The following is a 71,543-nucleotide window of genomic DNA, read 5'->3' on the forward strand; positions in this document are numbered from 1 at the left end:
GAAACAACAAGAATGAGTGAATCTTACAACATGATGTTGAGCAAATGAGACAAAAAATATATATTGGGATGCCTGGGTGGCTCAGCGGTTGAGCATCTGCCTTCAGCTCAGGGTGTGATCCCAAGGTTCTGGGATCGAGTCCCACATCCAGCTCCCTACAGGGAGACTGCTTCTCCCTCTGCCTGTGTCTCTGCCTCTCCCACTGTGTTTCTTGTGAATAAATATATAAAATCTTTTTTTAAAAAAGAATATATATCATAATGATTCCATTTATTTGAAGTAAAAAATTGGCAACATTCATCTTTGTTGTCAGAAACTGGGTAATATTTTTTCCTTTGATGTGGAGAAGTAGGCCAGGGATGGAGAGGAGGTGTAGGGGCATCTCTAGGGTGCTTGTAATATCATACTTTTTTTTTTTTTTTTAAACAGAGAGAGAGCACACAAGCAGGGGGCATTGTAGACCGAGGGAGAGGGAGAAGAAGTCTCCCCCTGAAGGAGGGAACCTGATGTGGGGCTCCATCCCAGGACCCCTGGGATCATGGCCTGAGCTGAAGGCAGATGCTTAACTGATTGTGTCACCCAGGCATCCCTAATATTGTGCTTCTTGAACTCAATGTGGTTACATAGCTGTGTTCACTTAGTGAAAATGTCTTGAGTGTTAAAAGTGTCATTTGTGCACCTTTTTCATGTGTATTACACCTTAATAAAATTTATTTTAAATTATATATATTTTTAAACATTAATTTTTTAATTACATGGGAAATATATGAAAACATCCCCTGTGTTTTAAAAAAAAACTGGAATATTTTAGTTAAGGTAAGTCCTTTTAGATCCCTTTCAAATTTTGTACTGTCCTAAGAGGTTATCAGTTTATCTTTTAACATATATTTACATATCTAAGTGAGAGCATAGAAAATATATACTATTGTATGTATATTTTAAAATCTGTGTTCTTTTTTAAACTATCTGGATTAATAATAGACTTTGCATTGTTTCAATAATGCAGGATATCTATACTATCTTTGCACTAAAAAACTTCTAATAATCTTCACTAAAATTAAATATCATTTTTTAATATGCCCCACAGACACAAGCTTTATTATACATATTATATTGGATATATGTTTACTTTTATTATTTTCTTAAATATCAGTCTTTATTTACATATTGTGTATCTCAAAAAAGGCTGGAAAAACAATGAAGTTTCAACAGGAAATCAGGAAATCCTCATAGATCTGCCTGTGCTAGCACTTGGAGGAAAGGGAGTCGTGGAGTCCTTGGAGATTGGAGTCTTGATAGCCAAACTTCAAATGTTCCGTCACTTGCCAAGGAAGTGCCACATTTGATCTTCTGTATTATTTTCTTGATTCGGTGAAGATGACACCAGTTCAACTATTGATCTTGCTTCCTCTTGAGTGCAATGGAAAGGGCTGTCAGATATATGCACATTTGTGCACTTTATAGCTCCTCCATCACACTTCTTCATAAGCAATGCTTTCCAGCATTCATGAGTAGATTTAATAACATCAAGAGCAAAAGCCTTGTTTTTGAATTCTGCATTAAAAGCAAACTGGTTTTCTGGTTTTCCTTCTGGCACCTTATAAAATCTAAACCAGTTAAGCGTAGCTTCCAAGTAACCTGGTTTGTACTTCTTAACATCATCAATATCATGAAACTTTGAGGCTTCAGGATCATTCACATTGATAGCAATTATTTTCCAATCTGTTTCACCCTGATCAATAAGAGCCAAAATTCCAAGGATCTTCACAGGAATAACCTCTCCACAAGAAAGAACCTTTGAGCCTATTTCGCAAACATCACATAGGATCATTATCTCCACAGCAGTCTGTACTCTTATCTTTTCGATGGGGATCTTCCCAAGTCTGTGGGAGGGCACCGTAATTCCAAATATAACCCTTGTGAGGGAAGATATTCGCCACGTACTGTAGCTTGCCATCCTTTCTATCTTGTTTAATGGGATTCAAAGGCTCTTTTGTGGCAATCTCCATTTTAGCATTTGTCCACCGAGGTACTTCTACAACCATATTAAACAAATTCTCATACTCATCATTTCGTGCTCTCTTTGTAGGAATGCCATTTTCCACTGTTGAGTCCACCTTCAGAGGAATATCATGAAAGGGGGAAATGTAGTGACCAGCTACATTCTTGAAGAAGAGGTGGTAACTGGGGGAGCGGGGCTGGCTGTGCTCCTCTGTGCAGTAGGAAGCCATGGCGCAGTGTGGGCCAGGCCCTGTGCGCCCAATAGGTGTTTACTTTTATATGTTATTTATGCAATATTCATTTTTATTATAGTATATATCTTTGATGCAACTTGTAATAAAATTTATGTAATAGAAGAGTTCTTGTGTACCTGTCAGCAAACCTCAAGGACGGAAAACTAAACTTGGAAGTAGAAGCCTGTAAGAATCAACAGTAAGTAGCTGAGTTGAGGTAACAACATATATAATCAAGTTGTAAAAGTTTGTAAACGTGCTGCTAACGAGATTATGTTAGGGTGTTGTCCATATTGCCATATTGTATGTAGAAGCCTAAGGAAGCTACCAAATCCAGGGTTAAAATTTAATTTAAACAAGATACACTAGGATCTTGCAATTTATGTTGCATACGGTAATAAAGCCTTGATAAAAAGAGACCAAAAAAGTTAAAAATCAGGGACACTTGTGTGGCTCAGTGGTTGAGCATCTGCCTTTGGCTCAGGATGTGATCCTGGGGTCTTGGGATCGAGTCCCACACTGGGCTCCCTGCAGGGAGCCTGCTTCTCCCTCTGCCTGTGTCTCTGCCTCTCTCTGTGTCTCTCATGAACAAATAAATAAAATCTTTTTTTTTAAGTAAGAAATCAGCCATTGTTTATTTAGCACTGGGTATTCCACCTACACTCCACACACACACACACACACACACACACACACACACAGGTTAGAAAGTCAAATGTTTTTCAGGGAGTTCCAACAGAGGTTGCCCACACAGGTCTGTGGTGGGAACTGACTCCCACCATCTGGCAACCATAATAATCCAGTTTTTGAAATGGAGTTTTTGCCAGTTGGAAAAGCAGAATCCAAAGATGATCATCGTCTTCTGAACCAAATGCATAGCACACACTGCTCTCAACCTCATAGATGAGAACATGCGGCTGTCCAACCACATGTACTTGAAAACTGTGGAAAAATTCAATGAGTGGTTTGTTTCAGCATTTGTTATTGCAAGTCATATGAGTTTTATTATGCTTCATGACATAAGGCAAGAAGATGAAATAAAGAAGTTCTTTACTGATGTCTATGATTTATACATAAAGTTTACAATGAATCCATTTTATGAACCTGATTCTCCTATTTGATCAAGCGCATTTGACAGAAAAGTGCAGTTTCTTGGGAAGAAACACCTTGTAAGTTGAATGTAGAAAATTTTGGAAATAAACCATGTTGCTACGATGGGGGGATTCTCAGGAATGTGTACATTGTAAGTAACATGATTAAATAGCCTTGAAAAGTTTAGGGGAAAAGTCAAGGGATGCCTGGGTGGCTCAGTTAAAGTGGCTGACACTTAATCTCAGCTCAGGTCATGACCTCAGCGTTAATAGATGGAGCCTCTTGATGGGCTCTGAGCCCAGAGGAGTCTGCCTGAGATTCTCTCTCTCCCTCTTTCTCTGCCCTTCCCCCAGCTTGAGTGCACACACTCTCTCTCTCTGAAATAAATAAATCAAAAAAAAAAAAAAAGTCAAATGGTTTTACAAAGCTTATAGTGTTGAACATGGAGTATTGGCCTTATCCTCTCTACTCTCAACTTCCACTTTGCCAAGACAACTACCTTCAACTTAGTTGTTTCTTCTGATACTTAATTCCTTGTTCTGATACTTAACTCCTCTCCAACACACACACACTTCTCTTCCCCTCATCCTCCTAGCATCCAAATATCATAATATTTGATTAGACCATTATTTAGTATTTACACTCATACTGAGCCATGTAGTATACATAATAACATTTCTTTTGTATTACAATTTAAATTTTTTCCCTGGATTTAATCATTGTCTTATTTTTCCTCTCTTTAAGAAGTAATCACTAGTTTTTCACCAAACTCTCCACTAGAAGTACCTACATACAGCTCACAAAGCCATTTATTTCTTTATTTGCTTGTTTGTTTGTTTGTTTGTTTGTTTGTTTATGAATGAGAGAGAGAGAGAGTGAGTGCACAAGTGGGAGGGAGGGACAGAAGGAAGGGGAGAGGGAGAAGCAAACTCCTTGATGAGCAGGGAGCCCTACACAGGGCCGGATCCCAAGTCCCTGGGATTGTGACCTGAGCCTAAGGCACATACTTAGCTGACTAAGCCACCCAAGCATCCGTCAAAGTTTTAAAATATATCGGATAATCTAGTATGTATGTGTATATGGGGGCTGGGCTAGAGATTGATTTCCCTCCTGAAGTACTCTGTTCTGATTCAGACTCTAGAGTGATGCACAGCAGATTCCTTGGGATTTTTGTTGTATCATCAGTCATGGAATTCTTATTTCCTTCTGTTGTACTGAATCCCTGGTCTTCTACTTCTCGTGATTTCATATTTCTTGAATAACTGCTCCATTTTCCAGGGATACATCCTTTAGTAACTTTCTAAGAAATGGAGTATTGTCTACAAAATTGTTTCTCAGTTCTTGGAAATAATCTTGTATTATTTCCCAAATTCTTTCCTTTTGCTTTCTATTCTCTCTGTAAATTCTATTATTTTGATATTAAATATCCTGGCCTGGGGTGCCTGGGTGGCTCAGTTCGTTAAGCAGCTAACTTCGGCTCCGGTCATGATCTCAGGGTCCTGGGATGGAGCCACACATTGGGCTCCATGCTCAGCAGGGAGTCTGCTTCTCCCTCTCCCTCTGTCCCTCCCCGCACTCAAGCATACACATGTGCATACTCACACACACTCACGATCTCTCTTTCTCTCTCTCTCCCTCCCTCAAATAAACAAAATCTAAAAAAAAAAAAAAAAAAAAGTCCTGGCCTGGTCCTCTAATTTAATATTTTTCCATTTTATTATCTTTCCACTCTACTTTCCGGAAAGTGTCTCAACCTGTATGTTCCAACATTTCTGTTGAATTTTTTCTCCTGTCATATTTAAAATTTTCTTATCCCTTTGAAGATACAAAGATATTAATTATAATGATTTTTAAAAGTTCTCTTCTGCTTCCTACATTGCCACTGTTTTGGTTTTTGTCTTAGGTGTTAGAGATTTTCCTCAAGTGTTGATGATCTTAGGCTGTCCAATGATATTTAGGAGAGAAAGATTGAAAAACTGATGGGAAGCCGTGTGTTGGGCACTGAGTCTTGGTGCCTGATGGATTTTATTGTAGTAAGATCTACCAAGCTTTGTCTATTTTTGTTAGGGGAACCCCAGCTGTCAGTATCTATAGGAAAACTGATAACCAGTTTATTAGCAGTTCAGTAGGAAGGAGGATGGGTGTCTCACTGTTTTGGATGTAAATTTCCCATTAATCTCCCTGTAGTCCCCAACTGTGCCCGTGCCTGACAACAGAGTCCCTTTGGGCTTTACCTCACTCTAGAGAAAAGCCACTCCATCCATGACAGAAGGGATGGAATGGGGAGCAGGCTGCAAGGGCCGAAGGAGGATATTTAGGAATCCAACTAATTTTTAAACCATTTTTAATCAATTCCCTTTTTGATTTCTGCCTCAAGAAGCTTCTTTTCCCCATCCTAACCTCAGGCATTAAGTTTTAAGCTTTCTAAGGTATGTTTGTTTATTTGTTTGTTTATAATTTTAAATATTTTATTTATTTATGAGAGACACAGAAAGAGAGAGGCAGAGACATAAGCAGAGAGAGAAGCAGGCTCCATGCAGGGAGCCCGACGTGGGACTCGATCCCAGAACTCCAGGATCATGCCCTGAGCCGAAGGCAGGGTGCTGAGCCACCCAGGGATCCCTCTAAGGTATGTTTAATAACTGCCATTCCTCCATCTGCTATCCAGCTTACAAATATATGTTGATCAACTTACCAACCTCATTTCTTTCTCTCTTTTGTTCATTTGTTCATTCCCTTTTTTGGCTTCAGGGAGTCTTTGTACTTGCAGTTCTCTTCACCTGTAAAGTGAACGGCTTTAGCTTTTATCCTGAAAGATTAAAAAAAGGGGGGGCTTTATTGAGTTATAATACACATACCATACAATTCACTTATGTAAAATATATATGACTCTATATGTCAATTATGTCTCAATAAACTATAAAAAGTAAGTAAATACTGCAATAGGGTTGTGCAACCATTACCACAAGTAATTTAAGAACATTTTGTAGGGGGATCCCTGGATGGTTCAGCGATTGGGCTTCTGCCTTCGGCCCAGGGCGTAGTCCTGGAGTCCCGGGGTCAAGTCCCACATCGGGCTTCCTGCATGGAGCCTACTTCTCCCTCTGCCTGTGTCTCTGCCTCTCTGTGTGTGTGTGTCTCTCATGAATAAATAAATAAAATCTTTAAAAAAAGAACATTTTGTAAAAAAAAATTAAAAATAAAAATAAATAAAATTTTTTAAAAAGAGAACATTTTGTTATCCCAAAAAGAAGCAGTCATTCCTCATTTCTTTGTCCCTCCCCCACAACCCACCAACCTAGTCATGGACAACCATAATCTACTTTCCGTTTCTACAAATTTGCCATTTTGGATACTTTTATAAATAAAATAACAAATTATAGATGGAATTGTAACTGGCTTCTTTCACTTAGCATAATGTTTTCAAGGTTCATCCATGTAATAACACGTGGCAATACTACACTCCTCTTTATGACTGAACAACATTCTGTTATGTTACGTTATATGGACGTACTACATTTTGTTTATCCACTCATTGGTTGATGGACATTTGGGCTGTGTCCATTTTTTGGCTATCATGACTAATGCTGCTATGAACATTTATGTACAAGTTTTTGTATGTGCATATTTCATTTATCTGGTATATACCCAGGAGTGGAATTGCTGGGTCATATGTTAACTGTGTTTATCCTTTTGAGGAACTTCCAGACTGCTTTGTAAAGCAGTACCATTTTACATTCCCACCCACACCTTTTATATTCCCACCACCAATAGATAAGGATTCCAATTTCTCCACATCTTTGTCAACACTTGTTATTATCTGTCAGTTTGATTATAACCATCCTAGTGAGTGTGAAGTGAAACTTCATTGTGGTTTTGATTTGTATTTACCTGGTGGTTTGTTTGATGCTAATCATGCTAAGCTTCTCTTCATGAGCTTATTGGCCATTTTGTACATCTTCTTTGGATAAATGTCTATTTAAAACATCTTCCTATTTTCAGATTGGTTTAGTTCTTTTTTCATTATTGAATTTTAAAGTTTCTTTATATATGCTAGATACACATTTCTTATCAGATATATAATTTGCAGGTATTTTCTCCCATTCTGTGAGTTGTCTTTTCACTCACTCGATGGTATCTTTTGTAGCACAAATGTTTTTAATTTTTATTAAATTCAATTTATCTATTTCTTCTTTTGTGCTTTTGTTATCACATCTAAGAAACCATTGCCTAATTCAAGGTTATGAAGATTTACTCCCTATGTTTTTTTTTTTTTTTTTTAAGATTTATTTGTGTGAGAGACAGTGAGCAGAAGTGGGAGGAACAGAGGGAGAGATCTCAAGCCAACTTTTCACTAGACACAGAGCCAATGCAGGGCTCGATCTCATGACCATGGGAGCATGACCTGAGCCAAAACCAACAGTTGGATGGTTAACCAACTGCATCACCTAGACATCCCTACCCCCTATATATATTTAAGAGTTTCATAATTTTACCTCTTAAATTTATATTTTTGACCTATTAAGTTAATTTTTCTAAATGGTGAAATGAGGGGAGGGAATATGAACCTTTTGAATGAGGAATATCACAACTAAAATGCCAACTAAAACTATAGCTTATACACACTAAGTGCCTATGAGATTTGTTTTTTGATTTTAAAAACAATTTAATTAATCTAGTTTTAAAACTATAATTCTTCTATTGGAAAGCAACTGTAGTGGCTAATTAAGGTCAAAACCTATTAGCTTTGGAAATGAGAAATGATGGGTCAGGCAAACTGTACTTTATTGTTTTCTGATCCACTGAGGCAACAATCATTGAAGACTGTTTTAACAATTTAGTGACAAACTCATGGGGAACTCTGTAATGTATCATTTGATAAAACCAAAATCCACTGAATAATCTTAACATCACTAACTGTGGGACATCCACACATCGTGTTTCTTCAAATGTGATGCAATAGGAAGTACATATAATTGCCTATGAAATACTTTTACTGGGACGCCTGGGTAGCTCAGTCAGTTGAGCATCCGACTCTTGATTTTGGCTCAGATCATGATTTCTGGGTTGTGAGATCAAGCCCCGCTTAGGGCTTCACACTCAACACAGAGTCTGCTTGAGATTCTCTCTCTCCCTCTCTGTCTGCCCCTCTCCCTGCTCCTGCTCTCCCTCTAAAATAAATGAATGAATGAATGAATGAAGTCAGGAAATCAGATAGTAAAGCATTTAGTTTATTAACTTTCATAATATTTATTCCCTTCCCCAAGAGAGATATGGAATCATAAATCACAGATCCCTACATTTGTGTATGTGTGTGTATCCGTGTATAACAATTGTACTCTTTCTAGGCTAGATCTAATTCAAGACAATAGGACTACTTATAGTATTGCAAGACTTTTGCTTGGTTCTGATATCAATACAATGCTAATTTTGTATTATCAAAAGCAAAGAATATCCATGTAACACAACCTGTCTATAGTATCATCAAATGCCATAACAACGTGATGTATTTAACCAACCACAAGAAAGCAATCAAATGGGACACCTGGTTGGCTCAGCAGTTGGGTGCCTGCCTTCGGCCCAGGATGTAATCCCAGAGTTCTGAGACTGAGTCCCACATCAGGCTCTCTTCATGGAGCCTGCCTCTCTCTGCTTGTGTCTCTACCTCTCTCTCTCTGTGTCTCTCATGAATAAGTAAATAAAATATTTAAAAAAAAAGAAAGCAATCATACAAATCCAGAACATGGAACATTTCTATAGCCAAATGACCTGGACTCTTCAAAGAGTTAACATCATGAAAAAAAAGTGGGAAGACTTTTCTAGACTTACTCTAGATTAAGAGATCAAAGAGATGTAGCAAGGGGTGTTGGGGTGTCTCAGTCAGTTGAGCATCAACTCTTGGTTTCAGCTTAGGTCATGATCTCATGGGAGCCCACCTGAAGCTCCATGCTTAGTGGGGAGTCTCTCCTTTTGTGCCCCATCCCCAGTTGCATGTACAAGTGCATGCGCTCTCTAATTTTTTTTAAAGATTTTATTTATTCATGAGAAACACGGAGAGGAGAGAGAGAGAGAGGCAGAGACACAGGCAGAGGGAGAAGCAGGCTTCATGTAGGAAGCCCAACGTGGGACTCGATCCCAGGACTCCAGGATTACACCCTGGGCTGAAGGAAGCGCTAAACCGCTGAGCCACCCAGGCTGCCCTGTGCTCTCTAATAAATAAATAGATATTTAAAAGAGAGAGAGAGATAACAAACACAATATATGAACCCTGATTGGATCTTGGTTTAGGAAGAAAAATAGCTATAAATGTGGTAGGGACAACTGGGGAAATATGAATATGGACTGAATGTTAGATGATATGGAATTATTGCTAATTTTTCCTAGATATAATGATACCATGGTTTTGTAAAAGATTGCATGTATTCTTCAAATGGGCATGTTGAAGAATTTAGGAGTGAAATCCACTATCCAAAACACTAAAGCATTGACAAAGAAGAGGGTGACCAGCATGACAATGGCCAGTTTTAGATCTGGGTTTTCAGCAGGACTCAATAGAGCCACCTTTTTCCACTGAAGTATGAGGAGGGTGATGAAGCCAACAGACTTTTCAAAAATCACATTCAAGATGTAAAGAGCACACTGCCGGACCTAGGCTCCACACTGCAGAGGGTCTCCACATTTGTCCAAATGCAGGGGCTCCCACTGACTTGACCAAATCACTTAGGGTCTACACCCCTACATAGATGAGCAACTTGCCAACAATTGTGTCCCAAGACGAAGTCGAAATGAACAAGTGTCCTCTTCAATAAGATCTGCTGGGTACACATTTGCAGAGTGGGTGAACAACATTCCTATGACTTGTTTGGAAGTGTCTAAAACCATATCCTCCAGGGACATCTTTCATGCTTTGGTTCTTGGGTTTGAGCATCAACATGCTGAAGGCCACTGCGGAGCTGCCCCTGAAGGAAGATGCCAAAACTGCAGGAGTGAAAGGCTCTTGCCTGGCAGCTCCCACCAGCCTTGAGGGCGGCCTGCCCGGTAGTCCCAGCTTGAGTGCCTGGTGGAGCCCTACATCGCCAGCCTGGTGGAGAGGCACAAGTCCCAGTCTACTGGTAGCTTTCCTGCCTGCAGGCCACCACTGTCATTATGGTTTTAATTTGTATTTCCCTAATGATTAGTATCTTTCCATGTGCTTATTATTATTATAAAACATCTTGGGTGAAATGTCTATTCAAATCTTTCACCCACTTTAAAATTAGGTAATTTGTCTAATTTGTTGTTGTTATGTGCTCTTAATTTATTCTGGATACAAGTTCTTTGTGGGATATATAATTTACAAAAATCTTTTAGTCTGTGGCTTGTCTTTTTGTTTTATATATACATGAGTTAAAAGTTTAAAATTTCTGTTAAGTCCAACTTATCATTTTTTTTCTTTTATGAATCATGAGTTTGGTGTTACATCTAAGCAATCTTTGCTTAACATCAAAAGATTTTTCTCATCTTTTTTTCCATAACTTATAGAGTTTTAGTTCTTCTAATTAATTTTTATTTTTCATTTTTTTTAAAGATTTTATTTATTTATTCATGAGAGACAGAGAGAGAGAGGCAGGGACACAGGCAGAGGGAGAAGCAGGCTCCATGCAGGGAGCCTGACATGGGACTCGATCCCGGGTCTCCAGGATTACACCCTGGGCTGCAGGCGGCACTAAACTGCTGTGCCACCCGGGCTGCCCTATTTTTCAATTTTTTAAAGATTTCTTTAAATCTTTAATCTGTATACCCAATGTGGGGCTCAAACTCACAATCCTGAGATCAAAATTCACACGTTCCTCCAACTAAGCCAGTCAGACTCCCCAGCTCTAAATTTAAATTTATGATCCATTTGAATAAATATTTGCGTATAGCGTGAGGTAAGGATCAAAGTTCTTTTTTCTCTCCACATACAAGAATATCCAATTATTCAATCACTATTTTTTTTGAAAAAAAGGTTACCCTTTCCCTCATTGAATTGTTTTAGCAGATTTGTTGAAAATTAATTGACCATAAATATAAGTTTATTTCTGGGCTTTCTATTCTGTACTATTGATCTCTCCTTGTGACAATATCACAGTCTTCATTACTGTAGCTTTATAATAAGTTTTGAAATCAGTCAAAGTATGCCACTTTAGCTTTTCTTTTTCTAAATTGTTTTGGCTATTCTGGTCCTTTTGCATTTCCATATAGCTTTTAGGATCAAACTTGTCAATTTCTAAAAAAGAAAAAAGCCTGCTGGGGTTTTGATAGAAATTACATTTGAATTTATAGATCAGTTTGAAGAGAACTGTCATCTTAACAATGTGTTTAATCCATGAACATGGTATGTTTACTTATCTAGATCTTTTCTTTTTCTCAGCAATGTTTCATAGTTTTCAGTACATAGGTTTTATATTAAATTTGGATTTTTCTGATATTCTTTCATTTTCAGATTGTTCACTAATGACATATAATAATGTATTGATTTCTGTTATGTAGACCTCATATCCTTTGATGTTACTAGACTTAATTTTTTTAAAGCCCTCGTTTCTCATGTGTAAAATGGGGATAGATATACCTAGCAAGATTTTTGTGTGAAATAATATACATAAAATCATGACAGAAGGATAGAAGCGAAGTCTCCCTACCTCCTACCCCAAAATAATTGCCTAAAATGTGTGATCACATTATTTTGAGGAAAGTGAAATGACCAGGTAGACGGCAGGAGCCAGTCACCAATAGTACTGCATCTGAATTTGCATAATCAAGGATTTGCTGCATTTCCATGAGTGTAGTGAATAGATGTTGGTTGATATTTTCTATCATCTGCATGTACTGTTTTTATAATTGGAAAAAAAACGAAAAATGTAGGATGCCTGGGTGGCTCAGTGGTTGAGCATCTGCCTTCAGCTCAGGGCGTGATCACGCGATCCAGGGATTGAGTCCCACTACTCCCTGCGAGGAGCCTGCTTTTCCCTCTGCCTCTGTCTCTGCCTCTCTCTTTCTGTGTCTCTCATGAATAAATAAATAAAATCTTTTTTAAAAACAGAAACAAAAAATGTAATTTCTTAAAAATTAAAAAATATGAAATTTAATTTCATAGAAAGGAAAAATAAAAGGACACAGAAATGCTTGAGTTCAATTTGCTGAGATCAAATAAATATATTTCCAGGAAAATTGTATAGTGCTGGGCACCGGAGCCACAAAAGGAAGATGTGTAATTTGTGAACTAATGCACTGCTCAGCGGGGTGTGGTACCTCAACAACTACTAAAGCAGATCCAGTGGGACACCTGGGTGGCTCAAGTGGTTGAGCATCTGCCTTTGGCTCAGGGTATGATCCTGGAGTTCCAAGATCGAGTCCTGCATTGGGCTCCTGCATGGAGCCTGCTTCTCCTCCTTCTGCCTATGTCTCTGCCTCTCTCTGTGTCTCTCATGAATTAATAAATAAAATCTTAAAAAAAAATAAAGAAGATGCAGAAAAGGCATATTTCCCTGGGGCCTCCTATCCATCCTAATTTCTCAAACTTTCAACTACTATGGCAGCTTTAATCTATTTTATATGTTGAAGTTCCACATAAGATTATATTTGAGGGGCACACCTGAGTGGCTCAGTCAGTTAAGTGGTAGACTGGATTTTGACTCAGGTCATGATCTCAGGGTCCTGGGATTGACCCCTGCATCAGGCTCCACGCTCAGCAGGGATTCTGCTTACGGATTCTCTCTTTCCCTCTCCTGCTGTCCCTGCCATGCTCAAGCACTCTCTCTCTAAAACAAATAATCTTTAAAAAAAAAAAAAAAAAAGAAGAAGACTAAATTCAAATAAACTGGTCTAATAAAAGAAAGAGGTGAAAACTGAGAGGCAGCCTATTATAATACTGGACTGAAGGATTCATGATCCAAGTTTTATTCTAGTCGCTGTACATACACAGCCATGTGAAAGGCACAATTGTAGTTGTCACCTGTCAAAAATGCTGGCATTTTTTTCTAGGTAAATTTTGACATCACTTATCCAATACTTGTTGAGTGTAATGAGCGCGATATTATGCATATATCCATGATAAACTAATTAGTGAAGAAAAAGAGCAAAGAGCATCTTGAGGGTTATCAGCAAAGTCTTCATCTTTGTGCAGATGTGCAGACATCTCCTGATTGGATTTAAAAAAAAAAAGGTAGAGGCATTATAGGTAGAAAGAACGATACATTTAGAAGTAATTAATAATAAACAGCTACCACTGAATGGATACTTTATGCATGGAATTTTATCCTCACAACCAGCCATGGAAGCAGAGGTTAGCATTCCAATGCATAGGCGAGGGTATGGCCAAATCACAGAATGCTTGAGTGGCAGGGCCGTATTTGAAACTGGGGTCGTCGGATTTCGAAGCCAAGACTCTGGGTGCAAACAGGTGCATACACTGGAGAGGTGTGGAGTAGCGAGGGTGCTGCTGGATTTCGAAGCCGAGACTCTGGGTGCAAATAGGTACATACACTGGAGAGGTGTGGACTAGCGAGGTGCTGCTGGATTTCGAAGCTGAGACTCTGAGTGCAAATAGGTACATACACTGGAGAGGCGTGAGGTGTGAAGCAGCGAGGTGCTGCTGGATTTCGAAGCCGAGACTGGGTGCAAGCAGGTGCATACACTGGAGAGGTGTGGAGTAGCGAGGTGCTGCTGGATTTCGAAGCTGAGACTCTGGGTGCAAACAGGTGCATACACTGGAGAGGCATGAAGCAGCGAGGTGCTGCTGGATTTCGAAGCCAAGACTCTGGGTGCAAATAGGTACATACACTGGAGAGGCGTGAGGTGTGAAGCAGCGAGGTGCTGCTGGATTTCGAAGCCGAGACTGGGTGCAAGCAGGTGCATACACTGGAAAGGTGTGGAGTAGCGAGGTGCTGCTGGATTTCGAAGCCGAGACTGGGTGCAAACAGGTGCATACACTGGAGAGTGTGGAGCAGCGGGGTGCTGCTGGAAAGGAAGTGGTGAGCCACGGGCCTAAAAAGGTAGGTGCCCACTACCGCCCTCTTGACTAAAGGCAAATTGGGCAAAAAGGGTGGGGGGTGGGCTGGAATTGGGAGATATCAGGACAAACGCATGACTTCATGTGTGTGTATCCAGCCCAGTTCTGTTCCCCGAAGAGGCCTGGGGAGCAAGGACAACCGCAAGCCGTGCTCAAAGGTGGGGTCAGCAGGGACGTGCAGGTTTGCTTCCCCTGCGTCCGCCCGCTCCGCTGTCTCCTCTCGCCACGGATGCACGGTCCCTCACCTTCCTGCCTGCCTCTTTTGCAGACAGCTAAGCAGCCCCCTCAACTCCTGCGACGCCCGGGACCGCAGCACCCGCCAGCCCCGCCGCCATGAAAGCCCGGCGAAGCTCCCGGAACCGGAAGCAGCGAGGAAGAGCCCGGGTGGGCGGTGACCGCGACGGCGGAAACCCGATCTGTGGGCGGGGCCTCGTCGCGTCTCCGCCTCTTATTGGACCTCACGCCTGCCAGTCTCTGTCTCCGCCCTCTTATCCCCGCCCCTTCCGTGCGTTCCGTGTCTTAAACGGCGGGTGGGGCCGGGCGGAGACTTCCGGTTGGTGGAAGAAAGTTGGGGCGGAGGAGGGGCCGCGAGGAAGGAGGAGGAAGAGGAAAGGGCCGGGCGGCGGGGGCTGTAGGTCGTTCGGCGGCGGCGGCTCTCTTCCGGGAGGACGATGGACAGCCAGGGCAGGAAGGTGGTGGTGTGCGACAACGGCACCGGGGTAAGCGCCCGGCCGGGGACGTGCTGGTGGCGCGGCGGCCCTCGGCGCTCGCGGCGGCGCCCATGGGCCCTCGGGCCGCCGGGACCCGGGGGCGCGGGGCAGCGCTTCCGGCCTCCGCGGGCGTGGGGGGCGAGCTGACCCGGGGCAGCTCGGGGTCGGGGCGGCGGGCCTGGCGGACGCTGGAGGCGGAGGGGTGGGGTGGGGGATGGGGAGGCCCGGGGGGACCCAGCCTGCAGCCCGGCCGCCGCCGCCGCGCCCAACGGGGATGCTCTGGCTAGAGGGCTGCAGGGGTCAAAGGCCGGGCAGGTAGGTCTGCTCCATGAGGATTCTGTTCCCCAGGGTCGCTGCTTCTGTAGAAGGGAGAAGCACCAGGAGGGCCTTCCTCTTCCTGTAGAATTGAAGATACCGAACGGCAGGCAGGAAACGAGCTCGAGGAGAGAAAAAAAAAAAAAAAAGGGGGAAGTGCTGTCATGCAACGAGCCGCAGCCCTTTCGCAGTTTTCGGGCAGCCGCAGTTTTTGGAGCTGTTCCCCCCTTACCCGGGGGTGAGGGAGCAGCGTGGAGCCAAGCATCATTTACTTTTTGTTATGCAGGCTGGGAATTTGGCCTCGGTGCAGCCTCCGCAGAGGCACGTCTGTGTCCATTGATCTTGGGAGATCTGGGACACCCCCCGCCCCCCCCCCCCACTAAGGCTCAAGTGTTCATTGTGGACCTTGCAGGGGAAGTTCACCAATTCTGGTAACTCCCTCCCCCATCCTACTTCCTTAGATGCAGAAACACAGATCATGTTAAGTTTTTAAGATTCCAAAAGACAGACGATTGTTAAAAAAAAAAAAAAATTGGCTAAACACTGATTTAGAAATCATGTGAAAGTTGTTGCGTTCAAACCCCTCCCCCCATTAAAAAAAAACGCAACCTATTTGGAGTGGCACATTAGGAGACAGAAGTGTTACTGGGATGGATGAGTTCTGTAGTGATCATTTGCCCCTACATTGCAATGATTTCTTTTCTTTTTTTTTTTTTTTTTTTTTAAGATTTTTATTTATTTACTCATGAGAGACACACAGAGAGAGAGGGGCAGAGGGAGAAGCAGGCTCCATGCAGGGAGCCTGACGTGGGACTCCATCCAGGGTCTCCAGGATCACGCCCTGGGCCGAAGGCAGGCGCTAAACAGCTGAGCCACCTGGGCTGTCCCATTGCAATGATTTCCAATCATTTTGGACTTAGGGTATTTTATGACTTTTCTCCTCTTTTTTCCATAAATGTAGCATACGAATGAAAATAGGCTTCCAGGGATCCCTGGGTGGCGCAGCAGTTTGGCGCCTGCCTTTGGCCCAGGGCGCGATCCTGGAGTCCTGGGATCGAGTCCCACGTCGGGCTCCCGGTGTATGGAGCCTGCTTCTCCCTCTGCCTATGTCTCTGCCCCTCTCTCTCTCTCTCTCTCTCTCTCTCTCTCTCTGTGTGACTATCATAAATAAAATAAAAAAAATAAAATAAAATAAAAAAGAAAATAGGCTTCCAGTTATGAAGTGGATAAATCACAGGGATGACAAGTACGAATCTGGTCAGTGGCATCTTTACAGCACTTATATGATGACCGATGACAGCTACATCTGTGGTGTGGGAGGCACGACATACAGTTGTCAAATCACTACGTTGTACACCTGAAAAAAAATTTTTTTACTTGAATTTTAAAATATTCTGGAAATTGGATTGTTGGGATGAAAAATAAAAGAGCTGATATTTACTGGCATAATACTACCCTTACTGTTTTACAGACTTTCAGAAGCGATGATTATATTAGTTTTGTATGAACTAAGTTAAAAACAAGAGAGTAAGAAGAGATATAATCATGGGACATCCGTTCAAAATCGTATACTTAAAAAAAAAAAAAAGAAAGAGAAAAGATCCACCACTATGGAAACATGTAAATATGTTTCTGTGTCCACAAACTTCTAAAGTTTTAGAGGGAGAAATAAGTTCGTAGAGGTTACCCTGTGAGTTTGGGGATAAGAGGGAGGGAAGATGGGAAAGGCTTTGTGACTCTTCTGCATTATTCGAAAGTGGTCTGTTTTGTTTTTTAAGAAAACATGAGACTCTTCAAATTAACTACAAACATTACTTTTATAGCTGAAAGTCAGTTAAAGGTGCTTTAAAAAAAAAAAAGTAGCTTGATTCCCCCTGTAGTCTCAAATTGACCTCTAAATAAATCTAAGACTTTAAAAATTGAATTTAAAATATTTTTGTAGATATATTTTATATTCCCTTTAGAAATCAGAGCCTTTATATTTCAGTGGATTCCTTCTCTTCGAATGATAATGAGCTCTGTATTTGTAGTGTATGAGCTTTTTGATATTCAATTAGAATAGGAGTGTTAGCCATGAGTTCTTTTTTTATTACTATTTCATTAGTTTACCTGAGGTAGAAAGCTGATTGTATGTTACTGATTAGGCTTATGGCTAATCCATAATTTAAGATTCTTGTACTTTAAGAGATCAGTAAAGGAAAAATGTAGTTAATTTGAACAAAATTTATGTATTTGGTGTTACATTTCTAATTACTTTAAAAATTTATCTGAATTTTCTATAGACCTGACTGGCTTCAAATGAAGAAATAGTTCTGATGTAATATGTAGCTAGGAATGCTGTGATATTTCTGAAAATTTAGAGTATTCTAAATACAGAAATTCTCTATTTCTTACTGCTTATATTTCATAGTCCTCTTGATTTAGTTTAGGTACCTAAAGCTATACTGAGTTATCTACAAGTAAATACTAAGGTGTTCAAATTTAATTTCTAAAAACTTATGTAAATAGTTGTTAGTCTTTTTTTTTTTTAAGATTTTTTTAAAATTTTTATTTATTTATGATAGTCACGGAGAGAGAGAGAGGCAGAGACACAGGCAGAGGGAGAAGCAGGCTCCATGCACCGGGAGCCCAACGTGGGATTCGATCCCGGATCTCCAGGATCGTGCCCTGGGCCAAAGGCAGGCGCTAAACCGCTGCACCACCCAGGGATCCCAATAGTTGTTAGTCTTAAAGCAACTTGCCTTTTACACATTTTAGGTTTTAGACTTATAGGCAATTTGAGAAGTTGATGATTTTGTCTAACCTTGCTGGCAGGCCCTGATTCAAATTTTCTAAAAGTGGGTGAGTTCTTAGGATTACATGCCAGATTACAGATCACGTGCCAGATGTTGGTCTTGCAGCGTCTCTTCTGCACCAGCTCCCACCTAGACTAGGGTCTCTCTCAATTAGGGTGGGTGGCCTAGAGAAGGAAAACTTACCTGATTCCATTTATGCATTTCATCTTTGTAACCATTCAAACCTAAAATAGAGCTTGCATCTAAATAGAGCCCCTGAAAATGGCCAGACAGGTGAAAATCTGGAGATCTGCTTAGGCGTCTTTCAAGAGTTGGGCCCAAGGCCCCTAATATATATTGTTGCCAAATGGGTGATTTCATCAGCATTGAGCTAGTTCACCAAGGGGGAAGACCTCTGCGCCTGCTATGTGACTGGTACAATTTTTTAGGGTCTTGGGGATCCCTGGGTGGCTCAGCGGTTTGGTGCCTGCCTTCACGCCCAGGGCGTGATCCTGGAGTCCCGGGATCGAATCCCACGTCGGGCTCCCTGCATAGAGCCTGCTTCTCCCTCTGCCTGTGTCCCTGCCTCTCTGTCTCTCTCTCTGTATCTCATGAGTAAATAAATAAAATCTTTAAAAAAATTTTTTTCTAGGGTCTAGTGATACAAAATAGCTTGTAGTGCTAGGATAATTATGCTTTCACTAATAATTCTCACATTTGTTGTTTATGGTATGCTTTATCAGATTTATGCTATATTTTAACTTTTTTTTTTAAAGATTTTATTAATTTATTCATGAGAGAGACAGAGAGGCAGAGACACAGGCAGAGGGAGAAGCAGGCTCCATGCAGGGAGCCCGATGTGGGACTGGATCCCGGGTCTCCAGGATCAGGCCCTGGGCTCAAGGCAGGCTCTAAACTGCTAAGTCACCCAGAGATCCCTATGCTAGTTTGCTAGTTTATATGTTGAATTTAGGAGTGCTGACGTAAGAACAAACCAAAAACAAATTTGGCTTCACTCTGCAAAATGCTTTGGAATAGAATTTGGCTTAAGATGAAACTAATCACTAGGCAATTAAATTAATAAATATATTAATACCATCAGATTGAATTAATAAAGAAAAAATTAAATAAGCTCAAATAAGGCTTTATAAACCCCAGTTTATTTTTCTCAGGGGAGAAACGTACTTTTAGAGCATATATAGGTGGATTTTTTTTCTTCATTTTTGCTTGAAAGAACGTTATACTGTTCATGCTCTTACCATTTGATGACTCAGTGGCAAGTAAGGGAGCCAGTTCAAACCACAGTGCTACGAAAAGGAAACTATATATGGTAAAATCTATTTCTTAAACATAGCCTTCTTGCACACAATGAGAGAACTAAGTCCAGGTCTTAAAATGATTAGAGTGGGTGAGGTATTTCAAGGATTAAAATAATACCAAATGAGTAGTTGAGAAAAGAATATTTTCTTTGCATTTTATCGCATCATTAATTAGATTTTTTTAAAAAGTACTTTTTGCAAGAAAGGAAATGCCAAATTGCGTCTTCATTTTGTTATTAAAAATAGATTTTGATTAAGTTCTTGTTATAGCTATTAATGCTTTCGGATTTGAAATAATGTGACATAGTACAGCTACTGTCATTTTAACTGAGTATCTGGTACTTTGTAAGAGTGTTAGTTCTGGATTACTGTGGCAACATCTGCTTCCAATAAGCTGCATAAGCTGAATAAGTAATTTCATTAATAAGCGATTGATATATTTAATTTGAATTAAAAGCCAAATTTCCTTGTTTTGTAAAACACCAGAATAAGTAAGTAGGTTTACAGTTGTTTTGATAGTTTCAGGGGGTCTCATAGCTTAGTCTCTTGGCAAGTATTTCATCCCTTAAAATATGCTCAAACAAGAATTTTAAGATCTAAACTGCCCATGTGAACATTTATAATCAGTAAACATTGACTATGTGCTTTTTTATGTATTTGCTATGTGGCATGCTTCTGAGTATGTGCCTCTCAGAATGAGAGGGGAAGCAGATCAACCTTCACAGCCTCCTCCCGGCACCAGGACTTTATTTCCCATGCCAGGCTCATCCTCCCACCTGCAATTTTAATATGATTTCTCTCTTAAATCATTTGTTTATATTTAATATGCTGATGGCCCTTAAAAACTTGTTGATTGTTTTTTCATTCATTCTATAAATTTCTTTGAAAGCATTTATACCTATATAAGTGAGCATTTTTAGACTGCAGTGGACACTTTTGACACTCCCAGTGTTCTTATCTGTTCATTACTTTGTGGTAAACATAAGGATTTAATATCTACATAGTACTTTCTATATTTGGAATATAAGGTAAATTATGACTAATGTTATTAGGCTGATGATCATGACAGTTTTACTTACAGAAATTTGGGTATGGTTAGAATAATAATTAGAAGAGATTCTCTATCCTTCCATATCTTTTCAGTTCATATTAAGTGAGCTGAATTTTGACTTAAGGACAAGAAAGAATTTATGCTGTAGAAGAATGTGGGAGGTTTTTTCCTTTTTCTGTTAATTTGAATATACTTAAAAATACTAGGAATTATTAATTTCCTCTGTGGCATTTGTCTTTCCAATTCCTTCTGGGTCACATTGATAAATATGTTAGAAGACATTGTAGAAAAATAGACTAGTACTACTGAATTCTGTTTAACATTATTTTGGGATAAGAATATAGTATAGTTCTTTACTGTCAACCACTACTCAAATGGAGAAGTAGGTGAGAGCAAACGGATTATTCCTTATGCCATCATATCCTACTATTGACTTGAAAGTAATCCAATAGGAATTGTATCATAGTTTTAGAAGGAGGTAGCTATAACTGAAAAATGCCCTAGCCTTGGTGGCTTAGAGGTTAAGTAACCAGGACTGGGTTCTGTGGGTTTGGAAGAATATGAACAGTATGTTTTTATTTGTTTGTTTTTAAGATTTTTTTGATTTATTAGAGCCACAGAGACAGAGAGAGGGAGGCAGAGACACAGGCAGAGGGAGAAGCAGGCTCCATGCAGGGAGCCTGACTGTGGGACTCAATCCCGAGTCTCCAGGATCACGCCCTGGGCTGAAGGCGGTGCTGAACCGCTGAGTCACCGGGGCTGCCCGGTATGTTTTATGTAGATTCTAGAATGTAAAGGTTAATTGAGAGGATAGGAATTCAGGAGGTATTTCAGACAGATTTTTCATAGTTTAATCTGCATAAGTCATGACTTTAACATATTTTGAAAGTTCTATTTATAAAAGACTTGAAATTCACTTGAAGTTCTGATTGGCAGAATGTTTAGGCTATTTATAATTAAATGTTGTTCATCAACATTTCCAACAAGGTTGGTGCAGATATGTTTGAAATATGAAAATTCTGTATTTTGGAGGGTTAGTCAAAAGTCAGTAAGTTTAAGATTGATGCTAAGTTTTACAATCAACTAAACAGTTCCTTGGGGATCCCTGGGTGGCGCAGCAGTTTGGCGCCTGCCTTTGGCCCAGGGCGCGATCCTGGAGACCCGGGATCGAATCCCACGTCGGGCTCCCGGTGCATGGAGCCTGCTTCTCCCTCTGCCTGTGTCTCTGCCTCTCTCTCTCTCTCTCTCTCTCTCTCTCTGTGACTATCATAAATAAAAAAATAAATAAATAAATAAAAATAAAAATAAATAAAAAAATAAAAATTAAAAAAAATAAATAAAATAAAAATAAACACAGTAGCTTTCTGTGAAGGGATAGGTTAATAGTTTCTGTCAACCTTTTCGTTATTACTGTCATGTGTCACATTCAGATACTGTTTTTCTCCTTAATTCTTTTCAGAGAATGTATGGTGCCTGGAGCCATGATACAATGCACTTTTTCTCAATATGAAATGTATTCTCTGTATTAAAATAATCATAGTATCATACATTCAAATCAACAGCAAACTTAATTTTTATTGATCAGTTACATAGTATGCACTTCCTACATGCCAGACACGGTTCTAGGCACTTGGGATTCATCAGTAGACACAAAATCCTTGCACAAGAGAACCTACATTGAATAAAGACTTATTAAGGAAGAGGGTAGAGACTCTGATTACACTTCCTGTGCTATAGCTTCCTCCTCCCACCCTAAGGTTTTTAATTGCATTTCCTTGCAATGTCTGCTCTTAAAAAGAAGACTGAACAGACTGTATTATTGATATAAGAATTAAAAAACCCTTGGTTTTATTTTCAGGTTTACTGTAGTTGTTAACTTCTCTAGTGTATCAGTTTCTTACAAAATATCATCAGAATCAGTGTTATGTCCTCTTTGGAGAACTATACTGTCCGAATATAAAATTCTGTTACCTGGTATTACAAAGTACATTTATATAAATGTAAAAGTATAAGCAGTCAGAAATGCCTACCATTTTATTTTAACATCCTAGTCAGATGCCATTTTTCCTCCCTATAAATGTTGATTAAGTGAATTGACAGAGATAAATGAAAGCCTGCTTTAGGAAAATTGAAGCTTTAGTTCTGCCCAGTTTCTAACATTTCTCTTTCTAAAAATTATTAGCATTTGTTGAGTGAATCTGTCCCAGTCCCACTTGTGTGACCACGGTGTGTTGAGATTTCTTTGAGACATTGGGCTCCATTATGAACTGCTCAGCTTAAGCTCCTTGTTTTCCTGAGACTTTTCCTGTAATGGGGAGCTTTATGCACCAAATAAGCAGTTAACCAGTAAATACACTTGAACTCTGGAAGTAGTCAATGCCATAAAGGAAATAAAAGGAAGATGTGATAGATTGGGTGACTACGTTGGATAATTTGAAAGCACCAAAAGTTTAAAATACTGTATAAATGCAAAGTGATTTTTTTCAGATGCTGTTTTTAAGTGGACATAGTAAATACCTTGACACTAACCCACTTTTACTGTTCTCTTCTAGTTTGTGAAGTGTGGATATGCAGGCTCAAACTTTCCAGAACACATCTTCCCAGCTTTGGTTGGAAGACCTATTATCAGATCAACCACCAAAGTGGGAAACATTGAAATCAAGGTAATATTTTATTTATTGATAAATGAGGATCAAAACTTGTGGAGTGTTCTTTGAATTAAGTAGTTTTAAGATATGATACCAAGAAAGTTAAGAGGCAGAATTTCTTATATTTTTAATTTATATCCACACTTGAAGAAAGACACAAAAACTGAAATGCCATTACTCTCTTTTTTTTTTTTTTTTTTTTTTTTTTTTGCCATTACTCTCTGAATGGAGTAAAACTCTTAATAAGATTTTTATATATTAATGTGAATATTGTATTAGTGACTTAAAGTTCTATTACATATGTTTGAAAGAAATCAGCTTGATATTTTTATGTCTTTCAACTCCATATATTTTTCATTATATGTTACTGTCTATTTGGGACCTAAGACTTCTCCTTTTCATGTTCTCATGGCCTGATCCTCCTCCTTTTTAATATTGCGAGTCAGGAAAACAGGCTATAAATTTTATTGGTTCCTTTTTTCACTAATATAGTAACTGATTTTCTAGTGTTCAGGAAGAGCCATGCAAGTCTTGAGTTGGCCTTGCATTATTTATCTTACTGTAGGGAGAGAGGAGGAAGGTTGTCATTACCTACTCACTGTACTTAAACATGAGAGATTGGACATTAAGGATGATAGATTTTTCTCTGTATTAAAGAGATTGGAAATCAAGTGGGAATTACAATATTCTAAAAGAAAAAATAGAACAATCAAAAAGACAGTGGTCACCAGTTGACTTAAATTCTTCTGGTGGCCTAGGGATCAGATTATAAAAAATGCAGTCAAATTTTGGGGTCCTTTTACTGAATTATTTGTGAACAAGCTAACATTGTTGGTCCTATCTGGACAGTCTTTGGCAAAACTTGAGTTAGACTATGAGTCTTTTGAAATATGAGTTAAGTGGACCCCTTTGGGATGTTTGTTTGAGATATCTAGAAAGGTACTAATAGCTAGGAAAGATTGCTACTTGGTAGCGCTTTGCTCTTGGTACTGGAGAATTGAGTTACACAATGAGTACAAATGCCAACTGAAACTGAGGTTCTGGGTTAAATTTTTAAAAGCTTAAGATAGTGAAAGATTCTGGCCTCTTTCGTTATTTTACAATCAAGTGGGACAGTCAATATGATCATTTTTTTTCCAAGGTCTTTTCTTTTGGGAAATTTAGGGATACCTTATTCTCTTTTTGTGAATGCCTTTCATTCTGATTGAATTTAATCTTTAATGAACAGCTTAAAATTTAGCTGATACTAGTGATAAGGACAGCCTTGTAATGAAGTTGGAAGTCACATTTTTATTCAGTATCAGGCTTTTAAAGAATATCTTTTATATAATTTACAGATAATAACATTTTTGAGGTGTACAGATACATCACATATAACCATTTGTATTCTCTAACATGGCACAAATGAATACATATCTTTTCACTCCCACTTTCTTGCTTTTTAAGGCCAAGTGATAGAAATGAAACTAGTCCATATTCTAAGACATTTTTGCTAAGGAATTCCCCCGTAGCATTTGCTTGTATGGTTTGTCATTCTGTGTTCTGTTGGCTCAGTTCTGTTCAATCTGTTCAATCTTTTAAGTCTCTCAAGTTAATTTGTTCTTCCAGTAGAAAATAGTAGAAGAAATCTGTGTCAAATTTAACTTGACTACTAGAGCTTGGAAAAGCCACTCTAAACTCACCCTCTACCTACTCAGCTAGACCTTTTCTGTTACTTATTTTCCTTAATTAAGGTTCTTAAATTCAGTAATGAATTAAAGAAACTTGACTTTCTGGAATTCCTGTGCCTAGTGGATTGACTTATACATTTTGTGTTTTGTTAGCTAAAATGTGGTGATAGACTAAAAACTGGAAATTTAAATTGTTTAATGAGTTAATTTTCATTCAGGAGTAATAACTGTCCATGTTAATTTGGCCCTAATTATTAACTCCGTAAAATATAGAACTGCATCTGACCTCTACCTAATTTGTCTCTATTGCTTGTATGTTTAAAAATTTCAGTGAGGATTTTATTTAGGCCTTTTCTGACTCTTACTTCTACCTTCTCTCTCTTCACCTTTCTTGACCTGTTGAAGTAGAATAACAAAAAGATGGTAAGTGAGGTTACACACATGCTCTCTGTTTGTTTTCCACTTTTGCTTGACGGGACAGTAGTTGTTGTTTTGTGTCCCTGTAGTATTGGGGTGGGGGGTAATTCCATATTTTAATTTTAAGTACTTTGATTTTTAACCTTTTTCATTGCTTCAATTTAGTAGCAACTAATTAAGTCCTGTACTTTCCTGATTGCATACAATGGACCAAACCAGAACTAATTACTAACATAGTTTTGAATTGTTTTCCTTGTGTTTCTTGTAGATGAATGTTATAATTAAAATGGAATGTGGTGTGCATAATATTAGAAACCAAGTAGCTTTATTTAGAATATGTGTGATCCAGAGCATTGGGGTGAAGTTGTTACATATGGATAAATCTATTTCATTGATCAATGTTAAATTGAACATTGCGTATCATAGTCTTATGTATTTACCTCCGGTTGGGTAGCAAATATGTAATAAATTGAGTAAAACTTTAATATGCAAATGACTATAGATTGTAAAAAGGGAAGAAAAGAGATTGATTGCCATTTTTATTGATGAGCGGATTTTTTATAACATTACCTGAGGATAAATAAGAAAAATGTGAGTCTTATAAGACTTTTACATAAACAACAGATCTTCCCCCTAAGTAAATAGCATCATGTGGCCCCTTTGTCTTTTGAACTAGAAGTTGGGCACATCCAACTCTTCTTTATATTCACTCTTCTTTATATTTTTGTGTGGTATTTCTTAAGTGCTTCAGTAGTAGGTATTTTCAGGTTTGTGTGTTTTTGATATTATTTGTAAGCAGCTTTGACAAAGATGAATATCAAGCATTTCTAGTGATTTATATTTTAACTAGTAACAGTATCTTTTTGGAGTTTTCTTTTGTATAAATGAAAACATTTAAATGGAAATTCCTATATTTATTCTAAATAAAAGATCATGCATTAGTGTAAAATCTTAGAGATTAAGAGTACATTTATAGAGAACCGTGTAGGCTTTAATAAACTTTTTTAATGGAATTTCCTTCTAGGGATTTAATTGTGGTTTTAAAGTATGTTCATTCTGTTTTCCAATTTGAGGTGTCATTGTTCAAAATAATTCTTGGCAAATATAATCTATACTGCCTGCTTTTCGTAAAATATAAATGCCTTTGAAACAGCATCTCAGTTTCTGTGATTTCTCGTTCTTTCAGGTAACAGGTGGTAGTTTAGGCTTGAAGTTCAGGGATGAAGTTCAGGATGGTAAAAATCTAAGGTTCTGAGGTATGAGGGCAAGTCACATGCTCTTAGCATTTGTATTTTTTGAAGTTGAAATATTCTAGGGAAGATTATATGTTTTATGATTTTTTAATTAAAATTTTAGATATGGATAAATTTTTGAATTAGGTGTTTGAGTTACTCTAAATTATTTGCACTAATTTCGTAGGTTAACACCTTTTTCCATTTTAACTGCCCTTTTTTTCAGAGGAATGGTAAAATATTCAATGCCAGATGTTTCTTTCAGTTAATCCTTTAGGATAGCTGTTTTAGAAGTAGATAGATGAGGCTTTTATTTTGAGTTCATATTGGGTCAGACATGTAAAGCTGTATTCTTGCATGGAAATAAAAGTAAATATTCTGATGAAATCAAATCAGACTTATTCTAAATTTGATGAACTATGGTTGTGAATGTGTATTGATTATATAAGCCATCTAATAGAATGATACATTCTAGAGGAAAGTAAGTAACAAAATTGTTGTATTATATTTGTTAATGGTTAAAAGTAACGTATGTTCTTGTAGGTATAGATTCCACCCTAACATTTTATTAAGTGGTTAGAATGTATAGCAAAGTTGTACGAATTTTACAGTGAAACCCATATATCCATCACTTAGATTCTGACATTAATATTCACTCTGCTGACATATCACATTTTATTTATTCATCCCTCCATCAGCCTCTCGATATATTCAAAGTATCAACATACTTCTAAAGTAATTTATCATATGCATGTCATTGACTAGAATTCACAGATGCAGATTTTTAATTTTCCATTTTCCTATCAGATGATTTTAAACAGTTAATATTTAAGAAATTTAAGTATTTAAGTTATGCTAATATTACTTTAGAAGAAATTAGTTGCAACAGAGAAATTTTAGTGAACATTTTTAGCATCTGCTTTAACTTTGTTTTTCCTTTTTGTTGTTGCTTTCAGTGGATTTTCCAGAAATCTTTTTTTTTTTTTTTTTTTTTTTTTTTTGAGCTCTCACTCTGGTTTACCTCTGATCTTTTTTTAAGTTGCCATTTTTTAAAGTTTTAAACTCATATATATTTAAACCTCATTTTGAGACATTTTATGTTAATTTTAACATTTCATTTCCTCATGTTTTAAACTTATGGTATTGTAGCAAACAGTAGCTGTTTCTGATAGCTTTTTTAAGGTGAATTTATCAGTATATGTAGAAATCAGGATTATTTATCTTGACAAGCTGATTTTTAAAATAAATTCTACAACATCATTAGCCTTATTATACATACAAAATTTGACTTTTCAAATGTGGGTCATCTTAAGTATGCTCTGGCTCTCCTTGGAGACAAGACTTGTGAGTACTCTGCTTCTTGTGTGCTAGCATAGTTTTCCAGTATTATACTTTAAGGTTGAAAATGTTGCTCATGAGATAATTTTTAAAAATTGTTTCCCTGTGTCTTAATTTTTGGTATCTCTACAAATTTCCATTGATCTTGATGAGACATATATAGAAAATTTCAGTTCTGAGGCATGTGCAGGTAGAAATTTGTGAAATTTGTAAGTTGCGTGGTGCATATTTGCATTATTACAATATAATAAAGAATCATTTTATTTTTAACTTCTTTCATTATGCTTTATAGTACATTAAAACGTATCATTTACACTTACCATTTCGATATTTAGTACAAAGACGTGTGCTGCATGCATTGAGCATTTTTCTACAAGTTTTTTTTCCCTGATGTGCTATTTCACATATCACAGGCCTTATTTTTTGAACATTTGAGCAAAAGAAACAGATGAAACCTCATACAAAACCCTCCAAAATATGAAAATGTGGGGTTTATTTGTGCTAATGCTCTTCTTTTGGAAACATATGTATTAAAGGTAAGGTCCATTTATTGATTTAAACCACGTTGTACATAAAAATTTATTATTCATGATTAAACTTTCCAAGGCATTGTTCTTGAAAGAAAAGATTTTTTAAACTAGTGGAATGAAGAACTTTATCTGAAAGTGCCAGAAAAATTAAAATTAAATTATCCCCAAGTTTTCCAAAAATATCATGGAAATGTAATTTTCTAAAGATATTTTATGCAAAAATTTGGCCTAAAGCCTTGATATTATACTTTTCTAGGATCTTATGGTTGGTGACGAGGCAAGCGAATTACGCTCAATGTTAGAAGTTAACTACCCTATGGAAAATGGCATAGTACGAAATTGGGATGACATGAAACACCTGTGGGACTATACATTTGGACCAGAGAAACTTAACATAGATACCAGAAATTGTAAAATCTTACTCACAGAACCTCCCATGAACCCAACCAAAAACAGAGAGAAGATTGTAGAGGTAAGTTTTTAAATGTATATATGTGCTTCTGTGATATGGTGTTAAAGATTCTTTTACCATTGTTATTAAGGATAAAGGCAATGAAAATAATTGCCCCCCCCCCGATCCTATTAATTAGTCATTATTTCTAAGTAGGATATATCAGTAAACAAAATAAAATCCTACTGCCATGGAACTTACATTCTGGCAGGTGACACCCACCCCTCTACGCCACCCCACCCCTGCCACCCAAAAAGTGAGTTAGTTGAATGGTTCCTTAGAAGAATATAGATGATAAAGGGGGGGGGGGAAGAGCAGGTTAAGGGAGGTGGGGGTTACATTTTTCATAGAGTTCGAGAGTAGGCTTCTGAGAGAAGGTGATGTTTAAACAAAGAGTAAGGGAATCTGCCAGGATATACGGGGTAAAAGCATTCCAAACAAAGGAAGTAGCCAATGTGAAGGTCTTAAAATGGGAACAAGCCTGGTATATTAGAGTCCGCAAGGAAGCCAGTATGGGAAAGCAATAGGGGATGAGGCCAGAGAAATAATAGGATCATCTAGGGCCTTTCAGGCCCTTAGAATTATTCTTTTACTCCAAGTGAAATGAACCATGTCACACAGAAGGGACATGCTCCAATTTAGATTTCTGTGGCTGCTGTGTTTTGCGTAGACCATATTTGAAGATTTTCACTTATCGAGGCAGAAAATGATAGTTAGGATTAGGTGTAATAGCAGCAGAAGTAATGAGAAGTGGCCTGACTGTGGATCTATTTTGAAGGTAAGGCCAAAGCATTTTCTAATGCATTAAATATGGGTAATAGAGGTAATAGAGGGGAGAGTCAGAGATGACTCCAAAGGTTTTGGCTTGGACATGTGGAGGATGATGTTACCATTAACTGAGATGGGAAAAGACTGAGATAAGTAGACCAGGATTTGAGGGGAATGGATCGGGAGTTCAGTTTTGGTCAGCCTTCATTAGACATCAATCAAAAATGTCAGAGAGATAGAGGTACCCTCCCCTTTTCAAAAGTTCATGTTATGCCACTCCACTTTTACCAAAGACCTACATTAGTACCTGTTTTTCACTAACTGAAAGAAATTTGAAGAGGATTTTCACTTATATGAGAAAGGAGGGAAAGTGAAAATTGCATCAGCACTTGTTTTGCAGCGAGCCTATAGAGGCAGCTACACCCTGCACAGCAGGAGTGGCCCCGTCAAGCTCCTCTCCTTCCCCGGACCTACACTCAGCATCAGGGCACCATAGCTTTGAACTGTGTCTGTGAGCATCTGTGCTTTAGTTTTCTGCATCCATTAGCAAGATTTTCCCTAGAGTATCAGAAAAACCTAAGGAGGTTATTTTGGGGGTTGGGAACACTCACAGCATTTTTCCATATAAATTAATGGTAATTGCTTCTTTGGATTTACAATATTTCAGCTTTACCTAAGTTTTCATAGGATTGCTCTTGTTTTCCGATAGCAGAGAGACCTATAAAAGATCAAGTTCAGGAGAAAAGCCCGAGGCTACAGATAGCAACTTAGGAATCATCAGGATATAGATAATCAGTTCACCAGGGAAGTGGGAGCAGATAGTAGTGAGCTGGCTAAGGACCAGGGAGGTGGGAGTTAGCAACAGGAGATTGGAAGGGCTCTTTGGGAAGCAGGTACAGAGAGCAAGAAGTAGTCTGCATTTTTCATAGTGTAGATAAGTAGCTTCTCAAGGTTGTCTTTCATTATGTTTTGTTTTATATGAGGTAGATACTATGTGTCTTTGGTTATATATGAAGTAAAAATTTGTAATTTTTTCTTTTTTGTAAAACAAAATCTGTTTTAGTGGCTTTGCAGATAGAACTTAATATTGTTTTATTTTTATGACCATATTTAGGTGTTGATGGAAATTTTGGAAGGATTTTAGATGAGATTGTTGCTAGACAATATTTTTAAATTCTGGATTAAACTTAAGTTTTATATTAAGTGTTTTAAAATTTTAAGATCCTGGTGTTATTTACAGAATCCATGTAATTCTTAATGGCTTATATCTTATTACTTTTTTTCCTCCCTGATCACCCCTAGAACTGTGAAAGATAGCCTATACTGTATTAGTTCATATTTTAGTTGCAATTTATTCTAAGTACTAGTACTTTGTGATGAATAAGTAGTTATTTGTAATTGGTATTTTATTTTTAGCAGTGCATTGTAAAATCAGAGAAGAGGTATTTTTGCATTAAATCAAAAGGTTCCTCCTACACATGGAAACTTCTTCAGGAAAGCAGTTCAGTGTTGGAATGAACCAAGTTTCCTTTCAGATGAAAAGTTAGGGAGATGACATGATACCTGGATGCCTCTTCTGCTAGCTAGTTGTATGTGTGTATTTATTTATTTATTTCCCCGCCCCTAGAATGACAAGAATTGGTCTCACCTTATATTAATATTCTTTTTACTTGGGGGTGCAAATTTGGCTGTGACTGATAATGCCCTACTTTAATCTCATCCAGAAAGTTGATTTAGTACTACAAATACTTTCTAATTATCTTACAAATAAAACCAAATTCTGATGGACTTTCAAGATGACAAATGCAAATTCATCTTCCACTCTTCGGTTTTCTTCCCTGTGGAGGGAGAATGGGGGATGATGGAATAGAATACTGGTTAGAATATCTAGTTGCTTAAGTGATGAATATATGTTTCAGAGTTATAACATTTAAACCTTTGTGATTCTCATTGTGATCAGTTATAAAATGTATCTAGATTTTCAGAGTGGTGGGCAGCACTGCCAGTCAAGTAGTACTCACTGTAGATGATAGAAAAAGTCCTACAGAATGTTCCTAGCCCACCTAGACTACAGAGAATGAGCATGGTTGTGACCATAGAGCACAAGGAGACTCCTCTGTTTGGTGTGGTTCAGCTGAGAGTGGTGCCATAGCTGCCACAACTGGGGCTCAAGCTGGGAGAGTGGGTGTAACAGCTAGGCAGTTTCTATATCTGCCAGCATTCAGGAATTACTGCATTTATTTTTGTCTTCCTGCCCTGATGTTTTACTACTTTCTTCTTCTTCTTTCTTCTTTCTTCCCTTTTTTTTCTTTTTTTCTTTTTCTTCTTTTTTTAACTGCTGGTGGTAGAGCTCCAGGCTTGGCCCAGGTTGGAGCAAAGGGGTTGGGGGAGGGTCAGCAGTTAAGCAATTTCTATAGTTTGTCCTTAAATTAAAGATATTTTTATTAAGGGACATCATTAAAGAAAGGCTTGTTCAAATGCAGAAATCTTTTTTCCACTCCAATTAGCCATTAACTAAGACACTCAGAAATCTTTCCTTTGGGGGTACCTGTGTGGCTCAGTGGTTGAGCATCTGTCTTTGACTTAGGTCGTGATCCTGGGTCCCTGGATCGAGTCCCACATCGAGCTCCCAGCAGGGAGCCTGTTTCTCCCTCCCTCTGCCTATGTCTCTGCCTCTCTCTGTCTCTCGTGAATAAATAAGTAATCAAAAAAAAAAAAAAACTTTGCTATATAGTACTTATGAAATACTTGAGGACTCAGTATATATCCAAAATTCTGTTCCCCGCATTGGAGCTCTGTGACAGCTGAGGAGAATGGAGGACTCCTTTAGGTCCCTTTTGATTCTGTTTTAACTAATCTACTCTGTGACGTCAAGAAAGCATAAAAGTATTTATTATGTAACTTCTAAATTCCAGCATTTCTTTCTTTCCTTTTGCATTTTCAGGTAATGTTTGAAACTTACCAGTTTTCTGGTGTGTATGTAGCTATCCAGGCAGTTCTGACTTTGTATGCTCAAGGTAGGTGAAACTTGACTTTTAAAATAACTCAGCAGACATTAAGTACATTTTATGTCAGAGGAATTTGATTTTTCAGTAAGTTATAAATCCCAGAAAAGCACGGTATTTATATATTTATTTAAAATTTTTCCGGGCACCTGGGTGGCTTGGTGGTTGAGCGTCTGCCTTCGGCCCAGGGCGTGATCCTGGAATCCTGGGATCGAGTCCCGCCATCAGGCTCCCTGCATGGAGCCTGCTTCTCCCTCTGTCTATGTCTCTGCCTCTCTCATGAATAGATAAATAAAAATCTTAAAAATAAATAAATAAATATTTTCAAGTATTCAAATATTTTCATAATTTCTAAACTTTGTCAAATAAAATATCACATATATTTTTATTTCCTTCCTTAAAAGAAAAGACTTAAGGTAAAAAGAAAACTTCTCAATTTTTAAAAAGTTCCCTCTTTTAGACTATTTGTAAATATTTTTCATGCAGTAAGGAGTGAATATGGAATTTGTCCTTAGAATTGGCAGAGCTAAAAAAAAAATACATTAGAGATCCAAAAAAGTTAGCATAAAGTCTTGCTTGTTGTATACACAGTAGAGGAGAAGGTACACAGTTGGAAGTGCCTTCCTAACTTACGTTTTCTTGGTGCTGCCATTAGTAACTGCCTCCCTTACTATTGAGAATAAAAATTGGCTGTGTGTGGGGGCACCTGGGTGGCTCAGTGATTGAGCGTGTACCTTTGGCTCAGGTCATGATCCTGGCCAGGGTCCTGGGATCGAGTCCTGCATTGGGGTCCTTGCAGGGAGCCTGCTTCTGCCTCTGCCTGTCTCTACCTCTCTCTGTGTCACTCATGAATTAAAAAAAAAAAAAAAAAATGGCTGTGTGGGAGAGTTCTTTATATTCTACTAGTCTTAGTAGAGAATTTATGGGGCTCTCAGATATGTGCCACATAGTCTGTTAAGCACTTGAAATGTGAAGATGCCCCCAAAGAATTTAGAGTCTAATAGGGAAAAAGATACAGAAACAGATAATTTCACTCAGCATGTCAGAGAAGGTTTCTGAAGGAGGTGACACCTGAGCTAAGTCTTCAGCCTTAGTAATTAGTGTGTATGACATAGTCCTTAGAAGACTCGCTTTGATATTGTGGTGACCCATCTAATTCTAAACATGAATTAGTAAGAAAAAAAAAATCACCTTGGAAAAAATCCATGTTGGCTTATTAAACTGTCTTCAGTACTACCTATAGACACTTAGAAAACTCTTGGAGGAATTAAATTTTTAAAGAAGCTTTTATTCATTCACCAAGTGGAATGTACCTTGTACTGTGTTTAGTGCAGAGGACGTAGTAGTAAGTAAGCTAGATGTGGTCTCTTCTTGACCTTAAGATGATTATATTCCAGCTGTGAGTAATTTTCCTTTAAAGAGGAATTAAAAATCACTTGTTACTTTACAAGGAGTGTGCCTGCACCAAGGCAATTTTATTTCATTTTTAGAAAAATAAATTTTAGAAATTATTTTAGAAAATACTTTGAAAAAAACATAACTAAAAAATTTGAATCTAAGCTGGTGACAATAGTTTAGGTGGTGAGGATGGGACAGTTCTGCTGAAGTGAATTTTTGTTTGAATTGTATTTGAATAAAACTGACCTTAACAGATTTTTCTTGCAGTATTCATGTATTTCTGTCCAATGAGAAGATACCCTCTCTTAATTATTGATATTTAGCCATTTTTTTGTTCAACTGTTGAATCCTTAATTTTGAGAAATGATAGTCTAATAATGACCTAAAAAACTCTGAGCCACAGTACATTCTACTAAGTGAGGTGGTTAGTGCTAAACAAAAATAGGAAGAAGATATTTGGAGCCATAGAAGGGTTGTGAATAAGGGAAGTGACGTAGTGAGTTAGGAAGCTGTTTGACTGCATGCTACAGATAGGATTGAAGGGAAAAACTGGAATTAGGGAATCTGGAGGTTAGAGTTGTCAGGAAAGGTGAAAATGAACAGGTACAAACTCAACCTTCAAGAATCCATAGGAGGGATCCCTGGGTGGCGCAGCGGTTTGGCGCCTGCCTTTGGCCCAGGGCACGATCCTGGAGAGCCAGGATCGAGTCCCATGTGGGGCTCCCGGTGCATGGACCCTGCTTCTCCCTCTGCCTGTGTCTCTGCCTCTCTCTCTCTCTCTCTCTGTGACTATCATTAAAAAAAAAAAAAAAAGAATCCATAGGAATCGAAGTGGAGAGAATGGGTACTCCAGTGGCAAAATGGTGTGCCACTGGAAATGGGTCAGATTTGTACAGGGGAGGGCTAATCTGTGACCTATGGGAGTAGGAGAAAATAAGGTGAAGTTGGATGAGAAGGTCTGTTTGGAAAATGAAATGTAAATCTCTTCTTTAGTTAATGTTACTGGGAGTATTTTTGAATTAATGATGTGGATTCCTCTTTTTACACTGAAATGTTTCTTTTCGAGAGGAATGCAGCAATAAAAGGCAGTAGATGATTTTTATGAAGCTTTTTATGAAAGAAAATCATCAATCAAGACATACCAGCTTCAAAAGGAGATGGATTGAATGAATGTATCAAAGATGAATGAATCATGAGTAAATATTATAGTGCATTCAAGTCTGTATTAAGAAAGGGAGAGAGCGGGGCAGCCCTGGTGGCTCAGCGGTTTAGCGCCGCCTTCGGCCCAGGGCCTGATCCTGGAGACCTGGGATCAAGTCCACGTCGAGCTCCCTGCATGGAGCCTGCTTCTCCCTCTGTGTCTCTGCATCTCTCTCTCTCTCTCTCTCTCTCTCTCTCTCAATCATTAATAAATAAAAATAAAAAAGAAAGGGAGAGAGCCTATTCAGGGATGTGAAAATGATAATATAAAATAACGGGTAAGAAAAATCGTTTCTTGGCCTTTTGGCCAAGATCAAGTGAAGAAAGGTAAACATTGCATATTATAAGATTAAAAAAAGTTTTTTGTTTTTTTTTGTTGTTGTTAGAAACATTATTAGACTATTAACTATTAGAAAATTTGAGTCAGAAAAAGGTTGTTTTTTTTTTTTCCTGAATTAACCTTAATGCAGATCATAACATCTGCAGTCACTTTTATTTTAAATATATGTATGGGAAACAAGGCAGCTTCTTTGCTGTTCTTTTAGTGTAAGGTTCAACTGACATTGTCTTTCTGTTTCTGGTGAATAATTGAAGTGATCCTTTGGCTAACCAAGATTAATGGTTCTCAAGTGTCCAGCTATCTAGTATCAATAGGAACTTTTCCAAAACAGAGTTTGGACTATATTATAAAACAAAAATAATAAGTACATTATTTCAACAAGTTTACTATCAATTCATGTAGTATTTATATCTCACAATGGTTTTCATAAAAGTTACTGTGATGCTTTAGAAAGTTTCACTTCAGGGGCACCTGGGTGGCCCCGTCGGTTAAGCATCTGCCTGCAGCTCAGGTCATGATCCCAACATCCTGAGATCCAGCCTGGCATGGGGCTCTCCGCTCCCTGGGGGGACCTGCTTCTCCCTCTGCCTCAGCCTGCCCCTCCCCTACTTGTGTTTTCTCTCTCTGTCAAATAAATTTTTAAAAAATTTTATTAAAAAAAGAGGGGGGGGTATTCCCTGGGTGGCTCAGCGGTTTAGCGCCTGCCTTTGGCGCAGAGCGTGATCCTGGAGTCCCGGGATCGAGTCCCACGTCGGGCTCCCTGCATGGAGCCTGCTTCTCCCTCTGACTGTGTCTCTGCCTCTCTCTCTCTGTGTCTCATGAATAAATAAATAAAATCTTAAAAAAATAAATAAAATAAAAAAAGAGGGGGATCCCCAGGTGGCTCAGTGGTTTAGCTCCACCTTTGGCCCAGGGCGTGATCCTGGAGACCTGGGATCATGTCCCACGTCGGGCTCCCTGCGTGGAGCCTGCTTCTCCGTCTGCCTTTGTGTGTGTGTCTCTCTCTCTCATGAATAAATAAAATCTTTTTTAAAAAATAAAATTAAAAGAAAATTTCACTTCAGGGAATTCAGGGATCAAGATTAAATTGGAAAGAAAAATAAGCGAATTATACTGAGCTTTAAGAACGTGTTTTTCAGTATAGGTTTCAGAATCTGTTTCTTCCCATCTCCTGGGGTAGCGCGTGGTTAGACTAAAAGTCTCACAAGAGACGTGTGTGAGAGAACACCCACTTTAGTGTCTAGATGTTAGAAGTAAATTGCAAAATAACAAATAATAAAGAAATGCTGACTTCTAGACCATTCTGGTTGGTGAAGTTTCTAGTTTGGCTTCTGTACTAATTTTTGAAATTTGCTCGCTCTGATTTTTCTGATTTGGCTTTTTATTTAAAACCTCCTGGTTCTCACACAGGTTTATTGACTGGAGTAGTGGTGGACTCTGGAGATGGTGTAACTCACATATGTCCAGTGTATGAAGGCTTTTCTCTCCCTCACCTTACCAGGAGACTGGATATTGCTGGAAGGGATATTACCAGATATCTTATCAAGGTAAGCAGAAGAGGTTTCACAGAAATTTGCTTTTAGAGGCACCTGGGTGGCTCAGTCAGTTAAGTGTCTGCCTCCGGCTCAGGTCATGATCCCGGGGTCCTGGGATCGAGCCTTGCAATGTCCCTACTCAGCAGGGAGCCTTCTCCCTCTGCCTTTTACCCTGCTTGTGCTTGTTTTCTCCCCCACCCTCTTTCTCTCAGTGTCACATAAGTAAATATTTTTTAAAAAAGAAGAAGAAAGAAAGAAGGAAATTGACTTTTGTAATTTGGTTTTTACTGACTTAACATATTTGAATGTATCCTGTCAGGATCATAGCAGATCTTCTGTACCACAGAGGGAATGACCCATTTACCCCATTATTCATATAAAAACCTGTGTAAGATTTACACACATGCTCTCAGGTATAGTAATGAGAATAGAATACATCATTACGTAATTATGTTTGCTACTCCTGAGGACTGGGGACTAAGAAGAGACCTTAAAACTTCTTGAACAAGAGAGGCGGCCTTTTCTGCCATAAAACCTTTCTTTGAGGGGCACCTGGGTGGCTCAGTCTTTTAAGTGTCTGCCTTGGGCTCAGGTCATGATCTCACGGTCCTGGGATTGAGCCGCACATTGTCAGAGTCCCTGCTCAGCAGGGAGTCTGCTTGTCCTCCTTCTGTCCCCCCTCGTCCCCCCGCTTGTGCACGCATGCGAGCTCTCTCTCAAATAAAATCTTTAAGAAAACAAAAACCATGTGTTAAAACCATAATCTTGATTGGATTCCCTTTTCTTGTCTTTCCCCAGAAAAACAGTGATAGTAAGTTAATGATGCTTGATTAAAAACAGGGCCCAGGGATCCCTGGGTGGCGCAGCGGTTTGGCGCCTGCCTTTGGCCCAGGGCGTGATCCTGGAGACCTGGGATCGAATCCCACGTCGGGCTCCCGGTGCGTGGAGCCTTCTTCTCCCTCTGCCTATGCCTCTGCCTCTCTCTCTCTCTCTGTGACTATCATAAATAAATTTAAAAAAAAAATTAAAAAATTAAAAAATTAAAAAATAAAAAAAACAGGGCCCAGTTAGAGCACCTGGGTGGCTCAGTCAGTTAAGCATCTGACTCTAGGTTTCAGCTCAGGTCATGATCTGAGGGTTATGAGATTGAGCCCAGTGTCAAGCCCCACATCGGGCTCTGCACTGGGTAGGGAGTCTGCTTGAGATTCTCTGCCTCTGCCCTACTGGCACAGATGTGCAAGATCTCTCTCAAATCTTTAAACAATCGGGCCCAGTTGTACCAGACTTCAATATTTAGTAGTTTTCATGGAATATATCCAGTTTTTAGTGTTCTCCATATTAAAGTTTAGTTCTAAATATAATTAGTATAATTTTATTTAAAATATTGCTGAAATGGGATGCCTAGGTCGCTCAGTGATTGAGCATCTGCCTTTGGCTCAGAGCATGATCCCAAAATTCCGGAATTGAGTCCCACGTCGGGCTCTCTGCATGAAGCCTGCTTCTCCTCCCTCTGTCTCTGTCTCTGCCTCTCTCTCTCTGTCTCTCGTGAATAAATAAATAAAATCTTCTAAATAATAAAATAATGCCTGAGAAAGCATATAAGGCTGTCATTTAGAGGCATGAGTATTTTTTTTTTTAAGTTTAGACTGGTTAGTATAACTAGTGGTTATACCCCAGGTCAGTGGCTCTCCACCAGGGGTGATGCTGTCCCCCAGGGACATTTTGCAATGTCTAGAGAGAGACGTTTTGGTTTCTCCAGCTGTGTAGGAATGCTACTAAACATCCTACAGCGAATGGGCAGCCCCCACAACAGAGAGTCATTAAGGTCCACAATGTATCATTGGTGCTCCTGTTGAGAAACTCTTCTTGGGTGATGTCTGTGCAGTACAATGGGTTTGTATTAAGTCTTCACCTTGACATCGAGTTCCTTTCATCTCATTTAAGTAATGAGATTAAGTTAATGAAAACTATAATATTCTCATTCCAAGCCAAAATTCCGCTTAGGAATTTCCAAGGATTTTCTCACAGAGATTAGGGGATTAATTTTTAAAGTTTTTATATGAAAAGTCCAATTTATTCATGATGCATATTATGGCTTTTCTTGTTTTTTTTTGTTTGTTTGTTTGTTTTGTTTTTAGCTACTTGAATTCTCATTGTGTATTTGATTAGCAAATGCTCTTGCTAATATAAATATTGTCAGATATAATATTAGAAGTTAGGGATAAAACTTTCTAAGACCTAGGGGTATTTCATGAGTATGGCATTAATTGAGCAAATGGCAGATTACAGGAGTCTGGTACTAAACTATTTATTAATATGTAGACTTTTGATTATCAAAACCATCTAAACATTAGCACTCAAGCAGTAATTTTTAAAAACTAGCTTAGTTTTTTTAGCTTGTTTTACCCATTTATTATTCATGAACTGTTCATTCTTTCACTCTCTATACAATCGAAATATAAATCCTTCTATGGAAAGTACTACTCCTATTTCTGAAACATTCCGTAAGACCTAAGGATTCACTGTCCATTTGTTATGGGCATGAGCTATTTCGTGAGCCATGATAGCTTTTGCCAGAGTAGAACTCACAGAATAATTGTGAATTTACTGTTTTTTCTATCAGCTGCTGCTTTTACGAGGATATGCCTTCAACCATTCTGCTGACTTTGAAACAGTTCGCATGATTAAAGAAAAATTGTGTTATGTGGGGTATAATATTGAGCAAGAGCAGAAGCTGGCCTTAGAAACCACAGTATTAGTTGAATCTTATACAGTAAGTATTTCCAGTATTTAATATATATGTGGGTTTAAAATGGAGGACCATGATCATTGGTGTGTGCTTATGTAGGTTTTCTTAGAATCAGTATTTTTGTTTTTGGGTTGTTACGGTATGTGTATATGTGTGACCTTTAATGTCTTTCTACAATAAGATTCTTTGATTTAGTTATTTTAGACACGACATAATGTGAAATACGGCAAGAACCATAACTTGCTTTTCTACCTTAAGACATAATTAGATAAGAGATGTTATTTTGAGATTCTAGTATCTGGAGTAGCATTTTTCAACATGTGTTTACATTGTCCGGTAAGTTTGGGAGTCGGTTCCACTTTACTGAAGAATTTCTCAGAATCTTTGTTGTGCTAGTATGTGTGTGCCTGTGAGAATATGGCATACTGCCGGTTTCTCAGCCTTATTAGACTACAGGATTCCAGCATTTCATGACACTCGTGTTGTATGAAGCACACTTTGGCAAGTGCTCATCCTGTAGCATTGCTCCAATAACTCAGCAGGTGGCAGTCTTTTCCTGACTGTATTTTCTTAATGAGATGTTCAAAACAGACGTTAACTTGAAAGTGTAACTGGGAAGACTCAGAACTCAGACCCCTGGTTATACTAGGGGAGTTGATTCTACCTGAATTTTTAACTTCTTGTTATCTTAATTGTCATCTGGGTTTAAAGTACTTCCATATCTCGTATTTGATCTAGTTATTACTAAAACGAAATCAAGTAATAGGCAGTAAAAGCAAGTATCCTTCAACCATTTGATTCATGTAGGCTCTGCAGATCACAAGTATGTTTGAAATAGTCATTTTAAGAATAACTTAATCTTTATAAATAATATTGTCTTATTTTTTAAGAAATACTGATCCAGATAATTGACAAGCAACTTAATGATCTCCAGATTTGCCCTGGCAATTCTTTTCTAAAGCTTTTTTGAAGGACGCCTGGGTAGCTCAGTGGTTGAGCATCTGACTTTGGCTCAGGGCGTGATCCTGGAGTCCTGGGATCGAGTGCTGCGTTGGGGAGCCTGCATCTCCTTCTGCCTATGTCTCTGCCTCTGTGTGTGTGTCTCTCATGAATAAATAAGTAAAATAAGATAAATAAAATTTAAAACTAAAGCTTTTTTGATAGTACCTCTAGATTTATAATTTTTCATCTACATGACTTATTTGGAAGAATATGGCATGAGAAAAAAGATGAGGGAACTACAAATGTCAAACATGTTTTATTTAATTTCTCCCCTCCTTTCTCAAAGAATTTGAGGTGGATTACAAAATATACAGTTGACCCTTGAACAGCACAGGGGCTTAGAGCGCCATTCCCCTCTGCAGTGTATAACTTTTGACTCCCTCAAAACTTAACCACTAATGGCCTCCTGTCACTGCCTTGCCAATAACATGAACAGTTGACTAACACATATTTTGTATATACATTATATACCATGTTCTTACAATGAAGTAAGGTAGAAAAGAAAATGTTAAGAAAATCATAAGGAGGAGAAAGTACATTTACAGTACTCAATTTATTGAAAAAGAACCGTGTGTCAGTAGACCCATGCAGTTCAAACTTGTGTTGTTGGGTTAGCTGCACAACAAATAAGAGTAGACTGATGAAACTGATGATGGCAAAAGAGTAAAGTTTCACAGTGTAATTATTTGGTAAATTCTTTAAAGTTTTTAACTGAATGTGTCTATGCTCTGCTACATGGTAAAAATAAATCACAAATATGTTAAAATAGAGAAGCAGCATTGACACCAGCAGTAATCCAAATGCACAAGTTGTTTATTGCTTCCTTTTTATGCTCAACTGCACATAGCAATGGAACATAACATGTCCATGCATTGGTGATTTTTCCAAGAAATTCCTGATGTGTTGGAGCATGGCATGTTGGCATGTTCTGCATTTTTAAAAACAGAACAGCATGATAATAACTATCTAACTGTATTTTATTTTAACTTTTTTTTCTTTTTGAAAGACTTATTTTAGAAGAAATAATGTTGTTGATAAGTGATTTTGGTTATAGAACAGATGTGCTTGAAGTACTAGTGTTCTAAAGAACACTGGGAAATTTTTTAATGTTTTGCTGACTAATACCTGTTATTCTTGGTTCCTAGCTCCCAGATGGCCGCATTATCAAAGTTGGGGGAGAGAGATTTGAAGCACCAGAAGCTTTATTTCAGCCTCACTTGATCAATGTTGAGGGAGTAGGTGTTGCTGAATTGCTTTTTAACACAATCCAGGCAGCTGACATTGATACCAGGTACATCATAATGATAGTTTCAAAGTTATTTGTCAGTAGATGGAGTGTGTGCAGTTAAAATGACCGAATTGTCTATTACCTCACTCATGTTTTTGAACACATAAGGCAAAAGAATGTTTTGAGGGTGGCACTGGATGTGGAGTATATATCATTGAGTCTCAGAAACCACCTTAAACTTTTTTTTTAATAGTTCAAAACTTAAGGAAAAATTTCAAGAATGATAGAACTCATGTATACCCTCTACCCAGTGTCACATTCTAAGTTTGATGTTGTGCATGTTTCTTCTGTCTCTCATTCTCCCTCTCTCATTTTTCTTGAGCCTTTTGAGAGTACATCGAACACGTAAGTCCTCTTTACTCCTCAGTACTTGCTTTGTATTTCCTGAGAAGAGAGGTATTGTATTCTCTTACAGCCACAGTGCGGTTATTGAGCTCAGGAGATTGATTACTGATCTACTGTTAGCTGCCATCCACTTTTCAGTTTCATCTCCTGTCCCAGTAATGTCCTTTATACAGTTGTTCTTTCCCTCAGGCGATTATCAAGTCTACGATCACACAGTGTATGTAGTTGTCATGTCTCTTAGTTACCTTTTATCTGTTTATGACAGTGACATCTTTTTAGACCACAGGCCAGTTATTTTAGAGAATTTTTCTCAACTTGAGTTTGAATATTTTCTCATGAGTAGATTCAGGTTACGCATTTGGGGCTGGAATACTACTTAGGTGCTATGTGCTTATCAGGGTCTCCCATCCACAGATGAGATCTGCTGTTCTTTGTTGGTGATATTAGTAAGCTCTTAATGAAGCTTCCTGTTTAGTTTTTGTATTTTTCCTTAGTTTATAAGTAATTTGTAGGAAAATTCTTCTCTTGCTGATGTGATGAATCGCATTGATTGTTTTACGAGTGTTGAACCAGCCTTGCATCCCAGGGATAAATCCTACTTGGTCATGGTGAATAATTTTCTTAATGTATTGTTGTATCCTATTGGCTAGTATCTTGTTGAGAATTTTTGCATCCATGTTCATCTGGGATATTGGTCTATAATTCTCCTTTTTGTAGGAAAATTCTTTGAGACTGTGTTGATCTCCTGTTCCTCGTCAAACTCTGCCCACCACCCATTTTAGTGTCTGTTGATGATTCTTGCCTAAATCCTTTTTTATTAAAGGTGATTTTCTAATTCCATCATTCCTTCTATATTTATTAATTGGCATTCCAGCATGAGGAGGTGCTTTTCCTCATTCTGTTTGTTATCATCATGGACTCATGACTTTGTCCGGTGATTATAATTTATTACTGTCTTTATTTTGATGCTCAAATTATTCCTGATTTGGCCAGTGAGAGCCCCTTCAAACATACCTCTGTGTCCTTTGACATGCTGTTATCTCTTTGAGCACATTGTTTTGTGGCACAGGATAGTCCTGGCTTATCTAGAATTTTGTGGATGAAACATTACCATATGTATAGTTGGAACTACATAAAAAGGATCCTTGGAAATAGACTGTCCCCACCCCTTGTTCTCCACCCTAGTCCTCTCTCTTGTAGGTAACTGGTCTCATTAGTTTCAGGCTTATCCTTTCTGAGTGTATGTATTCTTACACAAAAGGTAGCATAGTATAAATGCTTTTTTGCACTTTACTTCTTTGACTTAATATATCCTAAACAGTCCTGTACCATTTCCTAGTGGTCATCCTCCTTTTTTCCAGTGTATACATATCATGGTCTGTTCAGTGAATCTTGGTTCTTTAGGTAGATTCCAGTATTTTTGCACACAAATAATGTTGGAGTTAATAACCTTGTGCACATTTTTGTACTGGTTGGTGTGTATATTCTGAAAAATTTTTGAGAGAGGGAATTGTTAGGTCAAAGGATAAATAAATGCATGTAGTTTTGTTACTGCTCAGCGCCCTCTGTGGCAAGTGGGACCCTCCTCTTTCCTACCGTAATAGATGAGGGCACCTCTGTCTCCACAGCTGGGCATGGTTTGGCAGCTTTTTAACTTTTATGCCAGTCACGAGACTGATGTGATATCTCAATGTAGTTTGTATTTTACTTAAAAGTGAAGGTGAACGTATTTTTCTATGTTTAGGGCTGGTTTTATCTTTTTCTGGTGGATTATCTGTTCATGGCTTTCGCTGCTGCTTCTGTAGAATTTTTGCAATTCTCCCTCTCCGTTTTTAAAAGTTCTTTTTAGGGATCCCTGGGTGGCGCAGCGGTTTGGCGCCTGCCTTTGGCCCGGGGCGCGATCCTGGAGACCCGGGATCGAATCCCACGTCGGGCTCCCTGCATGGAGCCTGCTTCTCCCTCTGCCTGTGTCTCTGCCTCTCTGTCTCTCTCTGTGTGACTATCATGAATAAATAAATAAAATCTTTTAAAAAAAATAAATAAATAAAGGAAATAACTTTTTAAAAATTAAAAAAAAATAAAAGTTCTTTTTATATTTATATTAATAGCTCTGTGATATCTATTGCAGATACATGTCCTAATTCCATTTGTCTCTTGCTTATAGTGTTTTTTGGCTATACAAAAATTTGTATTTACTCAGTATTAAATAAGTTTATAACCTTTTATTGCACCCAGGGTTTGAGTCCTAGTTGAAAAGCCTTTCTTCTATACACTCAGGTTATGGAGGAATTTACTCAGAAGCATTTTGTAAAAGGCAAGTGTTTGCTTACTTGTCTGGTTAACCCTGAATTAAATAAACACCAAACTAATTTTTGTGCAATGACTGAGGAGCAGAATAATAATGGAAAGTAATAAAAATAGCAGTTGTCTTATAACAAGCAATAAATTAAATGGAAGATGATCCAAAAATCTAAACTTCTAGTAGGGAGTAAATTTTCATAGTAGAGATTATGTAGTTACTTTCATCCCTTGATTTAATGATCATTAACAGTAAAATTGCATTTGAAAGTGTATGCCTATCGGCGGTGATTCAAGTTTTGTCATTCCCAAAGCACTGGAGTCAGGTTCAGTACCTTTACGATAGAGTTAGCATTGAGAAGTAGCACAGCTCAACTTTTGTGTGCTCTGCATGTTCAAGGTGTCCATGTAAATGCCGGTGGGTACATACCATGTGTAGCCATATCTCAGCTGCAAATGCTACACTCATGTGCATACTTCTGCAAGTAAATATAAAAACCGCTCTTCTATAAGCTGGGATTATAATAGCCTGAGCCATTGGAAGCCAGTTTGAGTGAGGCTAAAATAGATGTGACTTGGCTCCTGAACTTTTCTGAGAAGAGCTCCTCAGACCCTCACTCAGTTATGTTACTTTTACTACATATGCAGTTACTTTAGATTTGATTATCTGGTATCATAACCATTAGCGTATTGAAGGGAGAAAGAGAGGACTGCTATAATAAGCAAACACCTCAATCTCACCTAAAATAACAGCAGGCAGTTCCAAAGCAAAAGAACAAAAGGCAAATGGAAAAATTGAAAAGCAAGAACTGAAATCATAGTAGAAAATGATTAATTATAGTAACAACCACATCACGGTGGCTCCGGGGAAGCACTGTGATAAGACATTCCAAATAGTGGAAGTTTATAATGTAAACTTTGGTTATTATTGAATGCTCAATTACTGGAGCACCTGGGTGGCTCAGTCAGTTGGGCATCCGACTCTTGATTTTGGCTCAGGTTGTGATCTCAGAGTTGTGAGATTGAGCTTGGAGTCAGGCTTCATGCTTAGTGCAGAGTCTGCTTGTCCCTCTTCTCTGACTCCTCTCTGCCCCCCGGCGCTCGCTCACTCTCTTAAGAAATAAAATCTTTTTAAATAAAGGCTCAGTTATATTTGCAAGAAAGCATGTCATATGCTTTAGAAGTCATTTCATTAAAATTACAGTATTTCACATGTACAGAGGGTTGGTTATCTACTGGCAGTGTGAATAGCAAACATTCAGCCCTGCAACTTCCATGTTGAGTTTTATTTAATTCTCCCAGCAATCCCCCTGAGGCCAACGGATATAAAAGAAACTGAAAGACTGTTTTCCTCATCTGAAACCCCAAACGAGTACCTTTTATATCCTTCCAGATCTGAATTCTATAAGCACATCGTGCTCTCTGGAGGATCTACTATGTACCCTGGGCTGCCATCACGGTTGGAACGAGAACTTAAACAGCTTTACCTAGAACGAGTTTTAAAGGGAGATGTGGAAAAACTTTCCGTAAGTACAGATCAATAATGCAACTGTTAACATACTTTTAAAACCCTGTAAAGTAGCTTGTGAATCTTGACAGCCACCAGAGGGAGCAAGAAGTCTTCCTAAACAAATTATTAATGCAGTCCCATGCAGCCTTGAAGAGCTAGGGAGAAGTCAATGACTGGAGGTAAGCTCTGTTTGAGAACGGTGGTACGGCCTGGTCAGCTCTGTATTCAGTGGCCCGAGGCAGTGAGGTCCAGGGCCAAATGTTCCGGTTCATCTGTAATAGCCTGGAGTCAGCTGCCGCTAAGTGCAGGAAGAACCTGCCGAGAGAAGTCCCTCCCCCAGACCCTTTGCTGTGGGGGACAGGTTTGAAGGCCTCCAGTGGATGCCTGAAACCACAGATAATACTGAATCCCACGTTGCTATGTTTTTTCCTATACAAGAACACCTATGATAAGTAATATATAAATTAGACCCAGTAAGAGATTAACAATAACAATAAAACAGGACAGTTATAACAATATAGTAGAATAAAAGTTATACGAACGTCTCTCTCTCAAAATATCTTACTGTACTGTACTCTTGTGATGATGTGAGAGGATAAAATGCCTACATGATGAGGTGACGTGCGTTATGCAGGCCTTTTGATGTAGTGATATGTCAGAAAGAGATCATCTGCTTCCAGACCATGAGTAACTGAAACCACAGAAAGCAAAGCCACAGATAAGTGGGGACTGCTGTACTATGGAGAGAGAAACACTTCTTTGATGTTTTGGGGTGATTTTTAACTTACTTTTAGGATATGTAATCAGCCTTCGTTGTTACTCTTGGACTGTCTCATTTTTCTGATTTTAGGTTATTTTTTCTGACTGTTTCTTGCATATGTCTTATTTCCCTAATCAGATTGTAAAACATCATATGTCAAATATTTTGAATCCCCATCAGCTATCTTAGCTCCTGAAACAGGCGTTAATTGGTACTTGTGAATGTATAGAATAAAAAATAATGTATGAACTAGTATATAATAGTTGATGGTTATTTGGGATTGATTTTTTTTTTTTTCCTACAAACGCTGAAGTGTGTGAAGTATAGTGTATATACTATGCACTCAGCTGGGAGTCATTGAATTCTGAGTTAATCGCTGAGCTTTGTCCTAGCAACTTTGATCTGCTGTTGTAGATAATGAGATTACATATTACAGGGGACCGTATATATCAGAGATACTAATGTCATATCTTTCGACTGTGACTCAGATTGTGAAAATTGAATTGAATGTGGATTCACATGCATTGGACAAACTAAAAGACTCAAAAGGAGCCTTGTTTAAGTATTTTGCTTATTTGTCTATTTTTGAGTTACACATAGAGTTTAAAATTCGTCTCAGGTGATTATTTCTTGAACTGCTTCTGGGTGCCAAACACTTGTCAGGTGCCCAAACAAGCAAAACAGTAGTAAATAGAAACCAGATCCCCACTCGGATTCTGCGAATGTGTCCGTAGTAAAAGGCACGGTGAAGAAAAGTGAAGTAAGGTCAGGGGCTAGAAAGCTGTAGTGAGTGGTGGTACACATCTTTCTATAGTGTGGTCAGGGCCGGGCTCTGAGGGATTGGTTCTGAGCAGAGACCTGAATAGAGTGAGCAGTGAGCCTCGTAACCCTCAGTGCAAAGACTCTTCCAGGCAGGAACGGCAAGGGCTGTTGGGAATGTGCAGGCATGGCCAGAAGGGAAGGAGTGAGCCCAAGGAGGCTTGGGAGTGAGCTCAGAAAGGTGGTTGGAGGCAAGGCTTGTTCAGCCACAGTGAAGGCTTTAGCTTCACTCCTAATGAGATAGAAAGCCTGGGAAGGATTTTGAGCAGGAAAGTGATAGGGTCTGACTTGTTTTAAAAAGGATCATTGCTGAGTCTGGTGTGGTTAGTAGATTGTTGCTGGAGGGAGGAAGAAAGATTGTAGAAGGCTGAGTTAGGCTCGGAGGGACGGGGGAGATGGTGGAAGTTTATGAAGTGGAGGAGGTATGGAATGGTTGTCTTGACGAGTAGAAGAGAGAAGACCTGTGTCATGGAGTTGCCGAGCTGCACTGAGGGGTTCAAGTGACAGAAGTGATGCAGTTAAACCAAGACGTTGAGTTTCTCACCTGTCGTATACAGTTGCTGGGGGCAGCTGTGAAGTGTAGTCGGTAGTTGGTGTTGGGCCACTTGAGTTTAAGAGGGAGAGAAGGACCAAGTCACTAAGGATAACACCAGGAAGTGGTGGAGAGAGCACACACGCATGCAAGGTTGAGGTATGTCTTTATGTGGTTACATAATCAAGAGTGACTACAGAGTGTAAAACTTGTCCCACTTGTCTTTAATTTTGGTTGCTGTGTTCAATTCTTCCAGCATCCCCGTGGTTTACTTGACCATATTTGGTTGTTTATTTTGAGAACATTTCATTTGAATTTGAGACAATATAAAGTGAGCTTTGCTTATAAGAAAAGAATTTCAATCTTACAGTTACATGGGACCCCTTCCTCTATGATTTAGAGGCATTAGACCTTGAAGAAACCGTAGAAGTCCTCTTACCCAAACTCTTGACATCTGGCTAAGTGATTTGCTCTGGTCGTCACCAGGAGATGGGAAAACCTGCCACAATCAGGACTCTGGTACTTGGGCTCTCAGTAGGCTGATTGTAGAAATCTCTTGGTCAAATCAAGACACTTTTGAGAGTGACGGGGGTGTTGTTAATAGTGTTGGGGCAACGGGTATAAATGAGGGCTGTTCTGAGCGCACTGGGATGGATGTGTGTGATCTCTTAGCTGTGAGCCTTGGGCAATATACAAAAAATGTCACTGTCTCAGATACCGAATCGTGCCGTCCTACTTATGTCACAGGACTTGTGAGAATTCAGCAGGAGAATATATGAAAAAATCATTTTCATAAAGCAGAAAGCTTTATGCACTTGTGACATATGATCTTGTTTTTCCCCTTTAGAAATTTAAGATCCGCATCGAAGACCCACCGCGCAGAAAGCATATGGTGTTCCTGGGTGGTGCAGTTCTAGCAGATATCATGAAAGACAAAGACAACTTCTGGATGACCCGACAAGAATATCAAGAAAAGGGTGTTCGTGTGCTGGAGAAACTTGGTGTGACTGTTCGATAAACTAACTCCAGAGCTTGTTCGCATCACACCCCTAAATGCTTTCTTTTTTCCTTTATTGCCAATCTTTGAACTCATTCAACTCCAGGACATGGAAGAGTCCTCTCTGTGCCCTTTGACTGGAAAGGTCAGGTTTTATTCTGGTGTCTTGGGGAAGCTTTGTTAAATTTTTGTTAATGTGGGTAAATCTGTTTAATTCAACCACTTCCCTACAAACACAACGAGAGGGCAAAGGGTCCTGTCTGCTGCTTTGTTTCTTCTAAGTAGGCATTTAGATCATTGCTGTCGGCTTCCTATTTTCACTTTACTGCTCTAATGCTGCTAGTTTTAGTCTTTAGCACACTAGGTGGTATGCCTTCATTAGCATAAGAAAAAACTTTACAGGAGCTTTTTACATATTATTGGGGTGGGGGTGGTAAGGCATGGGCGGGCAGCTGTTGACCCCTTTACAGCAATTCCTCTGTGGTGTGGTGCTTTCAACAGTTACTGCACAGTTGAAGTACCTTAAAGCTTCTGGAATTAACATTTTAGGGAAATGTTAGGCTCAGAATTAAAGTGTTTGGGGTGGGTTTTTTGCGTGGGGGCAGGGAGTGGTCTTTTGATTTTGACTTTTTGATTTTTGAGCTTTTCTGCTCTGAGATATCTAAGATGAAGTTTATTTGCAGTACTTTGATTTGGCAGGTTTTCTTCTACTTTTGGTCTGCCTGGAACTGTTTCCATGATATAAAAAGCAAGTGTAATATTCCATTACATTACCATGTGGCTTAGGGATTTATTTGTTTTGTTTTTAAATCAACCATATTAGCTGGGAGTAGACTCCCTAGAATCTATCAGTGAAAAATTAACAATTTAAAAATGCTCTTGGAAATTCAAATTACAGATTTAAAAAGTGCTTAAGAGTGCTTCTTTTTATACCAGAAGCATTAAGGTAATCCAGTGCCAAGTACCATTCTTGCAGTTACTCTTTTATATAACTGACCAGTGCTTATTTAATAAGAATAAGTAGATACATATAAATAATTACTGGCAGTAGGTTATAATTGTTGGGTTAAAAATAACATTAAAATATGGGACTTGTTGCCAGTTGGGTAATTTTCATTAGTTTTTTATTATTATTATTTTAATTTGAAACCTGAAAGTGGAGTAAAATTTGACTACTTAAAACATTGGCAAAAAAAAAAAAATCAAGATTTAAATTTGTATTTGTACTGAAAAAGTAATCATAACTAGTAAATCTCAGCCACCTTACACTTGAAAGAAGAGTTGTTGATATTTCTTAAATGTTAGCAGACTTTCCCGTCTGTCAGGAAAATCATATTTATGAATCCCGTCGGTATTGCTTTGTAACTGAAAAAACATCAAATAGTACTCAGACTTGAATTCTTTCTAAATTTGAAAAATAAAGTAATAAATTGTATCACGCTAAGGACAAGATGCAGATTCTGGGGAAAAAATGTTTTTCTTCATTTCAAAATATTCTTTACTAATAATGGCTTTGAGCAAAGAAGCTCAATTTTTAGGTGACTGAAATTAGAGAGGTTATTGGCTGTAGAGTCTTTTTTTGTGAGCAAACTTAAAAATCAATTTATATGAAATAAGCAAAAGCAGGTTAGTTTTAATTATGCAGCTTCTGTTAATATTAAGTATTTTTTGTCTTGTTTTACCTCAATTTGAAACAAGTAAAAGAAGTTTGCATGCTGGCCATGCTTCAGTACACATGAATAGCCTATGAATAACGTGTACCAGAGTGGAGGGACATGGATGTCAGTCATTTTGGAATTCTAAAGTGTTCCTAAATCATGTTCTTCTAAATCCCCCAGCCTTTGAGTCCTGGGCTAAAGGACACAAATGTAGGACAGTAGCTACCCAGCTGTTCATTTAAGGTAAATGGATTAACTCTTGGCCTTTGGTCATGATTTTAATATATGAGGGTAGAAAACAACAAGGACTAGGATGGACTCTTAGAACAATGAAAGATCATTTATCATTTGTCCCTAGAATATAGAATTTGGTTTTACTTTCATAATTCTGCTAGCAAACATGACAGTTAAAATGGTGTATTTATATATATAAATATATAGTATAATTTTAAAATTTCCATTTTCTAATTTTCCTATTCCAAGGCAAAATAATGCATTTAGTAATCTGGGGGGTAGTGGAAATACTATGTTTAATTGAAGTTGTCAGGTCGGGAGTCCCTCAGAAATTAAAATTTTTTTCTGTTTTAAAAAAGATCTGATGTTTAGCTCTTGGAAACCATTGTCACTTAAAATTCTTTTTAAATTGGAATTGCCAATGCCTTGACCTTTGAGAAGGGTTTCTTAGAAATAAGTCCTACATTTAAACTTTTTTCTTTAAAACATGGTATTGGATGTTGACTTTTTACACAGTTCTAAGCACTGTTGTTAATATCTGGAAAGCATTTTGAGAGATTAATGGACAGTAAACATTCTACATTTAACGTGAATACACTTCTTTTTGATTCAGAAAATAAAATCAGATTTTTGAAAGTAAATTTGAATTTTGTGTTCGTTTTGCCTATCATTTTTCTCTTTAGTTTCATTTTATTTTTATTTTTTAAAGATTTTATTTATTTATTCATGAGAGACACAGAGAGAGAGAGGCCGAGACACAGGCAGAGGGAGAAGCAGGCTCCATGCAGGGAGCCCAACGTGGGACTCGATCCCAGGTCTCCAGGATCACACCCCGGGTGGAAGGCAGCACTAAACTGCTGAGCCACCTGAGCTGCCCTCATTTTTATTCATATTTTCATTTTTGCTAATGCAAATTGGATTGACAACTTCACACTAGTTGTCAGGCGAGGTTCAGTTCCAGTTCCGTGTTGTTCTATTATTTGACGACAAAAAAATCCCTCTTTTTTTCCAGTATGATTTTAAATACGTAAGGAAAACAGAAACTGGAAACCAGAGGAAATTACAGCCACAGCTGTAATTTTTCCTTCAAGCGGACAGTTTTATTTCCTGCAAGACTTAGAGTGGCTGTTGCAGGATTAGGAACACCAGACAGACCTTCTATGTAACGTGCCCCTTTGTTCTACTGACCTCTCTCTCCTTGCTTTCCTACTTTGAGGATAGGCGCTGAGGAGTAGGTGATAGGATTTTCGTTTAGCCTTCTTCATGAACTTGTGTGCTTGAATCTCATCTCTCCCTTCATGGCCACGTTCCCCCAGGACTTCCTGGGGTTTGCCTCCGCGTCTTCCGCAGCCTCTTCCTGGTTGCCGGAATAACATGACCAACTGTGTCCATATGCCACAGAGGAAGAAGATACCGGGCGCTGCTCCTCGGTGATGGAACGAATGTTGCAGTGCTCTCCCATTTTCTCCCTTCACCCATAAACTTTGAGCACTGCACAGTTGAGTGTGGAAATGTGCTAATTGTAGAAGCATCAAAGAACGGTACCCAACAAAAGTGAACCAGAAGCTCACGGATTGATTTTAGCTCAATATTTAACACAAAATCATCTAATCTTGGACTAATCGACCCAACTACCCACAGTACCTGGGGTATGTGTAGGGTCCCTCTTTTCCTCCAGCTCAAATTCCTTGACCTATTAAAAGCTTGAATACTTTGGAAGGGCCAAATTACTGGCTTTAACCACTGTATTGCAAGTAATCTTAGCTATAGAGTAGAAAAACTTGCGTTGGGGTTGTAAATAAGGCAGCTGTTGTATACACTTACACCGGGTTTTCAAGTTAAACTTAAGGGAGAAAGAAGCTATTACACTATAGTTTTGTTTAAATCATCTTTACTATGGCAGTGACAATAATAATAATAATGCTTTGTACCTATTCTAAGTATTTCATTTTGTGTCGTGTGCAGATGTAAAAGCCCCATCGGGGTAGGGGGATCTAAATGATGACTGCCTTTGGCAGAACAGTTCCTGTCCTGTCTCCTCTGTCTCCCCTCAGTTCCTGCGCACCCAGAGGAGGAAAAAGACTGGAAAGGACTCTGCAAATATTTTCCCTTGAAAGAGAAGAATTAGTATTTTAACTAGGCTTGCGTGCACCAGCTGAAAGGTTTGGGTTTGGGTTTTGGCGAGTGCGGAACGCAAATAAAGAATAATAAAGTATGGTTTCTAAGCCCAAGGTGTAGACTAGAACACTGCCCTTGGCCGTCAGCATCAGGTTGAGCTTTTGCCTGATGAGTGCCTTTTCTTAATGGTAAAAAGGATACCCCACCGAGCCGCCTTGCTCTTCCTTGAATATGGGTTTGGAGAAGAGGGCTCAACCCTCAGGAATTAAAGAGTTCTATGCACTAAAAAAGTCATTGAAAAATTTTTGAATGCAAAGGTATGAATATCAGATAAAGGTGGACATTTTTAGCAGTTAGTTCAAGAAACTGAAGTCAAGACTTGCAACAATATTCAGTTGATCTTTTTGTGAAGTGGCTGCCTTCTTGTGTGCAGGGGTGGGGATTTTTTCTCCGGGTATATTATAAAATATGCATAAGAAATTCCAAGGCCTGTCTTATCTTAGGTAACCAAAATCTGAGGATTTCCTGAGTGAGGAATACTTCCATTAACTGCACTTAAACATTTTCAAGTCTCGTGCCAACTTGGTATTTGAAGAGTAAGAAATTTGGGTTTTAAGTGAGACTCCAATGTCAAAAATAAGTTGATAACATAGCATTTGACCCTTTGATTCGAAGCTTTCGGTCTCTCTCCACGTCTGTGTTTTCTTTCTTAGATCTAAAGCTTCTGACATTCAACTTTAAGAACTGTTGAAAGGAATGTAGGTTTGGAAACTAAAACCGTGATGACCAGGTGCGATTCAGAAGACTTCCATGATCAATGAAAAAGGCCATTTTGCTCATTTGTTTTGTTTTTACTTAGAGTTTTAGGTAGAATTTCATACATCAAGTATCCTATAGGAAATTAGGTAGGTGGAGCGTAATGAGCTAAATTTCCAAAACAGTCAAATTACTTGCCACTCAGTGTCACTCCTGATACGAAGTCAGAATCACACAGGATGTTTTAAAATGCAGGTTCCTGCCCTGACTCGACCTAAGGAGTTAGGGGCTGGGGGGCTGAGGGTTGGCCTGTTTTCTAGCTGTGCCGGGGACCCCGCCCCACCCTCAAAGCTCTCACTGCCCTGCTGGAGGGTCTTCACAGGGCAGGCAGCCCCAGAGAACGAGCCACGGCCCGGGAGCACACCGGTGCACCCTTGCCCTCACCCCTGACTCCCCGTGGAGCTCTTGGCAAACACGGTCAGGAGTGGGGTGGGAACAGGCCCTAGACACCACGTCTGGGCGGTGCTGGGTGGCCCCCCTGCTGGTTTCCACCCCGTCCCTCAAACAGATCCTCAGTCCTCAGTCCTGGGGGTGCTAACAGCCTTTACTCAAAATGCACATTCTTCTGGGGAGGTTAAAGCACCATTAGCCATTCACACGTGTGTGAATTTAAAGGAAGACCAGGGACTCAGCCGACACCTCAGGAAGATTATCAGCTCTTTGTGATTTAAGGCAAGGGAAGGTCTGTAAGTTTGGCCCAAGGCGCGCCTCGCAGAAACCAGACTCCGGGGAAGATGTGGACTTACTGGTTTATTGCTTTTTAGGGGCCGTAAACGTCCGGGGGAGCTGGGTGTGGGAGTCATGAAATAACCGGAGCAAACTGCGTATTTCAAGATTGTTTTTAGAGCTTTGTCCTCCCTCTGACTTGCGTGCTTCCCAGCTCCCGAGCTCCAGCTCGTACGGCGAGTGCTGCGATCCAGCCGTTTGACGGATTAAAATGATTTGTAGTCTGGCCAAGCAGCAACCCACCTCCCCGACGCAGCGTCCCTTCTGGAGGGGAAGGATCTGTTTCGAGTTCCACGCAACCGACCCACAAACTTCTGAATGCAGCTTGGAGGCCGAGTACAGATAGTGAAGTTCTGGTTGGTTCGGTTGGTTTTGTGTTTTTGAAAGTAGAAACCCAGTTCCAGAATTTGGAAGGTTGTGGAGTTTTATTAGCGTGGCTGACGGCTGCTGGAAAGAACCAGAAGCTCACCCTCCTGCGTTTGCTTTCTCAGGCGAGGATCATGTTAGCCAGAGATTTGAGGGGGGGAGGCCTCAGTGCGGGCCGCAGGTGAGTGTGTGCAGGTGAGTGTGTGCAGGTGAGCACGTGCAGGTGAGCGTGCGGGAAGCTTAAAGAAGCAGCTGCAGGGAGGAGGCAGGGAGTCCGCGCGGGCAGCCTGGGGGGGGGGGGGGAGTCCGATGGAGCCTCCGGCGAGGGGGGCTGCGGCTCTCTTCGTCCCGGGGCGTGCGTTGGTGCCCACGCTTGCTGCCCCTTGACCTGTATCCCATTCCCGCCGTCTTCACCAGGTAAAGCTGCTCTTGAATTTTCCATCTCGGGAGCCTGCAGCCTCCAGGCCCCGCCTCTGACGGCGCAGCCCCTGGAAGGGCGCCTCGGGGGCTGCAGACGTCCACCTGCAGCTCGTCCCTAAGCGGAGGTGTGGTGGCCGCGGGGCCGGGGCCTCTTGCTGATGTGCCTCGGGGTTTGGCCCCGCGTGTCAGCCGCGTGCCTTTGCTCAATCCGTGGAAGTGCCGGTAGGAGAACTGTCCTCTGACTCTAAGCTCCTGGTCTTTTAAAAGTGGGGAGACGGCGTCGTGTTTGGCTTGGGTGAGCTCAGAAACGCCTGGGCTGAGGATGGGCTGTGTCTCCTGTCTCACGTGCGCGCCCTTCTGTGCTTTTCCCGCGCAGACCGGTTAAGAGGAGCCAAGACTGGCGGAGTCGGCGAGGCCCGAGCCCCCGAGCCCCCTCCTGCGGGCGCTTCCTAAGTGGCAGCAGAGCCATCCGGGCATCCTGGGCGGGCCGTGAGGGCAACGACGCTGCAGGGAAGCCCCACGGGGATGAGTGGGAAGAGGAGGACTCCTGGCCCGGCCCGGTGTTCAGAGGCGGGGCCCCCCAGGGCCGTCCCGCGGGGGGAGCCGAAGAGGCCGGGCCCGGGCCTTGGTTTGGGAGCCTGTCGCGGCCAACTGTCGCATCTAGAGCAGCCGATTTCCCGGTGTCCGAGCGGCCCCTCCGGCCCGGACCTGCCCCCGGGGCACCTGCTGCGACACACGCCCCGGGCCCGCTTTCAGGAGTGGAGGCGACCAGCTGAGAGGAGCTCCCCCGGCCTCGGAAAAACCTAAAGCCGGAACCGGGGTGTTTTGTGCAGAAGTAATAAGCTGCGGCTCAAAGGATAAAAATCTGGGTGTATTTTCCCAAAGGTTGTGCTTCCTCGTTGCTCCCTGCCCAGAGCTTCGCTCCCAGGGGCTCTGGGGCTCTGGCTCCTCCCTGCCCTCCCTCTCCCCTTCCCTCTCTACCCGCTCTCCCTCCCACTTCCTCCTTCCCGCCCCCTCTCCCCCTTTCCCTCCCCCCTCCTCCCCCTTTCCCTCCCCCCTCCTCCCCTTCCCCCTCCCCTCCCCCCTTCCTGTTGTGTGCCTTGAGAAAATTGGCTTCCTTTATTACTCTCCAAAGTGTTGCCAGTCTCATCCGTTTGAAAGGGCCTTTGTTTCAAACCCCTTTTGGAAAAGGGGAGTATTTTCCTGCCTTAGGTTTACTGCCTCGCAGGGAACAGGACTTGCATCCTGAGCCAGCCTTATCGAACTTTGACCTTTCCCAGAGTCTCCAGGAGGGCAGCAGCGGGGTCCGGAGGAGGAGCCCCCCACAAGCCGCCGCAGGCCCGTGCGGCCCCTCCCGTCCTCGCCTGCTCCGCGAGAGGAAGATCCCCAGCAGCAGGGCCAGAGGCCGAGGCCGAGCCCGAGCCCGAGCCCGAGCCCGCCCGGCCCGCAGCGGCCCTGTGCTCCCGTGTGCCCGCCTGTCTCGAAGCCTCGGCCCCGGAGGAGCCCGTCTGACTCCCGGTCCCCAGCGGAGCCTCGGGGGAAGCCCTCGTCCTCTGTGCGCCTTCGGTTAACTGGGGCGGGAGAGGGGAGCGCCCCAGCGGGCGTGGCTGGTCCCGCGGCCCCACCGCCTGCTCCGCGCCCAGCGAGCCTTTCCCGGGGCCGGGAGTGAAGCCGGAGCGCCGGGCTGAACCGAGGAACCGCCTGCCGGGCTGGGGCGGGCCTGAGTCCAGAGGAGCCGTGTCCTTGGAGGGAGGGTCTACCAAGTTTGGGTTTTTGAATTTTTTTTAAAGATTTTATTTATTCATGAGAGACACAGGCAGAGGGAGAAGCAGGCTGCATGCAGGGAGCCTGACGTGGGACTCGATCCCAGGTCCCCAGGATCAGGCCTTGGGCCCAAGGCAGGCGCTCAACCGCTGCGCCACCCGGGCGTCCCTGGGACTTTAATTTTTATTTCCCTTCGGTAGGCTTAAATTTTGCTTCTCGGGTGCTCGTTCTGGTCCAAGGCCCTGAATTTAGATGAGAACTTGACAGATTCGTCTGTAGAGTCTCCAAAATCTCGACACACAACAGGAAGGCGAGAAATGGAAAGAATGTCAGTTATTGAGGTTCGCGGTGGCCCCTGGAATCCAAGTGGCCCTTGAACGCTCGGGGACCGGGGACGTTGGAGTCGTTGAACCCGCTAAGGGCTGGCTGCTGGACTGCTCAGGGCGCCGAAGGCCGGCCGTGGAGGCTGCCCCGTGGCCCAGCTGGGCCGCGGGCGTCCCTTGGGCAGCAGGCGTCTCGCTGTCTTGAGTGCAAGGACCTTCCCGGATCTCTGCTGGGAAGAGCAGTGTGGTTGAAAATGGCTGTTGTTTGCTTCTGTCCCCCCTTGGCTAGAGGCGGGCGGGCGGGGGGCTGGATCCGGGTCCCCTGTGGGTCTCCTGTCGCTGCTGCTGCTGCAGGGGGACCGGATTAGTGGTCAGCCTCTCTCTCAAAGCTCCGGGGAGCAAAGGGCAGGAAGGAAGGAAGGAAGTTGTGTAGGATAAACAAAACAAAGCAAAACCAAAAAAAGCTGCAAGAAAGTACTTGAGCTGTGCGAGAATCTGTAATTCACGTAGTCCCGGGGCTGGCTGAGGGTTAGGGCCCGGATGCCGAGAGTGTGGAGCGCCTGGCCGGGCCTAGCGAGGGCCCCGAAACCGATTCCTCCCATGTTTCTGGAGGTTTAGAACCATCCAGGCCCCTGGGAACCTGGTTCTCTTTGACCATAACCAGCAAGTTTTACTCTGAGGCCATTCACCCTGTCAGTTCGCCTTAGGTTTTCATAATGGGGTTAAGTAGGTTTCATGAACTTGTTGAAAATAATTCATCACTTAAAAAAAAAAATGCTATGGAAGAAGTGACCATAGTGATACCAAAGGTGATGTGATCTCTTGACTGTTTAATCAAAACCATTAAGCCAAGGAATCTCCATCAGGTGCTCTTAGGTAACTGAGCCGGCCCCTGACCACCTCCACAGTTCCGTGCTTCTATGGCAAAGACTAGATTCCTCGGGATCGATGGTGTGCCACACCTCACAGATGGGGCTCTTCAGCACCTTAATGAGCCTTTGGATAGCACCATACACCTTTAAAGAGGCCAAGGGGTGGGCGTTTTGAGAGGCTGCCCAGGTATCTTCACTCTAAAGGAGGCCGAGGGTTTCTAAGCCAAGTGCAGCTGTTCAGGGAAGGGCCTGGAGCCCCGGCCTGCGGGAGCCAAGGATTTTGCAAGTGTTGCACGTGTATATGTGTTACATTATTTTTTTTATATTTTTATTTATTCATGAGAGACCCAAAGATGCAGAGAGAGAGGCAGACACAGGCAGAGGGAGAATCCCGGGTCTCCAGGATCACGCCCTGGGCTGAAGGCAGGCGCTAAACCGCTGAGCCACCTGGGCTGCATTACATTAACTTGCAGTCGAACTTGACAGTGAACCAGGAAATGAAACAAAAAAATAACCAAAAACCAACTCATGACAACGTCGGTTTCAGTTGACGCTAAATAAGCACATTTGAGGTTACACGGGTTTTGCAGGAAATACCTTTTTCTGCGCTGGATTGTATTATTCCGCTCTGCGAGGATTAGGTTATTTAGCCCTCAGTTTGGACGTGAGGTCAGATCCTGCTCGGCTCGTCTTGCTCCCCCTACGCGTCCAGGAAGAGTGAGAAAATCCGAAATAAATTTCCAGGAACTATGGAGGCTGCATGCAGATGGAAACAGTGAAACAAAGTCAGAGCTGGGCTTTCCCCTCGGGGGCTGAGGGTACGGAGGGGAGCGGGCAGGGGGGCAATCAGAATTTTGGGTGTGCCTCCTCTGAAATCAAGCAGAAGTGCTAGAAACCAAGAAAGCCACTTTGAGAAGTATTTTCCTTGATGTCAGGAAACTGGGATTATTTAATCACAAAGACAAAGATTTTTTAATTCACACTCTGCGGGGGCTGAGCTCTCCGCCCGCTGCCAGGAGCGCCGCAGCGGTGTTTGTTGGTCCCGAGTGGCCCGCGACGCCGTGGCCCTCGTCTCTCTGTGTGTTGCCGAAGGACGGATGCTCGCCTCCTTGCCGCGACGGTCCCCAGATTCAGGGCCTGTGACGCCGTCATCTGGCTGTCCCGGGGTTGCCAGCGGCCCAGGAGGCCACAGAGCATCCCTGAGCCCATCCTACCCCCGCACGAACCTGAAGGCCCCGTGTCCCCTGCTTTCTCCACCCCGGGGCCGCTCCCCGGCCGTCCTCTGCCTGTGGTGACCTCGAGCATCTGGAGAGCGGAGGCTCATCCTGCAGGACGTTCCTCAATCTGGGTTCCCTGTGAGCAGGTCCGGGTGCCGTCGCCTCGGCCAGAGGGCAAGGCCAGGGTGCTGGCTGCTGTCCACCGGAATGTCCACGTTCGTCTGCTGTCCCCACGTGCCTCGGTTTCCCCTCCTCCCTGGTGTCTCCCGGCAGCCAACAAGCCATCTGTGGGGCCGTATCCCCTGAGGGACGAGGACCGGCCACAGCGACGGTGGGGCTCCCAAGGGTGGGAGTGAGCCCTGGCTCGGATCCTGGCTCCCATATGCCCTGTGGCCCCGGGTGGGAGTCCCCCCCACCCCCTCAGCTCCTCCGTCCCCGCCCCTGAGCTGGGGACACGGCCTTCCCCTCGTGCCCCTGATGGGGAGCTGGTGTGCGGGCCGAGGCCCTTCGGGGATCTCCCCCCTTCGCCGGCTCTTCCTCACTCTCTAGGGTTACTCTGGGGACCGCGGCCTGTGCCTGTCACTGTCGTGTTTGGTGCCGTGAGGGGCACCGAGGGGAGTACGACGTGGCACCTACAGCAAGTGGGGGCCGGGGGGCGGGCTCCTGCCTTGGGCTCGGGTCACGGCCGGGTCCTCGGAGGGGGTCTGCCTCCCCCTCCGCCGCTGCCCTCCTCCCCCTCCTTGTTTTCTCTTTTTCCAGTAAGTAGATAAAATCTTAAAAAAACAAGACACCTTCAGCCCAGGGCGTGACCCCGGAGACCCAGAATCGAGTCCCACATCAGGCTCCCTGCATGGGGCCTGCTCCTCCCTCTGCCTGTGTCTCTGCCTCTCTCTAGCTCTCATGAATAAATAAAATCTTTAAAAAAAAAAAAAAAAAAGGTAAGCCATGAGGCCCCGCAGGAGAAGCTGGGGTGGGGGCGCGGGGGCAGCACGGGCCTAGGGTGTGTGGTCCCAGGCGACGGGCGGCTGTAAGGACAAGGGCCGCCACGGGACCCGGGACTCCTCCAGGCCAAGGGCCCGAGCCTGCTGTGGCCCAGCATGTGTCCCTGGGACCACGAGGCTTCTCCAAGCTTCCATTTCCTCATCTGTGAGATGAGGGGTTTTGACCAAGTCCCTAGTTCTCAGTCCAGGCCAAGCCTTAAGACCAGGAGGGGAATTTTAACAAAATGTCAATTCCCGAGTCCATCCCCACACCCACTGAATCAGGACCCAGGCAGGAATTTTTCAGAAGTTCCCCAGGTGATTCTACTGTAAAGCCGAATTGGAGAACCACAGGCCCGAGGAACCCTAAACGTCCTTCCTCGCCTGAAGTTTCTTCAAGTCCGTGAAGGAATATTCTGAGGAACCGAGTTTTCTGGTGAACTTAGAATTCACCACCAGAACCTCCTTCTTGTTTCTCTTCCTATTTTTGACGAGCGTTTTCTAAAGCAAATAAACCCAAATAATCTTTCTGTAAAATGTCTTGATTCTAAAAAGTCCAGGGCAGGGGGGCCTGGGTGGCTCAGCAGTTGGGTGTCTGTGTCTGCCTTCGGCTCAGGGCGTGACCCCGGGGTCCTGGGACCGAGTCCCGCATCGGGCCCCTGCAGGAGCCTGCTTCTCCCTCTGCCTGTGTCTCTGCCTCTCTCTCTGGGTCTCTCATGAATAAATAAATAAAATCTTAAAAAAAAAAAAAAAAGTCCAGGGCAGTTAACACGTTGGCGTATCTGTGTGATAAGTGAGTCTTCGGCCCCATCCTCTGTCTCCCCCGCCCCCCACCCAGGACCGTCAGTCCTTCACAGTGAAGGGGCTGTATTCCGGGGCGCCTGGTGGCTCAGTGGGTGAAGCGTGTGCCTTCGGCCCAGGGCGTGATCCTGGGGTCCCGGGAGGGAGCGCCGAGTCGGGGCTCCAGGCTCGTGCTCTTTCTCTCTCAAATCTTTAAGTCTATTCCTTTGTCTCTTTTTCCCCTTGTTGATCTGTTTTGTTTCTTAAATTCCACATTTAAGTGACATCACATGGTATGTGTCTTCCTCTGACTGACTTCACTTAGCATAATACCCTCCAGATCCATCCGTGTTGCTGCAAATGGCAGGATCTCGTTCCTTTCTGACGCCCGAGGAGAACTCCGTTGCGTACGTGTATCCCCCCCCCCCCCCCCGCCCTTTCTCTGCTCCTCTTCTGACGACGAGTCCAGAGAGCCTTGAAGGTCCTTCCTACTTTAATGTTTCTGTGACTATGAAAAGGCTTTCGGAGGAGCTAGAGTTTTCTGGTTACTTAGAATCCCGCCAAAACTTCCTTTTCAGTTTTATCCCTACTTTTGAAGACTTTTCTAAGGTGTATAACTTCCTACCTAGGGAAATAAGGATGATCTCCTCAGAACATGGACCCTCTCCCGAGCCAGGACAGATTCAATCACTGATAACCTCTCCAACTTGCCTTAAAAATCCTTCCCCACCGTAGGCAGGCCATGACCAGTCAGCTGACCCTTGAATGAAACGGAAAATTAAGCTCCGTATTTCTTTCACGATGGGGTGGCTTTCAGGGCTCAAAGATTCCAAACAGCCTTTCTTCCGCTCCAACTCCAAGCGCACAAGACTCTAAAACAGGCGGTGGTCGGAGGGCTGTGCTGCATGTACACCGAGTCTGGGAACACTTGGGGTATAAACACCTACAACTCTTCATAAATGTGCTTTCTGCCGTTTACTCCTTTTACTTGAATGCAGAGAAGCTGGTTCTAGGGAAATAGTATCGTGAATAGAGTAAGAGCTAGAGTTCAAATTCTTTTTTTTTTTTTTTAAGATTTCATTTATTTATTCATGAGAGACATACAGAGAGAGGCAGAGGGAGAAGCAGGCTCCCTGCAGGGAGCCCGACGTGGGACTCGATCCTGAGACTCCCGGGATCACGCCTGGAGCAGAAGGCAGAGGCTCAACCTCTGAGCCACCCAGGCGTCCCAGGAGTTCAGATTCTCGCTAGTTGGCCACTTGGGCCAAGTTACCCAAACTACCCTCCGCAAAACGTGGGCTAATCCTAGCCTCTATCTCACAGGGTTATGGTGAAATTTGAATGAAACGACAGACCTAAGGCCCAGGGTCTGCCTCCCAGGTTCACGCTCAACAGTTGTTACCATGGTAACACCACTTGTTGAGGGCGTCATTGAGTTATGATTAATGAACATTGCATAGACGTGTTAAAGGTAGTAGAGATAATAGTGGTGGAGATAAGAGACATACCCCTACCTGGTGCCCCAAACCCCACTGGTGGCAGGAACATAGGCGTCTATGCATCCAAAGTGGGTGCTTGTCAAGGCCGTCTTGGGTGGCAGTGACCCACGTCTGAGACGTCATGGCAGCTTGGGGTAGTCAACAGGAGCTACGGTACCTCCAAGGGGGCATGTTGGAGATTAGTGGGGGTGCTCTTTGGTCGACACCCCCCACTGGCATTCGGGGATGGGCTGGAAGCTGGGTGTCCCGCAATGTCCCGAGTAGTCCCGTACGAAGAAAAATGATCTCCTGTCCCGCATGGCTTTTGAATATCCTTCCAGACGAAACTCCTTACCAATGTAAACGTAAGCGAGACTTGGAACATAATAATTCTGGAAGTAAGTTCCAAGAAGTTACTTGAAGAGCCCAGTAATTTAGAAGACCGTTCCACAGAGAGAAGCCAGCTCAGAAGGAGGAGAGATCCTGTCTGGAAACTACTGTGTAATCTGCTCGCGCTGTGCAGGCGTGAGCCAGCTCGACGCACTAAGCATTTCTAACTACAAATTCTTCTGAAAAGGGTTTCGGTGCCATTGGCCAGGTACTGTGCAATGACACCAACTGAAAATTTGTTAACAGGGATTTGAGCTTTCTTTGAACAGACTCGAGCCAGATATAAACAGGCTTGTGAAATACAAGGATCTCCTTGAGTTTCATTGTTTGAAAACATTTAAAAATATTGTTATAGGGGATCCCTGAGTGGCTCAGCGGTTTAGCGCCTGCCTTTGGCCCAGGGTGCGATCCTGGAGACCCGGGATCGAGTCCCGCGTCGGGCTCCCAGTGCATGGAGCCTGCTTCTCCCTCCTGCCTGTGTCTCTGCCTCTCTCTCTCTCTCTCCTCTTTTTCTCTCTCATAAATAAATAAATAAATCTTTTAAAAAATATTGTTATAATATTGCCATCTATGTACATATTGTTTTTTTTTTTAATAGCACAATGATAGGAAATCTAGGATGTAAGAATCCCACCCACCCTAAAATTCTTTTTCAAGAACATTATTTTGATTCCTTTTCTGGAGGGTCCTGTGTCCCCGCTTGGCCTCTCTCACTCCATCCTCGCAGGACACAGCCCAAGTTCTTTTTAAGTAGAGACTGTCCCTAGAGCGATAACCCCAATCATAAAGCGGGGAACCGTCTGGATTCTGTACTTATAAGTAAGTCCCAGCTCATTTATGACTTTGAGTCTGTGGCTTGCCTCAGCGTGCTATCTCTATTTCAATCATGGTGGTTTTGTCTTACACACAGGTGAGTGTTCTGTTATTAGCGTAACATCAGTTTTTATTCCAATATCCACCCGTACCCCTGCCTTTCATTTTTCTGCTCTTGTACAAGCCGCTCTGATCTTCTCCTCTTAAACCCCAAGCATCTTGTCAGCAGGTTCAGGCTGCTGCATTGTCCTCTGGGGCAGCCACGCTTGAGTCTGTATTTTGCAATACGTGCTACTTTATTATAAATTATCATCTTTCTGTTGATGCTCTTTGTTAGAAGAGTGGGTCTCAATGGGGGACGATTTTGCTCCCCGGGGGACATATGGCGATATCTGGAGACAACTTTGGTTGTTGTGATTGAGGGTCAGGGGCTGCTGGCATCGGTAGGCAGAGCCCGAGCCACCCTGCAGTGAAGGGACAGGGCCGCGGGCCTATGTGGGCCCGTGCCAACAGTTAGGTTAAAAACCCTGTTCTGGGGTGCCTGGTGGCTCAGCGGCTGGGTGTCTGCCTTCAGCTCAGGGTATGACCCCGGGGTCCTGGGATCGAGTCCCACATCAGGCTCCCTGTGAGGAGCCCGCTTCTCCCTCTGCCTGTGTCTCTGCCTCTCTCTGTCTCTCATGAATACATAAATACAATCTTAAAAAAAAAAAACTGTTAGGATATTACATTAATTATATTAACTTGTGTGTCAATAGCTCATATAATCCTCAAATTTTATTTGGGGGTATTGAAAAGAGTTTATAAAATATTTGTCATACAAAGAAGCTCTAAACCACTGGCACAAATCAGAATAAGAGGACGTGGTCTGGGTAGACTTTGCATTCCCCACTTCTACTGGAAGAGCTTGAACTAGTTATATAAGTAGAAAATGACTTTTTTTTTTAAAAGATTATGTATTTATTTATGAGCGAGAAAGATGCAGGGCTCTATCCCAGGGCCCTGGGATCATGGCCTGAGCCAAAGGCAGACGCCCAACATGGGGGCCCAGAATGAGCCCCGCCAGGCGCCCCAAGTAGATAATGACTTTGAAAGAGTTTCTGTGCTCTAAGCTCAGGTGGGAGCCAGGGGTCGGATGTGAAGCTCTGGGCACCCGGGCCGCCGAGTGTCCGTCCTTCCTGCCCCATTTCCTGCAGTCCCCGACGGTCCGTGTCAGCACCCATCACACCTGCGAGCGCCTCCTCCCGCTTCCACGGCCCTTCCCAGGCCGGGAGCTCGCGGCGCCCTTCCCGCCTGGGTCACCTGCCACGAGACGGTCTCGGGGTCCGGGGGGCTGCCGGGGGGAGACGCGGGGCAGGCCCCCGAGGGCCACCGCCAGGCCAGACCTGCAGGGCCTCCCCTGCTGGTGACGATCACCCCAAACCTGGGCGCCGTCGTCGTCCTCAGGGGGCGAGGGACCGGGCCCGGGGCAGGCGCAGACAGGATGAGCCCAGGCCCGCCTGTCACTGTGGCCTCTGCTGCCGTCAGGCTGCATCCCCCCTCCCGGGTGGCCCTGCCCGGAGCCCCCTCACGCCCCTGGGGGGAGGCTGGCCGAGGGGCCCTGTGCTGGCTCCAGCGGCCCTGGCTCCCTCCGCCCCAGCTGCACACCCTGCGGCTCCGTCCCAGCTGCTCGCAAGCGGAGCCAGGGCGAGGGGCCGTGCATTTGGCTCCGCGCTGTCACCGGGCTGCACCTGCCGTCACCGGGCTGGACCGGCGGGGACACAGGGCGGGAGGGGCGCCGTGGGACAGCGGTGGTTCCCAGAGAATCTCCCAGAAGGAACAAGGTGGGGCAGCTTTGACATGAGGAACTCGAGAGGGCAAGCGCTCCGAGGTCACGAGCTAGGGAGGAACCGAGTGACAGCTGCAAATTCTGTGTCACCTACGTGAGCTCTTGGTTTTTCTTTTTCTCCCCCCTTTTAAAGGTATTACCAAAAAGTAAAAATGCAGCTAGGCAGGGGTGCCCAAGTGGCTCACTTGGTTAGGCTCAGGTCTTGACTTCAGGGTCATGAGTTCAAGTCCTGCATTGGAGGACAGGTCCCTGCACTTGGGACGCCTGGGTGGCTCAGTGGTTGAGCTTCTGCCTTCAGCCCGGAGTCTTGGGATCGAGTCCTATATGGGGCTTCCCACAGGGAGCCTGCTTCTCCCTCTGCCTGGGTCTCTGCCTCTCTCTTTGTGTCTCTCGTGAATAAATAAATCTTAAAAAAAAAAAAAATCCCTGCATTGGGCTCCATGCTGGGCATGGGGAGAAGAAGAAGAAAGAAGGAAGAAGAAAGAAAGAAGAAGAAAGAAGGAAGAGGAAAGAAGAAGAAGGAAGGAAGAGGAAAGAAAGAAGAAGAAAGAAGACAACTAAGCAAAAAAAAAAAGGAAGAAAACCACCCCAAGTCCCACTGCCCAGAGATAACCACCATCTCCTTTATCCACTCACCTATCAACGGACACCTGGGTTGGTCCATAATCTGGGTATTGTAAGTGAGAGGGGTTGTGATTTTATTTTTATTTTATTTTATTTTTTTATTTATTTATGATAGTCACAGAGAGAGAGAGAGAGAGAGAGAGAGAGAGGCAGAGACACAGGCAGAGGGAGAAGCAGGCTCCATGCACCGGGAGCCCGACGTGGGACTCGATCCCGGGTCTCCAGGATCGCGCCCTGGGCCAAAGGCAGGCGCCAAACCGCTGCGCCACCCAGGGATCCCGGGTTGTGATTTTAGATAAGATAGGCTGGGAAAGCTTTTCTAAAGAGGTGACGTTTGAACGGAGACCTGAAGTGAGTAAGGATGAAACCCTAAAGAGATCTCAGGGAAAAGCATTTCAGGTGGAGACAACAGCAAATATAAAGGTCCTGAGGCAGGAACATGTTGAGGAACGAGGAGGCCAGTGTGGCTAAGGTGAGGAAAAGCGGGGGACAGAGGTAGAGGATAAGGTCGCAGGGATACGGTGCAGGCCAGACCCTATAGGACTGTGTGAAGGTCACGGGAAGAGCTTTGGACTTTATTTTATTCTATTTTTAAGAAATATTTATTTGTTTATGATAGACACAGAGAGAGAGAGAGGCAGACACACAGGCAGAGGGAGAAGCAGGCTCCATGCTGGGAGCCCGATGTGGGACTCGATCCCGGGACTCCAGGATCACGCCCTGGGCCAAAGGCAGGCGCTAAACCCCTGAGCCACCCAGGGATCCCCAGCTTTTGACTTTATTCAGAGTGGATGGAAGCCACTAGGGGAATCAAGCAGGGGAGCGGCGTGTGGTTTAAGGGAGACTTTCTGCTAACAGGCATGAGCAATTTTCTAAACGGTAGGAGGCCACTCACTGCCTTTGAGAATAATAGAACTTATGAAAATTGAGTTTTTATTTAATGACTGGAGGAAGATCTTATAAGGCCTCCGGATTGGTCATTCGCTCATTATACACGTACTGAGCACCTACTATACGTCGGTTCTGTGCCAGCTGCCAGGGATACAGATGTAGTTGATAAGACTTTTTTTTTTTTTTTTTTAATTTATCTTATTTTTAGGTAATCTCTACACCCAACACGGGGCTGGAACTTACAACCCGAGATCAAGTGTCACATGCTCCGCTGACTGAGCCAGCCGGGTGCCCCACAGAGTTGATAGAGTTTTAGTTCCTAACTTTTGATACCCAAAAAAATCACAATTACTTTGCCCCCTTAATTAGGATTTCAAGCTCCCATTCACAGGGTGGGTGGAGTTCCATCGCCGTCATATTTCAATTTTTTTAATTTTTATTTATTTATGATAGTCTCACAGAGAGAGAGAGAATGAGGCAGAGACACAGGCAGAGGGAGAAGCAGGCTCCATGCACCGGGAGCCCGACGTGGGATTCGATCCCGGGTCTCCAGGATCGCGCCCTGGGCCAAAGGCAGGGGCCAAACCGCTGCGCCACCCAGGGATCCCGGTCCTCCCTTTTTTTACGGTCGCAGACGCATCTAGAAATTCGCAGGTGCCTGTGCGGCGAAGGGCCTCTGGTCTCCCCTCTGTGAGGGAGGATGCCAGCGTGCTCTTGGCCCCAGCCCAGCGGGTTCCCAAAGGCAAGCAGCTCCGTCCCCCTGTGCCAACCGGGGCTTCCAAGATCCTTCCCTTGTTCCAGGACCACAGCTGTTAAGAATTCAGTCCCCCTCTGGCCTGCTTGGCGCTGGGCGTGATCGGGTCCCTGACAGTTGCTGCACGGATGCGAGAGGCCCAGTGACCCTCGCTCCAGCCCCTGATCACCTTTGGCCAGACGGACAAGAGCAGACCGAGCAGTATTTACAGTGGGGAGGCCGGGGGCGGGGCAGGGGACGGACTCCGGGTCCTCTGCCTCCCGGGACGAGCCACAGGCCCACACAACCCGTGTTCCGTGCTTGTGCGCGCGTGTACTCTGAGAACACTATCCATTTCCAGTTGTACAACAACAAGGTGTACAACAAGCTCCTTCTGTTTATCATGAAAGATGCTGAATTTGGGATCCCTGGGTGGCACAGCGGTTTGGCGCCTGCCTTTGGCCCAGGGCGCGGTCCTGGAGACCCGGGATCGAATCCCACGTCGGGCTCCCGGTGCATGGAGCCTGCTTCTCCCTCTGCCTGTGTCTCTGCCTCTCTCTCTCTCTCACTGTGTGCCTATCATAAATAAATAAAAGTTTTAAAAAAATTTAAAAAAAAAAGAAAGATGCTGAATTTCTTATGACCGTAGAACAGAAACAAGTATTTTTTTTTTTCATTTTTTTTCCCTTGGAGGCAGAAGGGCTTTATTTATTTATTTATTTATTTATTTATTTATTTATTTATTTATTTATTTATTTTTATTGGTGTTCAACTTGCCAACATATAGCACCCAGTCACCCCCACCCCCCGCCCACCTCCGTTTCTACCACCCCTAGTTCGTTTCCCAGAGTTAGGGGTCGCTCATGTCCTGTCTCCCTCACTGATATTTTCACTCATTTTCTCTCCTTTCCCTTTATTCCCTTTCACTAATTTTTATATTCCCCAAATGAATGAGACCATATAATGTTTGTCCTTCTCCGATTGACTTACTTCACTCAGCATCATACCCTCCAGTTCCATCCATCGAAGCAAATGCTGGGTATTTGTCGTTTCTAATGGCTGAGGAATATTCCAGTGTGTACAGAGACCACATCAGAAGAAGGACTTTTAAGGATCATGCAGCTGAGGTGAAAAAAGTGCTCTTCGGGGTGCCCCGCGGCTCAGTGGGTGGAGACGTGACTTTCTATCACGGAGTCGGGAGTTTGAGCCCCATGTTGGGGGTAGAGTTGACTTAAAACCCTAAAAAACCAGGATCCCTGGGTGGCGCAGCGGTTTGGCGCCTGCCTTTGGCCCAGGGCGTGATCCTGGAGACCCGGAATCGAATCCCACGTCGGGCTCCCGGTGCATGGAGCCTGCTTCTCCCTCTGCCTGTGTCTCTGCCTCTCTCTCTCTCTCTCTCTCTCTCTCTGTGACTATCACAAATAAATTAAAAAAAAAAAAAAACCCTAAAAAACCACCAGAAAGGAAAACAAAACAAACAAACAAAAAAAAACCCGGCTTTGTCGTTGACATTTTGTCCGTCACATTCCCTCTTTGACGTCTCAGTCTCAGTCTCCGTCTCTCCGTGTCCTACTCCAGGGAATAGCATCTTCCGTCACAGCCGGTCTCTCCTGGCCGCAAACACGGGGCCTTCTGCGGGCAACCAGGGCGGGGGCGAAGCTGCCCTTTCACGCGGTCCCCGCTCGCTCTTCGCTCCTCCTCTTTCCTTCCACGTCCATTTCCATTCGTTCACCAGTGTGTCCCCCGGGATGTTATAAAGGGCACAAATGAATAAGGTAAAGAGCCGGGGGCGGGTCCAGAGGGGTCCCAGGAGCTCCTGTCCCAGTGGAGTGGGGGTGGCGCCCTCCCTGCATGCGGATGCGTTCACCTGAAGCTCCAAGTTTTGTTTTACCTTTTTTTTCTGATTCATTCAGATTTCCTTAATGTTTGGTGTTGTGGGTTTTTCTTTAAGTGACCTCTACGCCCACGCTGGGGCTCAACCCCACGGCCCCGAGAGGCAGAGTGGCCTGTCTCCGACGGAGCAGCCTGTGTGCTGACCGGGAGGGGCCTAGGGGGAGCCTTCCGGGCTGTGCCGGCCCCTGCTCTGGCCGCGGCCGGGACCCTTGGGCTCCGCCAGGGACAGTCGAGTGGGTGCGCGAGTGGAGGCCAAGGAGGCTTCGGGGGCGCCGGGCCTGCACCCAACTCCCCGCGGCGGCCTGGTGACGGTGGCACTAGTACTGGCCCCACTTCACAGGTAATCGAGGCTCAACCCAGGTCACACAGTGGTGATGCAGCAAAGCTTGGCTTGAAATCTAGGGTTGGGAGGTCCCCGGGGGGCTCAGGGGTTTAACGCCGCCTTCGGCCCGGGGCGTGATCCTGGGGTCCCGGGATGGAGTCCTGCATTAGGCTCCCTGCATGGAGCCTGTGTCTGTCTGTCTGTCTGTCTGTCTCTCTCTTTGTGTTTCTCATGAATAAATAAAATAAAATCTTAAAAAAAAAATCTAGGGTTGGGGTTCTTTTTTTATTTTTTAAAGATTTTCTTTCTTTCTTCATGAGACACACAGGTGGAGAGAGAAGCAGGCTCCCTGCGGGGAACCTGACTTGGGATTTGATCCCCCGACCCCGGGATCATGACCTGAGCCGAAGGCAGACGCTCAACCACTGAGCCACCCAGGTGCCCCCTAGGATTGGGGTTCTAACACCGGTGTCTTGTTTTCTTCTTTGATTAAAAAAACCTCAAAGTGGAATCCGTCCATATACGGCAAAAGGCAGTACTAGGGGGTTACAGCGGAACAACTGTGTCCCACCAGACCCCAGCCCGGATCCAGTCCCCACGCCTGGCTGCTTGTGCTGCCTTCCAGCTGCAGGAACACACAGATGTGTCCGTGTGTGTGTCTACACATGTACGTGCAAATGGCTGTGTGCTGTCCACACTCTCTGCACCTCTTCTTCGTGTGGTGTCAGTACACAACTGCCTTTCACGTGGCCGCACAGTGGTTCACAGCACAGACCTGAATATAGGAACTTAACCAGTCCACTCCTTAGGGACATGAGGACTTTCTGGAGTTTTCTGTGTCTCGGGCCTGTCTTGAATTTTTGCCATCAGCCACAGGGCTGCAGTTAGCATCCTCAGGCACATGGCTGTGCAAACGTGTGTGACCGCGTTGTTCATTTCGATCA

At 42.4% G+C, this 71,543-nt stretch overlaps 2 protein-coding genes and 1 pseudogene across 3 annotated transcripts; 2 read left to right on the forward strand and 1 right to left on the reverse strand.

Moving 5' to 3' along the window:
* Nucleotides 1–1,144: 1,144 nt before the first annotated feature.
* LOC481394 (inorganic pyrophosphatase 2, mitochondrial-like) lies at nt 1,145–2,246 on the reverse strand. The gene is given in 2 exon segments (XM_038551453.1): nt 1,145–1,819; nt 1,821–2,246. Coding segments are annotated over 2 exon segments (912 nt in total). The 5' UTR covers nt 2,232–2,246; the 3' UTR covers nt 1,145–1,318.
* Nucleotides 2,247–3,009: 763 nt separating this feature from the next.
* LOC102153934 lies at nt 3,010–3,412 on the forward strand (annotated as a pseudogene).
* An 11,479-nt stretch (nt 3,413–14,891) lies between these two features.
* ACTR2 (actin related protein 2) lies at nt 14,892–51,895 on the forward strand. 2 transcript variants are annotated; one of them, XM_038551451.1, is made up of 10 exons: nt 14,892–15,074; nt 23,077–23,187; nt 25,251–25,265; nt 28,616–28,831; nt 32,523–32,595; nt 36,932–37,068; nt 39,680–39,829; nt 41,953–42,098; nt 46,132–46,264; nt 49,207–51,895. In XM_038551451.1, exons 1-10 carry the CDS (start codon nt 15,027–15,029, stop codon nt 49,375–49,377), a joined length of 1,200 nt encoding a protein of 399 aa, XP_038407379.1. In that variant the 5' UTR covers nt 14,892–15,026; the 3' UTR covers nt 49,378–51,895. The 2 variants fall into 2 exon arrangements, with proteins under 2 accessions (XP_038407379.1, XP_038407380.1); XM_038551452.1 differs by lacking the exon at nt 25,251–25,265 and having other exon boundaries at nt 14,894–15,074.
* Nucleotides 51,896–71,543: the final 19,648 nt, after the last annotated feature.

Source organism: Canis lupus, chromosome 10 (assembly GCF_011100685.1).
Source record: "Canis lupus familiaris isolate Mischka breed German Shepherd chromosome 10, alternate assembly UU_Cfam_GSD_1.0, whole genome shotgun sequence".
Classification (NCBI taxonomy): Eukaryota; Metazoa; Chordata; class Mammalia; order Carnivora; family Canidae; genus Canis; species Canis lupus.

Coding starts and splice junctions, on each gene's coding strand:
- ACTR2 (XM_038551451.1), top strand. CDS start 15,027: ATGGACAGCCAGGGCAGGAAGGTGGTGGTGTGCGACAACGGCACCGGG. Junction 15,075..23,076: donor TGTGCGACAACGGCACCGGG/GTAAGCGCCCGG, acceptor GTTCTCTTCTAG/TTTGTGAAGTGTGGATATGC. Junction 32,596..36,931: donor TCTGACTTTGTATGCTCAAG/GTAGGTGAAACT, acceptor GTTCTCACACAG/GTTTATTGACTGGAGTAGTG.